This window comes from Thalia democratica, chromosome 5 (genome assembly GCF_965202585.1).
Source record: "Thalia democratica chromosome 5, ktThaDemo2.hap1.1, whole genome shotgun sequence".
Lineage (NCBI taxonomy): Eukaryota > Metazoa > Chordata > Thaliacea > Salpida > Salpidae > Thalia > Thalia democratica.
This window is the reverse complement of record NC_139169.1, coordinates 10,851,375-10,923,463: the sequence shown is the minus strand read 5'-3', so window position 1 is coordinate 10,923,463 and position 72,089 is coordinate 10,851,375.

The window sequence follows — 72,089 nt, the reverse complement described above, 5'->3', positions numbered from 1 at the left end:
AAATTATTTTCTAGTTGTTTTTTATACTTTTTTACATTGAAAAATATAAACTATTTGCAATCGGAATCGTTTACAAAGTTTCCAGCTATGGACAATATTATCATCGTATTTCTGTTAATATTTTCTAGATTTTTTGCCCTAACTAAAATAAAAGGACACATGCCAATGTGTATTATCTCGTTATTCAGTAAGAACAGTCGTAGTAATTAAAAATGCGATAATAAAAGTGGTGCTTTATATGCAATATATAGAAAAAGAAAACACTTAAACGACTTCTATCTAGGATTTAATTATAATTTTAAGTTTTTTTTATTAAACTTTTTAAACAAACACATATTACTGTCAGCTCTGTAGTACTAAAATAAAAAAAAGCAAAATATTATACGACAAAATTTAGTTTTAAAAATTTGTTTTATAGTTAATATAATTCACTTTGAATTAGTAATTGTAAAGCATCATTTACGATTAATAGTAACTATTTTTTTATAACACACAGTTCAGCATTCTAAGTCAGTATTCACTATAACAAGTATGTATAAAACGTTTTCAACAATTTTTAAATTTACCACGACTTGACTATATATTTAAGTACAAATAATTTTGGTACATATATTTACAATAGATTAAAATGATAGAAATAACAAAAGCTTGACTATTTTTTTCCTGGAAAAGAATAAAAGATTTTAACCAATACAAACTTGAAGTCAGTTTATTTGTATGATTTACAAACTCAGCTAACTTGTTTTATTTCTTCCTATTTGGTCGCTTTGTAGCGACTTTAAAGTTGAGTGATATATTTCAAAATTAAAACGTAATAGTTACTAGTAGATAAATATGTTATTAAAATATAAAGTGCAGTTTGAAATGCTTAGTGACGTCAATAATGTAATTAAGTTATGATTGAACTTTTATTTTTCAGCTGTTTTTTTAAATTGTTTTTAATTTTGATTTTAAAATTAATTAAAAATGTTTTGTTATTAAAAGATTTATGACGAAAAGCAAAATTTAATTACTATCAATTTATTTTATCTAGTTAGTCGTAGAATTAATTTGCTAAAGTAACAATAACATAAAATAAGGGGATTTATACCACAAAATACGCCGGTTGCACAATTGAAACAAAAATTAAATTTCAATATTTAATTTAAGTGTTTATTTGTTTGTTTAGTTTATTTAAATACGTTTTGTAAGTAGTTTTCTTTCGACAAAAAAATTAAATAAATTTGAGTTAGATAAAAACATGTCAGCATTAAAACTTTTTTTTTGGTTCAAACTTTAAGTAAAATACTAAATATTTTAAACTTAATTTTATTAACTTTCTATTCAGTCTGAATTTTTCAAATAACTCCTCATATCATTTTTTTTTAAACAAGCTATCTAAACAGTCGAAATAACTTTACTACAACTTGATTATCTTGGTTATAGTTTAACTACCTTAATTATAATACAACATAAAATAATATTTTAGTTGCTACCAGAAAATGTAATTTAGGTAAAAAACATTAATCGGCTTGGTGGGTAACAAAGTTTTTAAATACAAAAATAGTGATTTTGAAATTTTTTATTGCAAAATAACTTAAATACTATGCACCTTTTGCTATGTCAACTAATATTGCTAAAGTTTTTATGTCAACTATGTATATCAGTACTTACTATCATATAAACTAGTTCGCAAGTAAATTAAAACATTATTCTAACGTATAATAAAAAAATTATATTAGCTGTTCGTTAACTATCGCAGATGTTTTGCTATCTGTAATATTTAAGCTAAAATATAACATTTATACCAAAACAGCTTGTGAAGCAGAGTAAATTCAACTAAATGTTTCAAACAAAAGAAAAACTTGTTTTTATAACAGTCAGTTTAGTAGTCAAAGAGTGATAGAGGACCTGAGGACTCATTATATAAACTAAGTATTACTATAAAAATCCAACCTTGCTAGTAGACTCTAAATAGGATATCTTTGTGATATTTACTTAAGTACTGTTAAATAAGTTTTAAAATTTATTACACAATTTAATATATACAAAGTAAACACACTATAAAGAATACATAAACATAATAGTTGATTAAATAATACTCAGCTTAAAAAGAGTTAACAGGTGGTTTCGGCTCACCATTCTACCAAAAGCAACGTTTATTGAAAGTAATCATATTTAAGAATTGAGAAATTAATGTTTTTTTTTTGCAATCTCTTCTCTTATACAATTAAGAAGGCAGTGAAGCATCCATTACTGCTACAGTCAGAATAAGATTTTTTTATGAGAATAAGTATACTGTGTTTGCAAAATTTTGAAAAATCTTAATCAGCAAATAAAATTTGAACTCATCAAAAGGTTTGAGCTTGACGTTTATGTAAATTTTGATTAAGTTTCAAACAATTTTAAGTTTCCTGAAACAGACTCTTATTACTTTGGTAAGTCATATTTGTTTTTTATGCTTAATTTTAAAGTTAAATATTCGGTGGAAATCAAATTTGTCATTATAGAAAAATAAAATTGAAGAGTATTGTTTGTTGTAAAAAAAAATATAAATACTTTGTCGGTATTACCTAGTCCATTGGTGAAACAATTTTAGTTTGGAGCTTTATTTTGAAAAAAACTATTGATTAAAACCTTTTTGATTTAGGCTTACATTAAAAACGGATAAAAAAACGTGGTTTGAACCTAAACATTTTAAAATGATAAGTTAAGTGTTTATTATTAAGTTATAATTTTAAACAAATAATATTTATAAATGATACTAAGTTACTGCAAAATCAATTTAATTAATCTAAGATTATTTTATTTTGATAAAATGACATCGAATGTGTTAGATAAAACAAGTTATAAAGATGATAATAAGATTGTTTTAATAAATGTCAGTTTGATAGTTTTATGATGTTTAAAAGAATTTTAAGTTTAATATAAGTTTAATGGAAAAAGGACATTTTAATGCAAAAGTTAAACAATTTGCATTTTTATACATATATTTTTTTCACTTCTACATATTACAATGAACTAGTGCGTTTAAAATTATTGTTGTGATTACTATTGAATTTGAATAGTTAAATATATGTTTTATTATTTTTTGTCTCATTTTATTGTGTTATTTCAAATAAAGTTTTTAAAGTTTCTTCATTTGTTAGTTAACATAGTTTAAACGAAAGTTCTAAACAACCATATTTTACTTATGATAGATATATATATACTTTATTACATTTATAGTTTAAAGTGTTTTAGTCAGGTCGACACAATTTAAGAAACTTTTTTTTTCTTTTTTTCAGTGAAACATTAACTTTACACTTTTACTCACCACGTAGTGTTATAATTTGTTTAGATTCGAATATGTTTTATCCATAAAACTAGTAATTTCAATAAATAAATTCTAAATTATTCTAAAAGTTAATTGTAGAAAACAGCCAACTGTTTCAAATAAGATGATTAAATAATAACTAATCAAACTCGTTTATTTTATGTTTACTTTAGTATTTATAGTTTACAATAATATTGTATATACTGATTTAGTTATATAGTTATATATTATTAATTATAAGATCTTTGTAATCTATAATACTATTCTTCACAAATATTAAAGAAATATAAATAAATTGCTTTTTTTAAATAATCTTTAAAAAGACTACAAATTAAATTAACTTAAATTAACTTAAAATCTCATGAAGTTGCATTTACATTATTTTAACATTAATCGGACAAGAAACATTTAAACAGTTAAAATATTCTAATCCAAACAGTATTTGTTCAAGATTTATTCAAAACTTTTCATGACGTATCGATTATCTATCATTTATACAGCTTTATATTATAATCTATAGGTTAATTAAACACAGCAGTAATTGGTAAGTAGATTATAAAAATTTTTCTACTTAATAAATTTTTAACAAATGAACTTTATGAATTTTTAACAAATAACTAAAAGATTAAAAACTTAACTGATGCTTAGCAACTGACAAAGTAATAAACAATCTAGATAATAAAATCTTAGTTGAAAACTTTAACTATAATTCAACGTAACTTTTTGCAAATGTTATAATATTTATTAAACTTTAAAGTTACCTTTAAAAAATTAAAGTTATAAGTTCTGTATTGGTAATTAAATATGCAAAAAATTTTAAGCGAAATTATTATACTACCTGAATTTGAAAATACTAAAGTAGCAATATAAGTTTTAAATTAAACTTGAATGTCATTTACTACAATAAAAATGCTAAAACGTCTTCATTATAACGATAGTTACGGCTAATATTAGACAGAACTAAAAAAATCCGAATAGTTTACACATTTACACAGTTTTACAAAAAAAATAATTGGTATAAGACTTTGTTTATTAAATAAGTACAAACAACTCTGATCATTAAGTATAAACTAAGTCTATAATTATTTTTGTTTTTTTAAATTGTATTCTAATTTCTTTAACTTAGACTATAGATTGAGTAAGTTTTGTTATTCTAATTACCTTTTTTCTTTTACTTAAAAGTAAGTAAGTTAAAATTTGATATTTAATGTCACTATATGTATCGTTAGTAAGTCGTATTATACGAAAATAATAATACATAATCTTAAGTACCGCAGAAGTTTAATTTTATTTTGAAATATAACTTAAAGTTAATTTCTAAATCGTTTTGGTGTAAACGTAACAGTTAAATTCTATAGTTATAAAATGTTTATTTTTGTCTTTTTAATTATGATTAACTACGCTGATTTAGCTGTGTCATTACTTTTTTGAGTATAAAATTACCAAACATTTTATAATTAATTTAAACTTTTTAATAGCTGTGAAACTACTACTGAACCTGATATCGGTTATTATAGACTAGTTATTTACAGCAATAAGTTTAGTTACTCTTAAATTTATGAAATATTTATAAAACAAAAGTCTTTAAAAATTAAGTGTACTAAACAACTTATTAAAATTAAAAATTCGAAAACTAACAAAGTAGTTATAACTAAATGTTATGAGTTTAGTTACTATTAAATTTATAATATATTTATAAAACAAAAGTCTTTAAAAATTAAGTATACTATACAATTTATTAAATGTTATAAATTCGACAACTAAAATACTTTAACTAATGAAAATAAAACAGCAACTTTAAAAAACATTTTAGTTTATGCATTTCTATAATTTGTAGATAAACAGTTTGTCGTTGTGGTTAAATTTTAGTGAATATTCTTTTATTTTTCACAATATTACAAACATAGTTTTATTGCTGGTAAGTAAATTCAACCAAAGTATCAATTTAGTATTTCAATGTCAAAAGAAAAAATTACTATAACAGCACCTATTGTTTATTAGATTACATTAGAATATTTTACCGATTTTAGAATAGTTTTAATATTTAAAACAAAAACTTATTTAGTTGCTTTTACCTAATGCCAGATAAACTTAATTATGTCTGTCTTAAAGTTTTTATAGTAGTCAAATATTAGAAGCAAATAGTTTTATAGACGCGTTATACAAAGTTTATTAGGAATAAATTAATTTACTTTTTTATCAAAAATTATATGTTTTATATGAAACATTTTTTTCAATTTTAAAAAACTGCTTATTATATAAAATATTTAGTAAAAAAATTGCTTAAAATAAAACAAAGAAGTTTATATATTTACATTGAAGTTTTTTTTTTAAGTGTTTTATAAAAAGTTTTTGAAAAAACAGATTGATTTTTTTCCAGCTATATTTTTAAATCTACTTATGATTATATAAAAACAAAGATTTTCTGTGTTATGCATAAAATATAAGAATATTTAAATTAAAAATACTTTTGAACTTAACTACATTTAGCGTTTTTTAATAACTAAGTTTAAAGTTTTTTATATATATCAAAAGAAAACTAAAGCATTTAATAATTTGACACTGATAAACAAGTTTTCTATAAATTTTCTACTATTTTAACATTATATTTTTACTAACAGCTAATAATCAAGTCTTATATTGTAAACGACACCCAATAAATTTTAGCTTACTGTTTGAATTCTTTTTATAGAATCAAACGTAAGCGTTGCTGTATCAAATTTACTATATTTTATAAATGCTCGGAATAGAATAAAACCAAATTTAATTTATAGTAATATCTTAAATAACTAAAATTAAAAAAGTTCTTAGATTAGATATAATCATCAATACTGGTTAGAGATACCGGTTTACAAAGCTTTTCATGAGTTTAGCAAAAAAATTAAAACAGGACTTGTGAATAATTTAGTCAACTAAATATAACGGCTTATATGTTAATATTTCATTAGAAAAGCAGTTGAAAATTAAAAACATGGTTTAAGATATAGGATAAATTTGACTAATTCAAGATTAATTATCAGAAATTAAAAATGGACAACTTAAAAAGTATCATATACACTGAAAACTACTGTTATATAATTTTTTCTAAAGCAAATAAAACAACCAGCACAAAATTATAACAACTAGGACCTAGTCCAAAATATTTCTACCGTTGTTTAATAAGCTAGTATAATTTTTTACTTTAATTAACATTAAAAACTATCAATTTTACTACAAACTTTACAACTTTAAATTTTTGTGTTATTTTAAACTTTTCAATAATCGACATTAAAGTAAATTCAAAAAAAAAATCAACTCAACCAGACATAATATTTTTTTTATTTTATGCTGCATCTATTCATAACTTATCATTTTAATAGCTTAATACTTTTCTGGTTTTATATTTAAAAAAAAATTGAATTAAAGGTTAAAAACTGAACTTGTAGTAAACATGTGTTTTATTAAACGCTTATATAAGATTTATAAATTTAATTGTTTGTATCTATATTTTTATACTTTTAGATAAAGACATGTGTTAGTTCGTTTTAAATGTTGTTGCTGTTTACATATAATTTAAGCACAAAACTAAACTGCACTACATGACCTCCTATGAAAATATAGTTTAGTCCTAGCTAAAACTTTTAATGAGTTTTTAACTTTAATCCTTTTGAATTTACTTTCTAAGAAAAACTTTGTTTAAGTAATTTTTGATAAATTTGTATTTTCACTATTTAAATTAAATGAATTTGATAAGCTATAAATTATTCACTTTGATGAAAATTCTATAATATCTATAAACTTATTGTGTTCTGAAAATTTATAGTTTTACCTTTATCATTAAGTAACCTAAATTATTCTTAAATAAGGATAGTATCAACTTTGACAGTTAAAATACATCCTGTTTTAGCAGTTGAACCACAAACATTAAGCTTAGTTACTTTATTTAAATAAGTCAACAAAAATACCGGTGCCTACACTTTAAAATTTACTTTATTTCAAAAAAACAATAAAATTACATGAAAAATTACTCTTAAACACTTTTGCTTGTTTATTTTAACTGTTAAACTATTTGAAACGTAGTTTTTATTACAAATAAGTTGTTACCAACGTACGGCCTGCATTTTATATTATGTTGTAACATGCTCATTATCTTGTTTTCCGAAAAAAAAAGCATTATTTTTCATGCTTACCGAATACAAAACATTTTTCAATTAAATTGTTTAAGTCTGCTTAAAACTCTTTAAATAATACGTTATTTAAAACACATGCAGTTAAACTGTGTTAAACATTAGTGAGCATTATAATTTACAATAAAAAAACATTCAACTCAAACATATTTCATTTTTGTTCTTCAGGGGCACGAGAATAAGTTTGAAAAGAGTATATTGGTAACATTGATAATAAAATGGGAGGTTTTTAAAATTAGTAATTATATATTAAACATATATATATATATATATACATAATTACTTTAGATTACCGTGTAAAAATTGACTTCAGCTAAAAAAATAGCGTAATATACAGTAACTAAAGAAAATAGTTAGCTGAAAATTTATACCTATTCTGTAAATTACTAGTGTTATATAATGTAACTGAAGTTTATTTTAAATACATATATGGAAGTTTAGATATAAATAATTATATAGTAAATCAGGGTTGTCAAAAAACTTTATTAATGTTAAGTAGCGAAACTTGGATTTGTTTCAAAAAGTATACCGTATAGATATGATTTTTATGTCACCATTAAAAATTATTTTTATTAAAATCACATTTAAGAAGCTTTAAGATGTCCTTTTAATGTTGTTATACTATTTGACGTCGTTTTTTGACCTTCAACTTAATAATAATCTATAAAAAAGACCCAATAACGTGTAAATCTAAAAATCCGGAAATATTTTGAAAACCTGAAGAAAATATTCTTAAACTATTTGGAAATCTTTGTAAACGTTTTCAAGAAATATTTTGTTTTACTTTAATTTAATTAGATATCTAGGTACAGTTATACTCTCATCTGCTAAATATTCATCATGCATAATGACCCAATTGTGAGAAACATTCCTATATCTTCTTCCTTGAGCATCTACCTTGTAATCTTCTTCACTTAACTGCTTACTTTTCTCCATTTCATGTTTTTGAAATTTATCTTCAGGTTTAGTGTCAACTTTATTAAAAGCATAAAATTTGTGATTGACTACTTTCATCTTTTCTGATTCAAGAACCTCGTTGACAAATATGTATTTGTATCCTCCTGTGTCTCTTGAAACCAAACATAGATGAAAGGCAACGTCCGAACAATCGGTCATGTACACTCCTTGTCCGAACTTTCCTTCTTTAGAGTTAATGAAACCTATTTTTAGTATTCCTTCCACATTTTCTTTTCTTTCGTACCATGCAGCAACATTAAGTTATTTCGTGATTCATTAGCTACAGTAGAATCTTCATTATTTTCAAATATCCTGTATACTTTGAAATCTGAGATGGCATTAGCTTTACTACAGTTTGTATCAAAAAAATACTTGACAAGTTTGTATTCATCTAAGCTAGTATTAAGCATTATATGGTTATACTTGAATGATTTGTTAGTGCGCTTTGTAAGTACGTCCATTTTCAATATTTTTAGTTCTGAATTAAGTCTTGGAAATAATTAAAACTTCGTTAGAATTTTTAATAATAAAAAACTTAAAGTTAAGTATTCAAATTTCAAACGTAAAGTATTTATAACTTTATAATTATTTGTGGCAAAACTCATGGAAATCTCATAAAATAGTATAAAAATATGTAGTTGTAAGGCAACAAATAATTTCACTTTATATACCTGCATATATTTTGATGGTAACAGTTGTGTACTTATATAATGTCAAAAGTTCGTTTTATGACTGAGTTGGTAAAGCTGTTAGAAATCATGTTCACCGTTTAAAAGTTTAATAAACTTCGATAAACTCTTATAAACTTTACTTTATAAAAAATTATGAGTTAAAACAACCTTGAAAACTTTTTATTCTTGTTATATAAATATAACTATTTTATATAAAAATATCTAATAATATTTATTATTAGAGTTTTAAGCATTTTAAAGTATCAATTAAACCATAAATTAAAGTTACTTAAAAATCTAACTTGTATGGCTATAGTAAAGTTTACAACCACACTATAAACCACAGTTATGTTTTAGACTTAACTTATACTAAATTATACTTCAAGCTTATCTATCAACTTATATAAACTAAGCATGACTTTCAGTGGTTATATTTTATATTTAGAATCATTTTAAACACTACAAAATTAAAAACAACATACTTCAGTAAAAGATTTAAACGTTGTCAAAACAACACCCAACAACTAATTCTAAAAGGAACATAAATAATGTATAATTTAATTGTAAGTCAAATCAAAACATTAAATATGTAAGTTCTGCAATTATACAAAACACAATATAACAAATAAAATTCAAAATAAAATTAAGTCTAAGTTTGCAACTACATCTGAAAGGTCTTGACTAGAACCCACACAAACTGTGCCTGGTTAATATGGATGTATGTAAAAAATTTAATATTTTTCAGTTCAACTTGCTTTCTGGTTGACTGATTTTATAATATTTGATATTCAACTAAATTTAAGAGCAGTGAAACTGATAATTTCAAATAGAATCTAACTCTACCTTTCCTCTCCCTTTTTGATCAAAAAAATCTCATTTATCTCTTTTTCTTAAAAATAATTGTTATTGTCAAACAATGCAACTTCCCATAGCTATTTAAAGTAATATCTGAAAAAAAAAGCATAAAATTATAAAATCTACACAATAAAAATAAGTTTAAAAATAGTTAAATAGGATACCTTAAGTAGACATTAATAAGAAAATAAAATGTAAAAAAAACAATTTAAAGTACTTACATTTAAAAAAAAAATAAAACTCAAAATTCTCTAAAACCCTTTTACATAATATTTGATTAAAAAATGTTCATTAAATAGGCAAAAAAATATCATCAACATGTAATTGAAACATTTTTTTCAAACAAAAACATCATTAAATTGTAATGAATATGCCAACCCTTATGATACATTTTCCTAAAAATTTTCAGCATATTATTGGTCTTTGCTTTATAATTTATCAATAAAGTTGTTTCTTTTCTATGATGCTATTTAGATTCAAGAGTCCTGCATGATTAAACAGGACTTACTGTAACTTAAAATAGGTCCCCAGATTTTGTGACCTATTTGTACTTATACATTGTCATTACTGCTGTGAGTTATTTAGACTTATATTTTGTCAGTTCTTAAATATCATTGTGGAGTTAAAGTTGTCAGCTTATTTTTTGACTCTTTTAATTTATATTTCGTCAGATCTATAGTGATTTAGTTCACTAAAAAAACTTTAGCTGTAGTTTGACTTTGTGGACTAAAAATTTGTTAAGTCTTTATTGACTTAGTGAAATTATACTGGTAAAACGACCTTTGTTGTAAAAATTTTTAAATTTCCCTTTAGTATTTTTATTAATTTGAAACCTTATTGCCTGATGGTTTTTTCAACCCGTCTTCTTGTTAAATCTAAAGAGTTTTTAAGAGAGCAAATAGTAAATGTAATTACTGTTGAAATTTTATATTCAACAATTGGAATCATAAAACTGCGCTAAATCTAATGTTAAATAAACCAATTATGAAATAAAAATATCAGACATTTAATAATAAGAGATGGAGATGTTATAAATACTGCTTTGTAAAAATTAAAATAAAAGTAAATGTTTTGGATTGAAAACTGTCTTTAGTTTATTTAACTGTTTCTATAAATAACTGGTGATTTTTTACCTTAAAGACGGCATGTAGGATTTTTATATGATACATTAAACTAAAAACCTTAAATATATTGCAAACCTAACTAATATTAAATAATACTCAAAGCTATTTGATACTTTTTATACAAATTAGACATGACATACTGTTCTTTTGTTTAATATCTAAGAAGATATGAAACACAAAGAAATTAAAAACATCATACTTAACTATAAACCTAAGTAAAAACTTTAAATGTTCTCAAAACTTTACACAGCAATTAAATCTAACAGGAACATACTTAAAATTTATCTAATCTAAATGGAAGTCAAACAGAAACATCAGTTATATAAGTACTAATTACTGTTTAGAAAACAACTTCCCAAAAAATAATTAAAATTATAGTTAAGACAATATCTGCAACTACATCTGCTGGAACATCTTGACTAGAACTAACTGTAATCACCTTTAGGCTGGTGTAGATGTATCTTAAAAATTTTACTTTTTTCAGATCAACGTGATTTCTGGTTGACTAATTTATTGATATTTTATATTCAACTAAATGGAATAGAAGTAAAATGGATATTCCATTATAGACACTTCTAACATTATTAAATACAATTTAACACTGTCAAATTAAAACAAAATAATATTTTTTAAACAATTATACTTTAGAGTAAAATCAATATTGGAAAAAATATATAAAAAAGTTATTAATATTTTTGTAATAAACACGAAGACTAAAAAAAAAGCATTTTAGATCATTTCATCATATTAGATTTCATTTAAGTAACTATTTCTAAGTAAATTTTTTGTATCTAGTTCAAAACATTTATTAATTGTGTAAGCATTTTTTTATAGATACTTTAAGCTACTTAGCATAAACTTTACTTTTACAAACATGTTTTTAACAAATTAAACTACAAATTCCATCACATTAAATTTATTTCAGCTTACAGCTAGTCAAACAAAAGCAAATAGTTAATCCTTTTAAATCTTATCATCTTATAATTTAAACATAACATTTAAACTAAAATATATCAACAGCTATTAATAAAATAACAGCTAAATCTATAAACATGTAAAAATATCTAAGTTCACATCTTTTTAGAAAATAATCTAGGCTATTTTATTTTTATTCTTTATTCAGGGATCTTAAGAAAACCATTCACTTGTTTAATTTACAAATAATAAAATAAAACAAAACAAAATGTCTTTTTTCTGGCAGTTTTAAAGGTAGCTTTTTAGCCTATTAAAGAAAAAAATTGTTTAAATCAAAGCAAGACTAGTTTTAGTAGTAAAATAATATTTGCTGAAATTAATATTATGTTTAATTGTTTATTCATAAGGTATAACAAAGTTTCACTCAACTCACGTTCGAGCATAAAATTTAAAAGTAATAGAAACAAAGTTTATTTAGTATTCAGAATTCTAATTTTATTTTATTTTTTCTAACATGGTATTCATTACGCAGCGTAATAATAATGATTATACTTTATTAATCCCTTTATCAAAGTATTTTTCACTGAAACACTTTGCAATCTGTTCTTATTATTTAAGACAGAAGATTAATAAAAAATTAAATAAATTAATAAAAATGGTTGAGTAAAAGAATTCCTCAACATTGAAGAAGATGATAGAAAAATGACTGAAGTCAAAAAAAATCAAATAATGCATTTCTTAATAAAAAATTGAAGAATGCTTGGCAAATCAGGCAGAGTTAATAGACCGCATGGAGAAGTCACTTATTGTTTTAAACAATCAGTATGTAGATATAGAAAAAGAAAATGAAAATATCAAGAAGGAGTAAATTTTTTTAAGTTAGAAAATGTGAGATTAAATGTTCGATTGAAAGAAATGAAGAAGGAGGTCAGTAATTCAAGCTTACAGCTTGACTACAATGAAAGAAATTTAAAAAGTATGTCGAAGTGCATTTTAAGAAGAATGAAAATTTAGTTGATGTTGCAGTGAAGGTCATGAAAAAAGTTGACCCTCTGTTGTGTGAACAAGATATTAAGTCAGCAAGACAACTAGTAAATAAAGGTAATAAAAATAAAGTAATCAAAAGTTCTATTTTGGTTTAAACTAAAAAATATTAATAAAATAAATTACATATATATATTAATAAAAAGATTCTTGCTAAAGCTAAAATTAATTTATTAGATGATAGTATTAAAAACGTGTACTTAAATGAAAATCTTACTCCCAAAAACAAACATTTATTCTATATGGCAAACTGTTATAGAAAAACTAACAACAGGGAGTTTCTTTGGACTATGAATGAAACAGTTTATCTAAGAAAAAAGAGGGATCAGATACAGTTATAGGTAAAAAATATTTCAGATTTAGATAACTTAGCTTCTTGAGAACTTTTATTTTACTACGCAACATTATAGTAGTTTAATGTATGTTAATAAAAGTGTATATATTTGTTTAGTGTGTAAAAATAAGTTTGAAAAGTAATTGTATATATTGTGAAATATGTGGGCAATGGTTACTTTTTAAGTGTTGTAAAATTCCTAGTTTCTAATTTGTTTCTTTAAGTTAATCTAATGAACCTTTTTTTTTGTTTTAATTGTTTAGTACAGGAAAAACCTTTTAGTTTAGTAAGTAACAAAGAATTAAAAAACCTTAACTTAAGTGATATTTGTAGTCATAGTTTTAAAATTTGTAATAATAACTATTGTATTTGTAAAAATATTTTTCTATTTAGTCAAGTTAATAACATTGAACTTATTATAATAAATAATATCCTTTAAAATAAAAATTTTAATTTTAATATACAGACTGGGCCTATTGTTACAGGGTCTCAGAATTCCTGTTCAGATGATTTAGAAAGTTTATTAGATAATGATTTTAAGGGCAGTTTTAAGTTTTTTACACATGAATATAAGAAGTTTAAATAGAAATAAATCTAAGCTTGAGGAATTAATGTCCGCTTATAAAATCAAACCGGATATGATAGGCATAAGTAAAACTAAAATTAATATAAACAATTAAAACAAAAATGTTTAATGTTGTAAAGTTTAATAGTTTCATTTTTCTTAGAGCTTTTCGTTGTAGAGTTTAAGTTTTTCTTCTTTTTCATTTTTAGCACATTATAATTTTGATTAAGTTTGGGTATGCAACTCGATGACCGAGAGGTCTTTTTGCTATTCAAGTCATTGAAACAAAAAATTACTAAGCAATTTTTTTTGTTTTTGTTCAATGAACTAACTAGTAAATATTTTCATGAAAACTGACTTCAATTTGAAATTAAGGTAAAAAAAATATTTTTTTAAATATGTTTTTTATCTTTTTTGTTTAGTGTCATGGTGAAACATTTTTTATTACCTTTATTCATTAACGTAGAATTTAGCTCTAAACTTATACAGTTACTTCTAAAGCTTGTTAATTAAAAATACTGATTAAATTTTAAGCTGAATCATTTTGTTTTTAACTATAGACATTACATACTGAAATAGAACTAACATATAACAGCTACATTTTCAACCTAGGTCCTAGATGTAAAATTTTCAACTAATTTTCTGAGCTAATAAATGTTTAGTAAATTAAAAACAAATCAAAAAGTTTATTTAGCTAGTTAAAAGATTTACTTTGATAACTAATTAAAAAAAACTTTTTATTTTTGTGCACACTTAAAAAGTTACAAAAAGACAAGAACTTATATGACAAAACAAGCTAAAAAGTTTTATTTTTAAAGCTAATTAGTTTTGAGCATGTTTCCAAAGTAGGTAACTCTTTAAATGCTGTTTTATAATCAAGATGGTTAGTAACAAGATATGTTTTACATACGTTACGAAATCATATAAAATTTCATTGGAAAACCTTATTTTAATATTTTTTATAACATTTTTGAAATAATTAGAATAAAACTTACCAACTTTGTTTAACAAATTATAAATCAACAAAGAGTAAAATACGAGTTTCATGTTTATTCAGTTTTTTAATTAAAAATCTAAATAAATCGTACGGACAAAGAAGTACCTACTAAAACAACATGACATTATTAAGTAGAATATGTCTATAAATTAAGGTTATATAATCAATAAATTACTAATTGAAAACCATAAACATGTTTAATATTTATTTGTAACAAAATAAAAAACTAGTTCACTACGATACTAATACATTTAAAACCTTTTTTTTCTAGCTGTGGTAGAATTTATAACAATAAAAAGTATAACAACAAAAACAAATCTTACACTTTTAATAAAACGTATGAAGTTAGTTTGTCAAACTATGGTGTTTGTGCTTAATATTTGTATTTCTGAGATAATTCTAAGTTATTTTGAGTTAGTAGTTAGGTATTATAACATAAGATATGTAGTACACTTTACATTTTTCAAAGGAAATTTAAATAAGTACGAGTTAATAAAATAGTTCAGACATTTTTACAATTGATTAAGTTTTGATTACTTTTGTACTTGTTAAATTTATTTGATAATTTTAAAATTATGTTTAACCACAATTTTACTGTAATCTTCAGTGTGTAAGCATTTGAAAACAATACTTTTTGTACAAAATCTTTAATTAATTTTTTGTTTAATAAATGCATACATTTTTAAAATCTGCAAACTTAGTCGCTAGTATACTTATTAGAAAACACTTAAATTGTTTAATTTTGCAAATTTTATAAGCGAGCTATCTAAACTGTAGTACAAAGCTTTTAATATTAAGATGTGAACTTTAAAAAATGTCTCTGAAATTAGAAAAAATTAAAACAATTTTTATACCAGTATTTATACTAGTCTTTAATTTACAATTTCTGAATATTAGTTTTTCATATTTATCTAGCTAGTGAAAGGTTTTAAATAAATTAATCTTTCTAACTTAATAACATTTTTATTTCAATTATAAGCCAAGTATTACAAAAAAATTTGGAGTAAAAGTAAAATGTTTCATATTTTTTGGCTTAGATAGCTTTGTTAACTGATTTTATTGTTCTTTTTAAATAATAATTCTTATTATTTTTAAACTTAAGTTATAATTCCCATATAGTTGTTTAGAAGTTTTAATAAAACTAATAATATAAACAGTTTGGATAGTTTAAACAATGATATTTTTCTGATTGATTTGTTAAAACTTTTGTAAACTAAATAAATACTATTAGTGATTGTTAAATTTTTAAACTGACTTAATAGAAACTAATAGTTCGTAAATCTCAACATAAAAAAAAACATTTATTTGTAAATTAGTAAGTTTCTTTGGTTCTACTAAATTATAAGTTAAAAAATGACATTTTAGTTGTGTAAATACAACTGATCACAAAATAATGTAGTTTAATATTCAGTGAATCTTTATCAATTTTTTTTAATGTATAGTTTAATAAAATTTTTTAAATTAAACTTCTTAAATACTTTTTAAGCTCTTAATGCAGAATAATCGTATTAAGTAATCAATACTTGAATAGTTTACAAATAAGTTGTGTTTAATTAATAAAATGTTTTTATCAGACAGGTGCCTAGACTTTTTCAGCGGTTTGTTTTTGTTCAATATTAAAGTATTTTCTATAGTAAATTTAAATTTTACCTTCGGAAAGTCACACAAATGTGCACTTCATCACTATCTTTTCTCAGGTACAAAAACTTTTTAAATTAAAACAGTTTCAATATGTTTATTTATTTTATTTATTACATTTGAAACTTTATGAGATTTATTGAACAAAAACGAAAAATTGCTCAAAACCTTTTTTTGGTTTAAGGAACTGGATACACAAAAAGACCTCTCGGTCATCGAGTTGCATACCAAACTTTAATCAAAATTATAAATCGCTAAAAAATCAAAAACTAAAAAAAATATACATAATACAAAGTCTTGAAAACTAATCCAGATCTAGAAATTTTAGAAGAATAATTGTAATATAAACTTATACCCTTTTATTATTTGTTTTTAAATTTTGCCTTACGCAACATGTAAGCTTTTACTATAAAAAATGGAAAACTAAATACTAAAATTAGTAACTAACTTCTCTTATTTGTTAAAAAAATTTACAATGATATGTAAGTAAACTGCTTTACCAAAAACTTCTATATAAAACAGTTCATCTAAAAATAAAATTTATACTCAAATTAAGTAAAAGTTGTGAAACAAATTAGTAGTAGCAGCCGTCACAATTATTTTACTACTGATAAAAACTAATAACTTGTAAATATACTAGTTTTATAATGCTGTAAAAATACAAACATTGTGTGAATTCGTCAATGGTTTTTGTAGTTAAAAAGGTGTAAAACCTTTCAAAATATTTTTTCTAAAAATTTTAAATAGGTAAACTTTTCAAAGAAACAATAGTAGTAAATTTCATACCAATTCAATAGTTTTTTAAGAAAGATTATGATTATTTTTTATAAAAGTTTTAAGTTAAAATATTTTAAAACCAACAAAACATATTTTATTTGACACAAAAACTTAAAGAAAATACTATTTCGTAGCTATAGAATCAAAAGTTAAAATAGAAAAAAATTAAACTAAAATTTTTTGACACAGGTTGCAAAGCTGAATTAGTGTCTTTTCATAGAACTTTACTTTTAGGTACTTTTAAAATATTTATAAATTAATAAAAAATATAACTATGTTTCGAGAATAAAGAAAAAATAAATAAATCATTAAATTATTGTCTATGTACACAAACTATATAAGTTAAACAATAAAATATTTTACTAAACAATTAATAATATTATGCAGAGCACCTTAAATCTATAAAACTTATTATGCACTAAGTAATAAACACATATTTTAATTGTATATATTTTTCGAGTTTGTTTGAAAATATAAAAGTGCACTGTGAAATTAATACTAACAAAGTTATTAAAACTAATAAAAAACTTTTTCTCCAGGTTTATTTATAAACAATAACAAAGAAAAACGAGTGTGAAGTTAGCTTGAATAAATTTTTTTTAAATGTCCAAACTTTAGATCAAAATTATTTCCTTATCTTAATAGCTAAATAAAAACTTTTATATTTTTTTTAGAGAACAATCCTTTGTCTTTAATATATGAAAATAAATCCATTAGATTGGGGTTTGACTTTTAGTGTGGGGCCCCTTGGAAAAAAAAAAGTTTTTTTTTATTGATTTTTACTTAGTTCGAATTAAAAATAAAATTAAACACAAAATTGATTTTTTTTTTCTTTTAATATTCATATTTATTAGCAAATAAATATTATTTAACACTTTTTTTTCCAACTGTTAAAATTTTGTACTATTTAGCTTTATTCTAGAATTCCTAATCCCGGAATAAGGCCAAACAGTACGAAATATGAGTTTTGTAATCGATTTTTACTTAGCTCGAATAGCCTGTATTAGGAATTCTAGAATAAGGCTAAATAGTATAAAATATTAACAGTTGAAAAAAAAAAAACGTTTTATATAAAGTCTATTGCTAATAAATATAAATATTAAAAAAATAATTTTGTTTTTATTTTGTTTTAAATTAGAGCTTAGAAATTTGATAAAAAAGTTTTTTATTTTAAGGGGCCCCACACTAAAAGTAAAGCCCTAATAATATGGATTTTTTTATATGTTTAAGACAAAGGATTGTTCCCTAAAATAAAATAAAAAGTTTAAAATCAGCTATTAAGATAAGAAAAATAATTTGATCTAAAGTTTAGACATTAAAAACTTCACACAAGTCAAAGAAAAGTATCAAAATAAAAAGTAGTCTAATACTGTTAATGAAATAGTCTTATGTTAATTTTTAATACTAGAAGGTCTGTTTCAAATATTTTTACTTCTATAATAATTAAAATTTTTTTAGAAAATTAGTTATATATTGTAAAATAGAGTATGTACTACCTTATGTAGTTTTTGAAGAATATTACAGTCAGTAATATAAACAATTGTTTTTATGAATATTTATAAGTATAAAGTTTTTATTACTTCTATATTCTATATTTGTAATTATATGTTGTAACTAAAAAACTTTACTTTAGTTCAGGGTAATCCTATTTTTTTAATAAAAAAGAAATAATAAAATAAGTTAAGTAATTAAATTATTTTACACTTAAATTTTGGTAAAAAGAAAATTTTTGAAGAAGTTCTTTGAATAAAAAGTAATAACATACGCTAAAATATAATTATGTAATTTATTCTAGGTTTAGAAGATTTTTTAGATAAAGCTCATTTATCTTGAAATAAAAAATCTATTTATTTTTATAAAGTAAGAATTAGGAGTTTAAAATAGATCTTTTTAAAAGATTTGTTTAAAGTTTTTATAACTTAATTTGTTCTATAGTTAAGATCTAACAACTAAAATAACTAATTTAATCCTATCTAGTTTACTTTTATTTTCATAAAAAAAATATAATAATGACTAAAACTAAAACTTTAGAGTTGTAACTTGGATAAGTTCGTCTAGTGGTTAATACTTAGTTGCACAAGGAAATTATTAAAAATTTCATTCTGTTATATGTTAAGGTATGTATACTGATTGTAATTACATCGTGTAATTGTTAGAAAATTATCTTGAATTTTTGAAGCTGTTGTAAAAACAGCTAACTATATTTAATAATAATGTTTTAACTGTAAAGTTATTTGAGTGTAACCAAAACCATTAAAATAGTATACTTTTGCATATTTTAGATTAAATAATTTATCTTTTATATCAAACTTTACAGCTCTAAACAATGCTTTACTAATTAAAAAAAAATTTAGTATTTATTTCATCAATCAATAATTGCAAATTTTTAATTTATAAATAAAGAAGATGTTTTTTTAAATATTTATTTAACTCGTTCATGGCAAATTACAATCTAATAAAATTTAATCTTTTTTCTATACTACAATTTAAATTTTTAAACTAAAAATTTGCAGTTATTGATTGATGAAAAAAATACTAAACTTTTTTTAATTAGTAAAGCATTGTTTAGAGCTGTAAAGTTTGATATAAAAGATAAATTATTTAATCTAAAATATGCAAAAAAATACTGTTTTATTGGTTTTGGTTACACTCAAAAAACTTTACAGTTAAAACATTGTTATTAAATATAGTTAGCTGTTTTTACAACAGCTTCAAAAATTCAAGATAATCTTCAAACAATTACACGATGTAATTACAATCAGTATACATACCTTAACATATAACAGAATGAAATTTTAAATAATTTCCTTGTGCAACTAAGTATTAACCACTAGAGGAACTTATCTCAAGTTACAACTCTAAAGTTTTAGTTTTAGTCATTATTATATTTTTTTATGAAAATAAAAGTAAACAAGATAAGATTAAATTAGTTCTTTTAGTTTTAGATCTTAACTATAGAACATATTAAGTTATAAAAAATTTAAACAAATCTTTTAAAAAGATCTATCTAAAACTCCTAATTCTTACTTTATAAAAATAAATAGATTTTTTATTTCAAGATAAATGAGTTTTATATAAAAAATCTTATTAACCTAGAATAAATTACATAATTATATTTTAGCGTATGTTATTACTTTTTTTTAAAGAACTTCTTCAAAAATTTTCTTTTTACCAAAATTTAAGTGTAAAATAATCTAATTACTTAACTTATTTTATTATTTTCGTAAATTAAAACTTGTTTAATGTATTCTCTATGTTTCTTATGTATTTAGTTTAAACATTTGAATTGTAGTATACAAAAAAAAGTTTTAATTTTTTTTTAGATTGTAATTTGCCATGAAGGAGCTGAATAAATATTTAAATATAAAAACATAAGAGAAAATCTTCTTCATTTGAAAATTTTAAATTTTCAGTTATTAATTGATGAAACTAAATACTAAATATATTTTTTTTATTAGTAAAGTAATGTTTAGAGCTGTAAAGATTGATATAAAAGAATATTTTTCAATCTAAAATAAGCAAAAGTTTACGATTTTATTGGATTTGGTTGCATTCAAATAACTTTACACTCAAAACATTATTATTAAATATATTTAGCTGCTTTTACAACAGCTTCAAAAATCAAGAAAATTTTCTAAATAATATACAATGTAATTTCAATCAGTATACAAACATAAACAAAGAGCAGAATGAAATTTTAAATAGTTTATTTGTTCATCTAAGTATTAACCACTAGAGGAAATTATCTGGAGTTATAACTCTACAGTTTTAGTTTTAGTGATTATTATGTTTTTCATGAAAATATAAGTAAACTATATAATATTAAATTAGTTGTTCTGATTTATGTGTCTAAATTATAGAACAAATTAAGTTATAAACAGTTAAAACAAATTGATACAAGTGCTTCTATATGAGCATATCAACACTTTTACCAATTTTCATTTTTTTAAATACATTGCAAGTTTTACTTGCGTTTTAACTATGTTCAACTTGTTTACATTTAATAGTTTACATACTTAATGAGTCAGCGAAAAAGTGGAATTCAATCAACAATTGGACCCCCGCAAACACAATATGAAATAACCGAAAACTATTAGACAATCAATAAAAAAGGGCAAATTAGCTACATGTTGAGATAAATTTTTTTTTTGATATTTTTTTGAGATAAATTTAACTAAAGTTTGAAAAAATTAAGTTGTCCTTGGTGTCTTAACAACGTGGCTCAAAAAATTTAATGTTAAAATATTACTTTAAGACTTAATATTATAATATCTATTGGTTAAAATGTTGATTCACTCCAAACCTAGTAACAAGCAAATCTAGGTTGACCAGCGATATCGCATCTTCCAAAAAATCTTCACCTTTTTTCTGAATCAATACTTTCATATCAGGTGTTTTCTCGGGACTTAGTAATTATAACATTTGATTTTCAAAAAATACAACTTTACACTATAAAAACTGCATAGGTTTTCAAACGTTGACGAAATTTTGTACAATTAAGTGTAATTTCTGATTATTTTAGTGTATAGAAAAAATTTAAACTTGCTTTATAATTCTAATAATCCCTGTAACACTACCATACATTTTAAAATCGTACAATCATTATAAATAATTTTTTATTGTCAGAAGCGACAACATTTTATATAAATACGATGAAATTAAAAAAAATATTTTGTAAATATTTATTCTACTACACATAGCTTTCATTGAGTAGCACTGCTAGTGGTATTAAACTGCTTTGTTTATTTATTTATTTCAAAAATTCTTGCATTTAATTTTTTTTTTTACTTCAAAGCACCAAAACTTTAGAAAAATCTTGGGATATGTAATGATTGTGGTATGGTGATAAGCGTGTCTAAAAAAACCCGACACCACAGAATATAAGTACTTTTAAAGTGTGAACTCAAATATAAACCATAATACAGAACAGCTTTATTGTTGAAAACTTTGATTAACAAAAATAAACTATTCTATCTTTGATTATAACAGAAAAAATATTTGATAACTTCTACAGATTGTTAAAAAAGATTTAAAATTGTACAGTGACGTCATTAAAGTACAAACAAATTACTGTTTTGATTATTTAAATAAATATTTACAGTTTGTTCTGTTTTATTTTCAAACTCATTGCTTAAAAATAATACTAAGATAATTAATTAAGTTTGTCATTTAAAAGGTATTTAAAAGGTTTGTTAAAAAAAATCGATTTAACAAAAATTTATTTATTCAAGGGATTAGGAAGAGCTTGATACTTTTAATAAAATACCTGTAAACGTAATATTTTGTTTTAATTTTATATTGGAATGAGTATGTCACTACCGGAATTTTATAAATAACTTTTAATAGTAACTTAAAGATATACAAATTATCGAGCGAAAATCTTTAACTGGAGATTACTACTAACACCAATTTATGTATAACCTTAAATTTTGCGATAATAACATCAGAATAATAAAAAATATTGTAGAATACTGTGTTTAATTAATAAAAATAACTAAACACGCGCTTTTGTTTGTTAAATACTGAGAAAATAACTTAGTAATTTTTGCAATAAAAATCACTATTATAAAAACAAAATTTAAACATATTAATAAACAAAACTTTACTTATTATTAATTTCTAATTTATTGTAATTTTTATATATTTTAAGAGTAAATCAATCAGATTTAGCTTCTAAATAAAATGATAAAGTATGACCAAAATTATTATGCTATAAAATTAAAATATACATTTTTAACATGCATAGCAGTTGTTCAAAGTTTATAACAATTTTAAAAAAACTAGAACTATACAAGACTTGATTTAATTAAATTTATAAGCAGACAAAACAAAGTATTTCCATCACTTATAAATATAATAAAAAAGTGTCCGTTTTTCGCATTTCAAAAACTTTATTTAATTTTTGCGACTACTTTTGTATCGACATATTATTATAGATTTTTTTTTTCAAATCATTTATAGTATAAAAATTTTTACAAAAACTAAAAAGCTAAGTAAATTTACTAAAATAAACTTAAACAGTTATTACTTCATTTATTTCTAAATAATTATTTTTCCAATATAGAAAGCTTATGTTCTGCGTAAAATTTAATTATAAAGAATAAAACTTATTTTAGTTTTATTGTAGTTAGTGACAGAGTAAAAATAAACAAAACCTTTTCTTTTTGCTTCAGGACAAATTATAACGGAAACGTCTCTAACTGATCTTGCTTTTTGCTTTAGTTGAATTATTGTAAATACTATTCGACATTTATAAAAACTAAAATTTACAAAAAACCATGTTTTGTATGAAAAGCTTTTGAAATTTACACTAGCACTGCTAAAGAAATCTATCTACTCACAGAGTAGCTTTTAGTTTAAGGAAATATCAGTTTGACTTTAAAAATATTTTTAGCTATTAACTTTTAGTTTGGAGACTTTTCATTAACAATACTTTAAAAAAGCAGTTGAAAACTTAATTTAACTTAATTTAAGTATGCAGCATAACAGCCTAATAAGTACTAAGCTTAAATCATTAAGCTTAATTAAAAACCCCTTTCAGCTATTTGGTTTACTTAATAACTAAAAACAGATGTAAAGTAGAAGTCTTTTGATGTTAAATTTTAAATATACTTTAAATAAGTTTTGGTAACACTAATCAACGTAATATGCTTAAAAATAGAATTATTATGCTCAGTAAATTATTCGTAAATATTTAGAATATTTTGAAATTGTCTCTTGTCGGTTTAAACGATTTATTGGTGTTTCTACCTAGCTCGCATATTAAGTAAAATAAATTTATTAAACATAGTGTAATGAAATATACTTTTCATATTCATTTTCATGGTTTGAACATTGATTGATAAAGTTTTGTAAATGAATAATGTTAAACAAATTATTAATCTTAATTTTCATATTTGAATGTTTTTAAGACTTATAAAATATTAAGAAACCTGTTCTACGGGTCCTATTGTAACGTGGGGATGTTTTCCTTAAAATTGGCTAAATTATCAAATTTTTTAAAGTTAATTTAAATTTTTTAAAATAAATTTTACCCTTATCTCAAACTCTCCATACCCAGACATATTATATATTATAAACAAATGAATTTTATTAACTAAAACAATAAAAAACATTAAAAAAAGCTTTCTTATTTTACTAACAATGCAAGCATTAGGGTAAAAAACCTCAATGTTTCAACAGGACTCTTTATTATATTTATACGATATTCATTCTGTTCAAATTTAAACTTAACTATTAGTTATAACGACATTTTGAAGCGTTAATAAAAATTACAATACTTAAAATCAGAGACGTAGCAAGCTCAAAAAAATTACGAAACTGCAAAAATTAAAACAACTAAAATACCTCGTGATAACGTCCTAGCGAGAACACAGCAATTTAAACTACCTCTAATGTTATTGAATTTAGTCTGAAAAATGCAGTTATGTTAATACATCAAAAATGGAATGTTGAAGTACAAGTGATAACTGTATACCAGGCAATTTAATGTGCTACACACCCCCTATGACTCTTTATGTCTTTCCACTTGTGTAAACCAAGAAAACATTCATTAAACGGTAGGAATTTTTATAGGTAGTTTTGAATATTGGGTATTTTCAATTGCAGCAAATTTGCAAAAAAAAAGTACAAAATATTTTGATGACGTCATTAATTTTACTTTGGGTAGTTTTGAAGCTTAAACTTGTAAAAAAACAAAATTGCTGTCTAAGCTTATGACAAATTCATTTTTTAATTTTCTAAAATATGAAAATAATCATATCTGAAATAAAACAATAGAATAATACTAAACATTTCCCTATGTTAAAAAAAATATAGAAATACTTTTTGTTAACATAAAGTTACAATTTTAAATTTAAACACAAATTAAAACCAATAATTTTTAAAATTTTTAATTATAGTTCATTGATAAATTTAATTCATAAAAAATTTTGAACTAATTATACATGAGTTATGTACTTAAATAAAAGCTACCTTTTTATAGTTTGAAATAAAGTTAACAGAGTGGCCATCAAACCTAAATGCTTATGGGAATCTTGGAATGTTATATAAAATCCTAGAATGACTTGAAATTCTGATCACTTATTTTGTCTAGAAAAGTTAAATAACACTTGAATTAAAAAAAACATATTAAATTTTGAAAAATTGAAAGAAGTTTAAAAAAACTTTAGGAGCCACCTTGGGTACAGGGAGGGTGTAGATCACTTTTATTACAAGTTGATGTCACTTTATGAAATTTCATCTAAACTACAAGTATCTTTATACAGATTTTTTTACTAAAACAAATTTTTGATATAAAACATTAAAATAGGAGAGTACAGTAGATTATAATTTTCAACTATTACTATTTTTTAAATATTGAAAGGAATACTTCCTTAAAATTTGAGCATGGTTGCCAAAACACCTGGAATCCAGGAACTTGACAGTTTAAACAAAAACTGGAAAAACCTTGAACTTTTGAAATTAAAAAATTTGAAAAAATATAGTGTTTAAAAAAAATCGTCAAAAAATCTGTAATTTTATACTACTTCTAAATGTAAAATAATGACTTTTTTATAAAATATGATAACTTAAAGTCATCAATAATCTATAAAAGAAAAATTTTTAAAGTCAATAGCTTAAATTGTGGTTGAATTTAAAATTGTAACTCACACAAAAAATATCAAAGTTGAAAATTTTATTTCCTAAATTTTGTTAACATAGTAAAATGTTTAGTATTGTTTTACTTCAGATATAATTATTTTCATATTTTAAAATATAAACAAAGTTAATTTATCATAGGCCTAGAGAGCAATTTTTTTTTACAAAGATTAACCTTAATAACTACCCAAAGTAAAGTTAGTGACATCATCAAAATATTGGATAGTTTTTTTTTCAAAACTGAGGCAATTAAAAGTACCCAATACTTAAAACTACCCATAAAAAGTTAATAAGTCCTACCCTTCTTTAAAAATAAGTATAAAACATCACCATTTAACTCAAAAACACTTATGCTGTTTTGAAAATCAAACATTTAACGTAGTCAATAGTAGCAACAAGTTATGCAAATTTTTGTAACTTAAAATTGTATGACATTTTTGAAGCTACAGCTTCCTTTAGAATCAATTCTGCATTGCAGCTTTTTGACAAAATAAAGCTTTAACGTCCTAAATGTTACAATTTGGATGTATTTAATTCGTTCAATTTTTTTACAACACTAAAAATGCTTAAGAGTACACATATGTCAAAATTATCTCTCAGGAGTGCAAAATTAAGTATAAATGAATACTAAAAGCTAAGATAGAAGAATCGTTTCAAGCTGAAATAAAAGCAAGTTTTTTCGCACATAAGTATACGTTTCTGTAGATTTGCAAAAACCTACCAAGCTACGTCCCTGCTTAAAATCATACTCTATAAAACCTTCGTGTTGTCAGATCTTTATAAAACAAACTAAATTTGAGTAACGAAATTGAATTCAAGTCAAATCAATAAAGGTATGACGGTAAAAACACTAAGCAAACATTAAAAAAAGAGAAAATTCATATTTTAATAAATAAACATATTTCAGTTGTATTAGTGGTTTTAAAAACTTTTAGTGTTAACAACTAATGATGCTATTTCAAACTTAACTTTTACTCACTATTTGCTTTATGTACGAAATTTAAAATGTTGTTTGCGTTTCAATTTAAATAAAGTATTTTTCTTAAGTTAAGAAGATTATTAATTCATAGATAAAATAATGTTAAGATTAAATTAATTAACTAACATAAGTTTCTGTAAATGTTTGGTAAAACTCTAACTAAAATTTACAAATGTATACAGCGTTAAGTATTAAATTATAAGTTATAAATCGTAAAAAACCGTGTGAACAGTAAAGTTTTCATATAAAAAATAAACTTCTTCATTAACTAATATCGATTAAGAGGTTGAAAACGTTAGTTGCTAGTAAAGTAGATAAGTCTAATCTTTTTTACAAAATATTTTTATCGAAACAAAACTTATACTTTAAATATAACAGTAAGTGTACAAAATAAAACAATAATAATTTGGTGATTTACCAATAGTTAGTATTAAACCTTGAAATACGTCCGATATTGTAGCATAACTGTGAACTAATTCCTTTTAAATTTGTAACTAGATACTGATTAAACAAAAAAAAATATTAATAAAATAATTAAGTTTATTATATGTTTTGGTTTTAAGAAAACAAATAGAGAGATCTCAACTGCTGGAGGAGAAGTACATAATTAAGTTAATGTAAAAAACATTAATAGCAAACGCTGACTACAATTAAAAATAAACTGTTTACTCTTGTACAATTAACTCTTGTACAATTAAGTACGGCCTTAGGATTAAAGTTTGTATCGCATACAGCGGCTGAATATTTAACTCTTACTTTTTGGTGATAACTTGAAAATTAAATGTTATTTTAATTTTTAGTTTTTAATGTATTTACAAAATTGTCAAAAAGATTAACTATTTTTTGTTTTGATTGCATTTTATATGAAAGTCAGTAATACATAATAAATAGTAATTATGCTATCTAAGCGCAGCTTTAATAACATCAAAATAAAACTAATATCATCCTTATTGATTAAAAAATAATTTAAAACTTCATGTATTTGATGTTATATTAAATTGTAAATATTTGTAAATATATATATAATATATATAAAATATATTGTAAATATTTGTTTTTGTTCTCTTTGATATATAATTGGTTATACAAATTTATACGTATTGCCGACCTATTATTATAACTATAAAAATTATTACTTAATAGCTACTGATAATTTCTTTTTTATTTTACTTTGTTTTTTTAAATTAGTTTAATTATTAGACTTTTAGTTAAATCCTTCAGTGATTATATATCATAATTGATCTCAGTTTCGTTTAAATTTATTTCATTTATTATAAAAAATAATTTATGATTTTTTAATCTTTAAACTGACTATTTATTGATTAACTTGTATCTATTTAATTTGTTTATAAAGTTTTAATAACTACGTCGAAAAGTTTAAAAAAAAAAGTTAAAAATAACTAAACAGTAATAACACTTACAATGCTAAAAGTTTATTAACTATGGTGCCCAAGAATTGCACAGTTGTAAGAAATTTAGAATTTTAATGTTCTACAATAGAATATCAATAAAACTTGATAACTAGTGTTTAGTATATTTGCCATTTTATTATGTTAGTCAATCATTTAGATGTTAAAATGTTTTATACCATATAAATTGTATAACAAATGAGTGATCTGTAAAAAACACATAACTTAAAACTTATGCATAATTTTGAAACAACATACTACATTTCTAAAAGTAAATTAAACTTTTACACGTTTTTAAACAAACAAAAAAAAACAAGTTCAAACTTACCTGGCTGCTAAGTAACCCTATATGCTTGGAAATAGTAGATTGAAAAATATTAATTGTTTAAGTCAGTGATCTTTTTATTCCATTTTATTATTATTGTAAGTTTATTGTCATACGTAGGACCCAGGCATCAAAACCTAGGCCACTTATACAGAAAGACATAAAACAAAAAGACAAAAATAAACCAAAATTGTACATTAAAAATGAAAAAAAAAACTGAGTTTAACTAATTAAAGTTTAAAAATTAACATAAAAATACAAAAGTTATAACACAAAATTTATAATTCCGGTGCTTCCGAAAAGAGAACAACAATATCCTACTTCAACTTCACCCGAACAAATGGTTTCACTCCAAAACTGGTTTCACTTTCATTCGAACAACTGGTTCAGCCTTCATTTGAGTAACTGGTTTAACTTTTATCCATACAACTTGTTTCACTTTTATTCGTATAACTAGAACCGCTTTTATCTGAACAACGTTTTTCACTTTTGTTAGGAGAGCCTGCTTCATATTTACTTTCAAATCTTTAATACTCAGATAACTCAGCGTTTGTTGGACTTCCGTAGTAGCTGATAAATGTTTAGAACACTGACTATAAACAAAACTTAAGAACCCTAGGCCCAAAGCACTTTAACAGGCCAATAAACTATGTATTAAGGAACAGGTTTTGTTATACACAGAGGAAAGGCGCCGCTAATAAAATAAAGCTATAGGTTAAACCAAGTTAGACAAATACAACCAGTGGTTAATGAAGAAATAACAACAAAAAAAAAATCACTTATGAATTTTGCTAACAAAATATTTATTTAAATCAAACTTTTTTAACCTTAACCGAAAATGCTCAAATTTTTTACAAGAAACTAGTTCGTTTGGAAGCTTGTTCCATAATTCAACTGAACGATAAAAAAAAGAATTATGCCAAATATTATTATTGAAATTATGTCTGCATATAAATTTTCTGTTGTTACCTCTCAGTAAATAAGTACACTTATGACGTTCAAAAATAGACTGTAAATTAATTGTAGTTTCACTATTATTCAGTTTGAAAAAAGTAATTAAGTCAAACTCAATCCTTCTATACTCTAAAGACTTAATACCAAGTTTTGAGAGTCTATCCAAATAAGATGTGTATGAGATGTTGCAACGGTTGAAGACTATTCTTGTATATTTTCTTTGAATGGATTCAAGATGGTTAATATCTTTCTTCAGGTATGGAGACCAAATTGGTGTGTTGTATTCTAACTTAGTACGAATGTAAACGAGATAATTTTTTTTAGAATGTTTATATCTGTAGATTCAAAATTCTTTAAAACTTGAAAAGAAATAGTTGATGCAATTTGATAAACGTAATTGATATGGTGGTTCCATTTTAGGTTTTCAGCAATAAAAATTCCAAGATCTTTCAACACTTTAGTTGAAGGTAACCTTATGTTGTTTATTCTAAATTCAGAAGTGATACTAGATGTATTTTTTTGAATGTTTAGAACCCGACATTTACTAGGATTTAAAACTAGTTTTCTTTCTTTTAGCCAATGATAAATTTTATCCAAAGATTTTTGTAGAATTGTGTTAGAATGGCTAAAACTTTTTGTATCGTCTGCAAAGAGATTCATGTTGCTATCAACATCAAGCACTGTTAAAGTTGTTAGATGTTGAGAACTCTAAAGCTCTATCATTGATATAAATTATAAATAAAAGTGGGTCAATAACCCCTCCTTGAGGCACTCCACTGAAAACAGGTAAAGACTCTGAAAAAGTGTTACCAATAACTACTTTTTGGGTTCTGTTTTTAAGAAACTCTTTGAACCAGCTAAATAAACTTTTATGAATTTTGTATTGAGATAAAGTCTTTATTAGTTTAAAATGGGATACAGAGTCAAAAGCCTTTTGAATGTCTGTGTAAATAACTTTAGTTGACTCATTGCTTAGAAATGAAATCAACCATGAGTGTAAGCAATTCAACAGTTGATAACTAGATGATCGATTAGGTAGAAAACCAAACTGTTTTAGCTTATTTAAAAAAAGGTGATCAAGTATATTTAGAGAAATTATATGTTCGAAAATTCTACAAAAACTGCTTGTCAAAGAAATGGGTCTTAGGTTTAAAGGGTTGTACTTACTACCTTTTTTGTGCACTGGTTGACATATGAAACTTTCCACTGGTTTGGTACAGAGGATGTAGCTAGTGAACAATTGAAAATTAGTGAAATTGGAAGAATTAGGGAAAAAATAGTACGTTTAATAAAATATGAAGGAATTTTTTCAGGCGTTCGGATTATTTTATCTTTTAAATGATTAACAGACTTAATTATTTCATTATTGCTTATGAAGTTATTAAGTTTTTCATTTCCAAACACTTTTTACTAACAAGTTTAAAATTTTTGTCATCACAATCTTTAATAAATACCTTTTGAATAGACCTGTTTAAAAAAGAGGCTTTATCAAGTTCTGATATTATTGGAAAATTATTTTCATTAATTAATACAGGTAAAGAAGGTGTTAACTTGAGCTTTGATTTTACATAGCTGTAGAATTTTTTTGAGTTTGTGTTTTGGCAAAAACGTTTTTCATTTTCTATGTTGAACACTTTCACTGCCTTTTCATATTTTATGATACAGTTTTGTATTTTTGTATCATCTGCTTATCTAACTTACAATGTTTGTAGAGTTTTAGTTTTTCTCTTAACAGCTTTTTTATATCAGAAGAATATGTTTTCATTTTTCTGTCTTGTTTAATCAAAGGCACAAATTGTTTGATTGAAAAGTTTATTGTTTTGATAAATTTATCATAAAACATTTGTAGATTTTTTGAGTTGTTAAAATAAACTTTCCAATTTGTTTCTGATAAAAATTTATTAATATTCTCAAAATTTGCTCTACGAAAATTTGGATAGAGTGATTTAGGAGATGGTTTTTTACTTTTGTGAACACTTATCCCAAACAAAATAACATTGTGATCATTTATATTTGTTAAAGGTGAATCAACCAAGTGAAACTAACTCTATCTAATGCCATATAATTACAAAGCAGTAAATCGAGGATATTACCGTTCTTATGGGTAGGTGAGTCAATAAGTTGTGTAAGGAGATTATCTGAACAAAATTTAAAAAAATATTTGTGACAGTCATTGTAGGTTGTGCTTGGGATATTCCAGTCTATATTTGGCAAATTAAAGTCACCTAAAATGTAAAAAGGAGACTGTTTTGGAATAATGTTTCTAATTAAGTCGATCATGTTTGAAACAACAGCTAGAGATTTAGAGGAACTTGGAGGGATGTAGACACATAAAAATCTTAATTTGAGTCCTTTAAGAATCAAATTAAAACATAAAAATTCAAAACCATTAGATGAAAAAAAATTAGTTTTTACTTCAATTTATTTTAAAATGTTCTTAAATATAACAGCAACGCCTCCTCCCCTGCCTATTCTGTCATTACGGATTATATTATACCCTAAAGGACAAAAATTTGAATCAATAACATTTGAATTTAACCATGTTTCAGTTAAAAAAAATAAATCTAAATTTTGTCTACACATATAACATTAAATTAAGCTTATCTTGTTTAAAATAGATCTTATTTTAGTATATGAAACATTTATAAATAAATCTCTACTAGAGGTTAAACTATTACAAAAAACAGTGCCTGAGGTCTTAGTATTACAAAAATTAAATATTAAACTAGATGATTTAAGGTGCATGTCAGTGTTGAAGCTTGACTTATTATGCCCAGAGATCCTGGGCGTTAAACCGAAAGGGTAGTTGAGTACTTTCAACTATTTTGTTTTGTTTTATAACGTATCTTATGTTCAAATTTTTACTTTCAGCTTCTGCTAGTTTTTGTTTTAGTTCAAATCTCATTTTCTAAAATGTTCCATCTCTGATTTTGTTCGATCAATATTAATGCAAATACTAATTTGTTTTCCCAGATGCTGTATTTTAAGGCTTCTTAGACTCAATAGTCGTTTTCTGCTAGATTGTGTCAGTAGCTTCAAAATTATTGGTCTCGTTTTATTGCAGTTGTATTTACCGATACGGTATAAAGTATTTAATTCAGTTTAGGCTATCTTGTTGGAACCTAGAGAGCTTTGTATTTTATTCAGGTCATTTTTTGCATTTTATACCGTATAAACTGATGTATTGTTAATGTTTTCGGGAATATTAAATACTATGACATTTAAAGATTTTTTTTTCTTTCAATTTCCTTTCAGTTTCAGCATTTATTTGATGTGTTACTAGTGACAATTTACTGTCAATGTTACTAATAAAGTCTGATTGTTTTTGAAAGGAGTTTGTTGATGCTTCTGCATACATTGAAAGTTTCTTTTCAAAATTATCAAACTTTTTGCAGAACTCTGTTTTAAATTTTATAAAACTTTCATTTAGTAAACTGATTTTATGATCAAGAGACTTTTCTATAGTTTGTTTCTTGTAGACCTCCTCATGAGTTTTTTGAGTATTCTGGATACTGATTTCAAGTTCCTTGATTTTAGTTTCATACTGACTTTTCAAGTTATGGATTTCTTTTTCCATTGACTGAAATTTTGCATCATTTTTTCTTCCTAGTTGTAGCAAACTTTCCTTTGTTGCTTCACTAACTTTGCAGTTTTCAATGATACTTTTTATTTCCAATTAAGACATATTAATTTACATAAATATAACCTTATTCAAATATAACCTTATTTAAACTATTTATTTAAATGATTTTATAATTAAAAAATATTGATTATAAGTTAAACAGAAAGATAGAAATTAATTTGCTTTGACTGTTTTATTTGATACATTAAATTTTTAAAAACATTTTTCTATAAAATAAATTTTTTAAGCAATTTATTTATCCTTTTTAATTAAGTTTTATTAGTTGTGTTTTATAAACAAGTATTAAACCATCAGCTTATTATTGCAATTAATTGATCAAATTTTTTATTGTCAAATTATTTGCGACTAAAATGATTAGTGACGTAACGAAGTTTTTAAAACATTTTTTTCTCAGTTTACATTAACTTAAAATTTGTTGAAATTATTAGCCTAATAAAAATGTATCACAAAAAGACAATAATTGGTAACCATCTAATGCGATGGTATTTAATTTTATGTATTATGCCTGCTTGCTTCGTTATAAAGGTGAATATTGCGAAGTTTGCATTACATTAACCTCTCGCATCTTTACGCACTCGTGACGTTACACACTCTCGTTTAGTTACGCATTTTAGAATTCTAATAAATTCAAAAGTAAAATTTTTTTTTATTAATAGTGCAAAAATTAGGTTTGTTGTATATTCTTAATTTCAAATATGTTTTTAATAGTTAACTCACCTCTCTTTATCTTTAGACTTTGTAAACTTATGTTTCTTGACTGATTGGTAACATTTTTTATTAAATATTTCTCTCATATTCTATACATTTTGTTCGTAAGAAGAAATTCATTACAGCACTAAATGCATATTTTTGTAAAAGGCTATAAAAACAAATTTTAATATAGACACTACACCATTTCTTAATCAAAACAAATGCTTAATTATAAATTGAATTTGCTAAGTAAAATATAAAACATATGTTAAGTATTAAATAAGTCACATACAAATAAAGATAAAATCTACTTATCATCCAAACTAGTAAAGTTTTTTTGCAAGTATATTATTTGATATAAATTTAAATCTTTTTTTTTTACTACATGTTTAGTTTCATCTTTTGTTTTCATATTTATAAATAAATTTAAGAAATTGTTAAAAGTGGGAAAGTCCCCAGTCTGCTAACTAGAAGCAATATAAAAAAAGGCCATTCAAGTAAGAATATTTGGTACCTCTCGTATCGTTACGCATTTTTTCTGTGGACACAATGTGCGTAAATAAGCGAGAGGTTACTGTATTAGAATGAGTTTTGTATACGTTGCATAACATAAGAATTCTAACTAAACTACCAACATACATGAGTCTTTTTTTTTTTTAACCGTATCTGAGACGAGATATTATATTTTAAAAAAAAGTTGTCATTGTCTTTTTTTTTAATTTAATAATAATTGAAATACAATTATGACACAAGTTAAATTGTTAAAAAGTTTATTACTTAACAATTGTTTCACGCTAGTGCGATGATCACAAGTAAAAGTAAACAAACTAATAAGTTGCAACGGACAAACATTTTATATAGTTTTAGATAAGTAATTAGTTGATTAGGTGATTAGTTAACTAATTGAATTTTAGTAATATTCAGCAAGGTAAATTATAATTAACGTAAAAACAATCATAACAAAAATCAAACGATAAAAACAAAACTATATAATGAAAACAAAGGTAGATTAAACTTAAATCTAGCAAATAAAGACTTTAAATAAAATTTTGTAAAATGTCTACATTTTCCCACCAGTTCTGATCTCAAGTTTAAAAGTTTGTTTTTATCCGCAAATAAATATTTGCAATTTGCGGATAAAAACAAACTTTTAAACTTGAGATCAGAACTGGTGGGAAAATGTAGACATTTTACAAAATTTTATTTAAAGTCTTAATTTGCTAGATTTAAGTTTAATCTACCTTTGTTTTCATTATATAGTTTTGTTTTTATCGTTTGATTTTTGTTATGATTGTTTTTACGTTAATTATAATTTATCTTGCTGAATATTACTAAAATTCAATTAGTTAACTAATCACCTAATCAACTAATTACTTATCTAAAACTATATAAAATGTTTGTCCGTTGCAACTTATTAGTTTGTTTACTTTTACTTGTGATCATCGCACTAGCGTGAAACAATTGTTAAGTAATAAACTTTTTAACAATTTAACTTGTGTCATAATTGTATCAAGGCTCCTTAATTGTGAAGCTCTTTAAAAATTTTTTGTTAAAACACCTTCAATATAATTGAAATACATACTAAATTAGAAGTAATTTTCTTAATTACATCGAAAAAGCTTTCTGACGTGTGCAGTTTTATTTAACACTAAAAATTGTATAGTTTTTTTATAAAGAATCATTTTATTTAAATTATTTAAGTTAAGAATAATTTGTAACCATCTGCAAAAACGGTATCAATGTAAGTATTTATACAATAACGTGTACACAAACAAATAATATGACTTTAAAAGTTGATGAAACTTTGCATTCTAAAGCTTAAAGTGCAAAAATTACCAGATAATAAGAACTATTGCGTGTAATAAGGTACAATGAATAGTTTGAGGGTAGTTTGCCTTTTTTGTATTAGAATTTGGACAGCCTTAAAAATTTGATTTACTACTAACAATAAATTGTTTTGAAAAAACCATAGAATAAAGCGGTCTTTTTTTTTTAACTAGAACAACATATTCAGAGATATTTTGCTTGAATGTTTTCAATTTTTATACATATAGAATTATATTTTAAAAGTTGAGAGAGTTTTTTTAAACTAATTTATTTTTTTCTTGTAAAATAAGTAATCGATTGTTTTGAAAGTACAGTAAATTTTATTTTTTTTTAATTTAGAGTTATCCTGCAGATTACTGTATTGTAAAAAAAAATATTTTGTGAACGTAGAGGTGTCATTCATGATGTCATATGGGTATGAATCTATTGGCTGTATGAACAACTTAAATATCTAAGAATTACCTTTCGATTATTGTAACTAATTTAGCTAAATATAACAAAGCTAAACTTGAATAGAATATATCAAAAAAGTTTTTTAAGGTACTAATTTTCTATAATTCCTTTATTCTTAACTTCTATATATATATTCATTATTATTACAATTATAAAGCAAGTTTAAATGTTTACTATACACTAAAATAATCAGAAATTACACTTTATTGTACAAAATTTCGTCAACGTTTGAAAACCTATGCAGTTTTTATAGTGTAAAATTGTATTTTTTGAAAACTAAGTTTCATAATTACTAAGTCCGGGGAAAACACCTGATATAAAAGTATTGATTCAGAAGAAAGGTGAAGATTTTTTGGGAGATGCGATGTCGCTGGTCAACCTAGAATCGCTTGTTACTAGGTTTTGATTGAATCAAGATTTTTACCAATACGTATTATACTATTAAATCTTAAGTAATATTTAAACATTAAAATTTTTGAGGCACGTTGTTAAGACACCTAGGACAATTAAATTTTTTCAAGTTTTGGTTTGATAAACTTAACATAAAAAAGTAATTAAAAAAATAAACACTTTATCTCAATATCTAGCAAATGTGCCCTTGTTATTGATTGTATATTAGTTTTCATCCATTTTCGTTATATGTTGGCATTGGTCCTGTTGTTGATGAAATACTTCTTTTTGCTGACTCAGCAAGAGTGTAAACTTTTAAAACAAGTTGATCTTAGTAAAAATGCAAGGAAAACTTGCAATGCATTTAGTATAGGTAAAAGTGTTAAAATGCTTATACATAAGCACTTATATCAATTTTTACTCATTTTGGTAGTTATTACGGTGCTGTTTGTGGTGAATGTGATTTCAACATACTGTAACTAGGTGTTTACCACATTCAAATATATAAGTTACTAAAAACTTTGTTTTTTATTATAATAGCTAAAATCAAAATTGGTAACAATTTTTTTCATAATTATTTTAACAAATAATGACAATTTTTAATAATCTTAGTGTTAATCAACATTAATGTTTGCACCGACATTTAAGTTCACCTCAATAAGTTTAAGTGTTGAACTTAAATTATAATAGATAGACATAGAAAGTTGCTATTTAATATTTTTTTTAAGTTGTTTTATTTTAAAGTGTTCCTTTTTTATTTTGTTTGAATATACTGTTATTTATTTTCTGTTCAAAATTATTAGGAATATCTTTTTGTCAAATTACCACAAGCAGAGTATGTATTTAAATCTATAGTTTTCATATCTACATTTTGCAATCTACCATGTTAATGACATTCGAAAAAAATGGACAAGTCAGATATGACAGTTTTTTCGGAATGAATTATGAATTGCTTATATCTTTATCAAGAAAAATATGTTTTTATAGGTCTTCATCAAATAATTAAAAACATATTTCAGTAAAACTACTCAACTAAAATTTTTAATAAAGTTTCGGGAAAGTTTTAAAACGCATTTGGAATCTAAAATTTCAAACTCGGCAAATTTTAATTTAAAATATAAGTATGAAAAGTTTTATTTGATTTTTCAATAAGGATTATCTTTCATATTTGCCTTCATGGATGAATTATTTAAGCATATGAACGAACTGTAAACCAAACTAATGGTAAAGAGTAGTTTTGCTCATGAAACTTGCTCTGTAGTAAAGACATTAAGATTAAAAATTAACCTATATTCTAGCCATATTAATAAAAATATTTCACGCATTTTGCAACACTTGCAAATCAAGTAATCAAAAATGATAAAGTTATTAAATTAGATTATAATTTAAATGGATTACTTACTGACCAAAAAGTATCAATGCTTTTTTTTTCTTATTCTGATATTTTAATTTTCATCTAAGCATGTTCAACAATTTATTAATGCTAGTTATAAGTCGCTACAAAGCTGTACATTGGTGATAATTATAATTGTATGAACAAAGTGCCTGAATATTATTAAAATTAAATACTAAACAGTAAACAATGTTAATTTAAACACTAAGAAAATATTTATATTCATAAAAAGAGCAAAAAAAAGTTTTTTTTTTAATTCTTTATACGTTTTAATATAAACTTATTCATAACAAATAACATTAAAAAAAGAAAAAAAGATCTGTAAAACGATATCAATCCTAACACAGGTACAAAATTTTAGTAAAGAATATTAACATATCAATATTAAGTTTTTAAAGCTTGCAGTATCAAGCTAATGACATCAAAGTTATTTTAAATAAAAATTTTAAAATATTCATTGCATACAATATTAAATACTTTTAGAGCTTTGCAAGTTTGTACTATGAAATGAACTAAATTAAAATCGTATTAATTTAAAGCACAGTTAGTATAAAAATAAAAAAATAGAGTTTATTTAAAATTAGAATTTGTTACTTTTGGGCTAGCTTTTTTTATTTAGTGTTAATGACAAAAGTTTTAACTAAAAATGTATATGTTTAGAGTAAAGCAACTATTGATTTTGTTTAATCTTATACTTTGTGTTACTTAATTTATTACTAAAAACAAAGTTTATTTAGATAAGCAAAATTTTAAGAGACACTCTGTTTTGCTTTTGTCATATATTTCAATTATTAAGATAAGACATTAAGTCACCAAGCACAAACGAAGAAGAAAACCAAAATTTGCTTTATATAAACTACTGTTGACACCTAATATTATTCCAACAAGCTCTTGTTCGTCAGTAAAGTGTATATTGAATTATAATAATAATATTAATATACTAGTATAACTCCTAATTTTTAAGTCGTTAAAAAACGACATTATGGTCAAAATAAAATAACTTATCCACGTGTAATTTGTTGACCTTGTATAGCAACCCTAAAGTATATTTAAATGCGAAGTTTGATAAAAAGCTTGTATGGTAAAAGTATATTGATCTAAAGCTAACTTAAAAGTCTTAAGATATATCAAAAGATAATCAATAAAAAGTTTAAAAAACACATAAACATAATAAATTAAAATCAAAAGTTATTAAGAAAATTAAATCATTCTTAACTGAACTTTATTTTTTCAATTCAAAATTATCTTAATTTTTTCTTCTATCTGGATATTAACTTATTGAGAAAGTTTTTCGTTTTAAGTCGTAATTTAAAATTATTAGTAAAAAATTCAATAAATGCACTCGATAAAAATTCACGATGTTATCAAATGTTTTTGTTATAAGAAACAGATATTAAACTATTTATAAATATATATTGAGCACAACAATATATAGTCAGTTTATAGTTACATTGGTTACTTTGTATGTAACAATATGTACCGTTAACTACTTATTACATTTGATTTAAGTATCATATTAGTTTAAGTATACTTTACATAACCGTTTACACTCTAATTACAGATTTTTAAGCAAAGCATGGTAAAAACAACTAAGTAATTAAAATTAAGTTGTGTGTTTAATTTTATTAGTATTATTGCTTTGTTTCGACTAAGAATTTTTCTACTTCTAATTCATAAAATACAATTGTTAATAATATGTATTTAATATGTATCAAAACAACAACTTGTGAAAAATCAACATAAAAATAAAACTTATAAAAATTGTTTTAAATTTGTGCATCGGTTTCGTTGTACAAGTTTTAACTTTACAGTATATATCAAATAGTTTGAGTTGTTAACATATAAAAAAGATAAAATACAAATACTGTAGAGGTACTTATATATAATCAGAAACTTAAAATAAAAAATGTTTTAAAGTTAAAAAAAAAAGTTCAGATAAAGTAAGCTAAACGTTCATAGACTTAAATATATATACTCTCTTTCATCTGTAATAATGAATGTATTTTACTAAAAGTAAATCTTTTACAAAGTAAATAAGTTGTTTTTTTTTAATTAAGACCATTTCGATAATCTTAAACTACTGGTAAAAAAGCTGATTAGAAACATATTATTATAAAATATACTAATAATAACCTTTAATTAGATTTATTGTAAAACTGAAAAAAGAAAACTTATTTCTAAATAAAAAAACTGAGGTTAAATTATTGAAAACATCTAAGTATAAAACTGTAAAATAATCAATATATTTAATGTTTTAAAACATATAAACTAGTCGCTAGTTAAGTTAACAGTGATTTTAAAAATAAGTATTATTACACTTACAATGGTTTAAGTTCCGGTTAATTGGTTAAAACTCTGCGAATTTTAAATACTTTACTTTTGTGTTAAATTATTTTTTTATTTTTTTTAAATTTGATTTTATAGGAAAATTGCAATTTATTCAAAATAAGCAGAGTATCTAGTCAGAACACGTAGAGTAAGTTAATATAAACATTTTAATCATTTCAATAAGTTATAGTACAACTTTATGACAGTTTTAAAATAGAAGTATTGTTTATTCTAAGTTTTTGTTTTAAATCGATCAAGTTTATACGTTTTTTGTTAATTTTTAAAGAATGTTATCAAATTTTATAAAAAAATAATTTACAGGGAATATGCACATCCATAAATAGTTATAGATAGTAAAACTTTTTGAAAATTAATTATAAATATTATATTTGTAAGTAACCTTGTGTAGTATTTCAAAATCAAGTTGTATAAATCATCTAAACTGTAAAAAGTTTAGTAGCAATATATATTAACATATGATTTTAAATTTAATCACTAATCGGGATCTTATTTAATTAAATTAAGGCTGCTTTTGAAATATTAATATGTAAAACTATATATAAATAATAACAGGCAAACTGTTTCGTATTTTTTTTAATATGTAAAGAACTAGGCAATAGTTTAGCAAAACTATAAACAAGTATGTAAAAATTAATTAACTTTTATAGTGACTTCACCAACGAGCTTTTGTTTTGATGTAACTTAATATATTTTTATAAACATTGTATAAATAACATTTACTTTGAGACTTAAATTTTTAGTTGCTACTTATTGACAAACTCGTAACTAAGCTAAAACTCTTGTTAGTGTAGTATGAGAAGTAAGATACAAAGGAACACAAAAAATTAAATTAAATTTAAAGAAAAGTGAAAGCTAGAGTTATAACAAATTTATTTAACATAATAATGTTTATTAAACAAAAAAAAAGCGCTCATAAAGTTTATTCTAAGGACCTGGTGTACGAAGGAAGCTATCGGTTATCTAGTTGTAAACAACATGCTTACATAGTTTTACAGTTTTTCACGAGATATTTTTTGTTTTTGTATTTGTAAGTTAACCTGCATCTTTATTAGTAATAAAACTTTATACATATTCTTATTATAATACTTATATTAATAACTGATCTCGAACGGATAAATTCTTAAATGAAATAATTTTTCTTGTTGTTTTATATATTTAAACTTAGGTGAGGCACTTATTTAATATCAGAATTATTTTACATTTTAAATTAGAATTGTTTCGTTAAAAATAATTCCAAATAATTTGTAAATTACTTTTTGAAATAAATGTATTTTAAAACTGATAAATATAGTATTGAATTGTTTTTTATCTTTTAATTAAAATAGACTTTAGCAAAATAGTTATAAAAAATTTTATAATAACTTAAAGTTTTGTTCAACTGTTTCCAACTTGTTTCGTATTTATTTTTAAATAAAATATATAATTTACATTATGTTGTCAACAAACCAGATTTATATTTAAATGATCATACTATTTTCCACACAATTGTTAAACTCACGCAAAGGTTTTAAAATGAAACCAATTACCAATATTTTCTCATAAAGAAACTCTTTTAAATTTGAAACTATAGGTAACGCAGTATAAAGTTATCATTGTTTTTAATTTAGTTATTAAGTGTAGTAAAAGATTATAGTTTTACTAAAAACTTTTTATCAACTTTTAGGAACACATTTTTCTTCTAGTTTGTTTATATAAACTATTATATTGTTATATTGAGATACAGTTGTATGAACTTATTAACCAAGAGTATTTATTATTGTCAAAATTTTTCATAACACATAGTAAATTCAAATATTTTATAGTTATCATGAAAAACTAAAGTTTAGTAATAAAAATAAGTTTATATTTATTAGAATAAGTAAATTGAGTTTACATTAGTTTTGAGTTTTAATGTCAATAAACAAAACAATTTTTGGCTTAGGTATTATGATTTTATGGTTACGTAAAACGTTTGTTTTCAATTTATGACAAAATTAACGACTTTAATAATTGATTGACTTGAAAAATTATAGTTAAAAGTAAACAGTTACTTGATGTGATTAAGTTGTGTAGTTATGTAAGTAAAAAACATAAATATGGTTTGGTTAAATATTTATTTCAATTTAGTATGCAGAATACTTACTTCAATTTGCTGCTTTGTTGCGGCTTAAACTTTACTAACTATTTAATACTTTTGTTTCTAGACATTGTTTTGTAGGTTAAGCTAAAACACTAAATAAAACACAAGTACATATATACGTTTCTTTACGATGTTGTTTTGCTATGATGTAGAAAAGCTTATTTTTCAAAGCACAGCTATCTAATACTTTATTTTCAATTGCTAAACTAAAGGATTGTTTAAATTATTGATTCGTATACGCATTAATAGATTATTATAATATATGAATTATATCATAAGGTGCTAATATCGCTGTTTTGTTAGAACCTGAAAGGTTGCAATGCATCAGGTATTTCAAAAGCTGTTAGCTTCCACGTTCTAGGTATTTGTTATAAAAAGTATATTGGCAAAAATATAATTTTATCACCTAAAATAATTTATCTAGAACAACAACAGACGAGGATAAATTTTGATAGGAAAGTATTAGTAGCATGATATGTAGTAAAAATATTACTTATTATATTAAGATACTGATTTTTTTTTGTTTAATTTGAAACATTACCTGCTCAAGAATTGATAAAAAAAATTTCAAATACGTTTATATCAAAGTTATCTTTATTTTATAATTTTATACTATAATTACTTTTAACACAAAGAAGATCAGATTTAAGTAAAAAAGTTCGTTTTTAGAACTTAATTAATATTTCAAAACTGTAAAAATTAAATTACAATGAGAATATTTGCTTTCTAAAAAAAAAACTAGACCATATTACAACAGCAGAAAATAAATATATTATTTAATATTTCTATCATAATTAATCACTATTTAGTGAGTCTAATGATGCGACTAAACATTTATAACTGTATCATAGATTTTGTGAGTTATTGACTTTATCAATTTTAAGTAGAAACTTTTATATCAAGTTAATAGGGAGTTTTTCAATTAAAGTACTTTTAAACATTCACACTTACAGTACTTAAAACCATATAAAATTACTTACGTACAAGAAGGATATACTTAAAAAAATAATAATATTATTTGGGCAACAGTAAACTGAAAAAAATACCGTTTTTTAGCTTATGGTGATAAATGAGACAAAAATTGTCTTTTAAGTTTTTAAAATATTCATAAAAATATTAAGTTATTTATGCAGGTTATTAAACTGTTGAAGTTTTTAAATAGTTCAAACTCATAAAAAATATTTTCTATACAAGCAAATATGATGTCAAAGGGCTACTAACTATTAATTGCAATGACAAAACAGTTATATAATGTCACTGCTTGGTCCTTTTAAGAAGCCATCTTAACAGTTTTTTAGAGTTCTTCAGTACGAAATCTCAGATATTTATCAGGTAAATTATCAATGTTTCTAAATGAATTCCAAGTAATATTGTTTTTTTTAGAGTACAAAAAGGTAAAAAATTTAGTACACTTACCTAGATATGTAACATTTATTTATACTTAATACCAAAGGTAATCTTAAACCTTTCAGGTTAAAGATAAGATACTAAAAAAAAAGATACGATAAATTTGTATCAAATTTTGCATTCTTTTACTTTTTAAAATGTTCAGATGAATATATTATAACGATTTTTAACTTTAAAAGAAAAACGTTTTTAGTAGTTTATATTTAAATAAGCTAAAACATAATGCTGGTCTTATATTTTACAAAAACACGACTTAAACAAAGTTTTAAACAAAAAATTAACTTACACTTGTTACTAAAATAACAAAATATTATATTAAACAACATTTTACTATTCTAAAAGTAATTTTTAATATTCAATGTATTCACTAAAAAACATTACTAAAAATAAAAAATATAAATTAACTTTGAAATTGTTTTATAAGTTTTTTTAACGATTTTTCTAAAAAACTGTATGATATTTTTTTAATTGTTTTTCAAATGTACTTATAGTTATACAAAAACAAAGCTATTTATGTTAAGCTTAAAATAGAAGAATACTTGAAATTAGAATATTTTGAATAAAAGATAATTATATTTAACGTTTTTACAACTTAGTTCAAAACTTTTAAATAAATATAAGGACAAATCAATAGCATTAAACTCTTTAGGTACGGAACACTTATAAACAAGAATGCAATAAGATCTCTACTATTTTAACATTATATTCATACAAGAAGCTAATAATTAATGTCTGATATTGTAAATTACACATGATAAACCTTTGCATATAAATGTTATTCTACTAATGAAATACTACTAAAGATTCACTGTACCATATTAACTATATTTTAATAATACTCATAACACAATAACAGCAGTTTTAGTATTTACTAATAACTTAAATAACTTAAGTTTAAAAGTTTTTTTGATTAAATATAATGAATATTAAGTCCCCTACTATAAATACTGGTTGAAAAACTCCTAGTTGGTTTAAAAAAATACTTTTGAATAATTTAGTCAATTAACTTTAATTGTTTTTAGTGATAATGTGTGTTTTGGCTTATTGTAAATAAAATAAAGTTACCAGCATTAATGCTACTTAAAAATAGTGTCAAACGAACGAGCAAAAAAAAAATTTGATATCGTTCATTAAATAATAATTTAACAAATATAGCTTTCAGATAAATACTGCTGTACGTAATAAAATAATTAATAGTCAAACTTAGTTATTGATACTTAAGTAAGTCATTTAAAATTTACGCATCTAAAGTTAACAAAATCAATTCAAATGTGGTTCAATTTTTTTTTATCGTACATAATACTAACATCGAACTCTAAACGTGATGTTGCTTTAATTTTATATAAAACTTAGACAAATAAATAATTTTATAAATTTGAAATATTCTACATTATTATTTCTCTTATTACTCTTTCTTTTTAAATTCTTGTTATTAAAACTAAATAATTTGTTTATTGATTGTTTAGAAAAAGTATTTATCGATTCGGTAGAGATCCAATGACACCAGATAAAAAAAGTTTTGTTGTCTAAAAATTGAAATACTATTGCGAAAAGTAGCTACATTAAGAAAACTTCAAAACATTTAAAACCGAGAACAAAAGCCATGTGCCTAGGTGTATTATCCCGTACATTGGTTATTAAAAAGCAAGAAAGACTGAATTTCTCTGAAAAGGTCATTACAGATAAACACTAGTAAATACTTCTATTTGTAGAATTTTTTTCTTAATTTTTAGGGTTAATAGTATGAGAGTTCAACTTTTTTTGAGTTTTTTAGACTTAAAGCTATCTTAACAGAATAAAATAAATAAAAAGAAAAAAATGTATTTAGTTAATGTACAGCCTTTTCTAGTTAGAATCATTTTGTTTAAATTCAAAACGTGCATGTTAATTATAGTTTGTGACTAAGTAGTTGATTAATTTGTAAGTATTTGTAATAAAAATGTTATGTTTTGTGTCGTGTTTTTTTTTTTGAATGTTGATGAAATATTTTGTAAATACATTTGAGGTGATAATTTATTTAGTAAAAATAAGAAAACCTTTGTTAAATATATCAAGAATTGTATTCATGACAGGTTAAAATTAATTTTTAAACGTATAAACATATTGAATTTTTTGAATTAAAGTATGATCGACTGATTATATTGATCGACTTTAATGCTACTTACAAACTAATAAGCCAAAACGATGAAATAAACGATTGACAATTAATCAGTTTAAAAGTATATAACTACCTAAATATAATTTTGTGATAAAAACCAACTGTTACACTTTATTACTTTTATATATGATAAACTTTTTTCTTTTTAAATAAGTTAATAAGCCTAGTATTAAATATTTTAAACAAAAGTTACTTTTTTAATTATTGAAGTTAAGAAACTTTTAAATCTAACTTTAGTAACAATCTAATTTCCACACAAACATCAAATTCAATCCCGACTAATTTAGCAATTTAAAACTTTAATTTTAATCAGGCTTAATATGCAATTTGAAATATGGTAATTTGAAATCCTTTAAAATGCGGTATCTACACATTTACAAAACAATGTAGTTTCAATTAACTATAGAATTAAACACAGAATCTATAAGTTTACATTTTTTTATTTTTAACAATAAATACAAACGTTTTTATAGTAAAAAGAAACAACTGAAAAATTTTTAACAGACACAAATAATTACCACCTTAATTATTACATGTATATAGTGGTTGCTATATTTTACCTACAAAAAATATGTTCAATTTATTGTCTAACTTTTCTTAGTAAAAACAGACAAAAAACAGATAACAAAGACATATGTTTTTATAAAGTTTAAACTTTGCCGATATAATCTTATTGTTTGCTTTATTTTTGAGGTTAAAAAATTTTAATTTAAAACATAAATCTTAATAGCTCGTTACTTTTTTTATAATATTTTATAACAAACTTTAAAACTTAGGAGTTTCAATAAACTGTAAAAAAATAGATTAGATTTTTATTTATTAGTTTAAATAAGTAGTTTCTCTAAATTAATACCAAGTAATTTTGAGATAAAACAGATTAATGATTTAATTTAATTATTGTAAATGCAAAACTAAAATTAACAAACAAATAAGTAATTGTAAATATATTGCAAAAAAACTACTAAAATTTTTGTAATCAAATTTATGATAACAGTTTTCAAGTTTAACTTTTAAACTTTATATTGTTTTTAAAAATTAATTTAAATTACAGTATATACACTATTTATCAATTAGGTACACATTTATTTACGCAACCGTACAATGTAGTAAATCTAAGGTAAGCTAAAAAAAAAAGGGTCTAAGTGAAAATTTTATTTAAAAAAACAAAATGTAAATTTAGTGATTAACAGAACTTTACAATACTATTTTGTTATGTAGTAATTTTAATGATCATTTTAGAGTTTTTTATTACTTATCTTATCAAAAAGTAAGTATATAAATGTTATAAAAAGACGAGCAACAATACTAACGTTAATAAAAATTGTATAATACCTTTAGACTTATTTTAAGACATCAGAACTGATTTTATAAACAACTAGATTTAATCTGAATCGTCATTTGTTAAAAATCAAAGTTTGTAGTGAAAAAACGCTATTCTTACAGAATTAACTTATTGGAAGCAAAGAGTATTAAAATTGTCTTATTTACGTTTTAGTTTTTTTTTTCAGAAAAGTTTTTAAAAACACAGATGTCAAATGAACTAAGCTGTCAAAAGTAAACATAATAAATGCGGACTTACTTGTACAAAAGTATTTATAATACAAAATGTAGCATTAACAACTTTTTTTAGTTTAATTTTATAAATAAAAAAACTTATATTATCTAAAAAACTTTAAACGTACTACTTTAAGCTTGCGTACAAAATACAAGTTTTTTGTAACATAAGTAAAAACTAATAATTAAAAGAGTAAAAAGTTGTAACTTTTTAATTAAATACCTCTTAGTTGAAAAAATGAGTATAAAAACTTTAATTCATTGACATCTATAAACATTTATAATAAAAATTTAGTTTGTAAGTTTACATGTTTACAGTAAACAAGTATATGTAATTTTTCTAAAAAAAAAATGGTTAAGTTCATGAAAATGTTACAAATAAAATAAAAGTGTTCAACAGTGAAACAAAAATTTACATTAGGCAGAAAAAAATCAGTTGTTAATCGACCGGTCAACAGTTTAATTAAAATTTAAATGTTATGATACGACTGTTTGAGTGATTCTAAAACAACTTAAAACAGAAGTAAAAAATTTTATTAAGTCATAAAACCTTTAAAAGCAATTTCTGTTTTAATTTTTTATTAAAGTTATGAAAAAAAATATTTTATTTAAGTAACAGAAAAACTTTTAAGTAAAGATTAGTTGGTGGTATAGTTTATTCATTTAGCATAATATAAATTTTTCGATGCATTGACGTAATACCAAACAAACCACCGAATTTCAGTTTAACTGAAATAGATAAATCTACCGATATTTTTTGTCAATGAAACAACGATTTTCTTTTAATTTGTACAAACCAATGAAGTTTATCGCACATATGTTACTTTTTTATTAAATTTTTTTACTACTATAATACATTTAAAATTTACATTTTTAATTACTTATACTGCTCAACAAAACAAAATCACATCAATCTTATTTTTTTATATTAAACATGATTAACTAATTAAATTTTTCCTCAAATATGTTTTTTAAATGAAGTGTACAGTTTGTTGGATATTGTTTTTACTGTCGTAACCAAATAGATTTATAAATCAAATAAATGACAATATCAAATATGTATACTTTGCTATTTTAAACGCATTTTGAAGTTCAACTCTCAATATTATAACACTTAAAATTTTCATTGAAATAAAAGATAATTAGTAATCTATTTAAATACTAATAAAAATTTAGACGTTATTAGCAAGTTAAAATTAAACTTAATTTATCATATTTATGAGTTTTCCATTCAATGCTTTTGAAGTATTAATATAGCTGTATCTTATTTATTTAGTCAATATGTTTTTCTAACCTATAGTTTTAAATATTACTTTAAACTACAGTTTAAACTAATGCTTAGTATTTAAAAAAAAATAAAATAATGCATTTCTAGAAAAATTAATAATAAATAACAACAAAAAAATTCTTTTAAAATTTAATTATTTTAAGTATAACAAACACTACAGCATACGAGGTGAAAAGTAAATATCTGATGTCTAAAGTTTTAGTGTCCTATTGAAAAATTCAGTAATTTTTTGTTTTTTTTTTACTAAAAAAGACAAATCTTAGTAGGATATATTATTTTGAAAATTAGTAAAATTAAATTTTTAAAACAGAATTTTCTATATAAGTTTATATAATTATCTAAATATCTAAAACTAATAATTCAACAAACTGCATTAGGAAGATTAATAATTTTTAGTACTAAAGACTTAGTAGCTCAATAATCAAAATTAAAAAAGAGTTATATTAGATCTTTTGTTATTTTTATGTGCAAGTGTTTTCAGAAAAACTTTCGACAAAAAACAAAACAAACATTAATTACTTTTATTTTTTGTAAAACCTTAACTATTTCATCTAATTATTTAAAAATATATGGTTTTGTAAACTATACTTCTGCATTAAAAACAATATAAAGTTAGCGAAATCATTTATTTCAATCTCTTGTCTTTAAAGATATATAACGAATAAAGGTCTCCACTTATTGTTAAAGATAGGGTTTCAAATTGTTTTTAGCAATTTTTTTCCAGGTTTTCGAAAGTACAAGTTTTTAGGTCTATTTTTAAATTAAATTTTATTTTGTGGTTAAAAACAGTGTTCAATTAATGTAAACATTCAAAAGATACTGTATTGCTCATTTAAAACTGTTTAAAACAAAACTTTCTTGTGATAAATTTGGGATTATGCTAAAAAACTATCTATATAATAGATTTAGTTGTGTCAAATCAAAGTTTTACTAATTAACATCTAAAAACTGTTAAAAGTTTATTTATTTAGTGATTTTAACTTTAAAATTCCAGTTTTTTTTTCAATTTCATAAACTTTAGACTTTTCAAGGTTTTTTAGTCTAAACTGTCGAATTCCAAGGTTTCAAGTTTTTTATTAACCGTGTGAAGAAAATGACGTAACTTTAATTGTTATAAGATTTTGTCTTAATAATGATCTTTTGTTCCAAAAAATTAAACACCAAATAAAAATATAAATAAAAATTTTTTAGTCATGGGTGTTTGTGGACCAACATCGAAAGTCTAAGCTGGATCTGGTTGACTATCTATGGAAAGATTGTCAACCTGACCTTTTTCCCATATTTTTGCTGCAGACGGAGTGTCTTCCTAGCACGTTTATGCTTAGGACCCTCTGCGGGCAGTTTGGTATTTGTATTATTTAAATTAGACAAAACAAGAATAAAATGCTTTTATAGTAACTTTAAAATGTATCAATGAATTTTATCTATCAATACTAAAGACTATTCTAGACTACCTTATACAAGTTCGGCAATATAGTATGGGTGAAGTATTTATTATACAAAAGAACCACGCAACAGTTTTATAAAAATTTTTACTATAAAATATAACCTGTATTCAAAACTTTTGTAAATCACTAATAAATGTTTTTTTAAAAATAGTTTTATCTTTAATTTTATCCTTATTTCTCATAATTACCGCATGCATCTAAATATTCTTTTAATATTCAGAGTTCAACAATGAATAATAAAATAAGTTATAACAGTTCATTGCAAATTAATAAAGATTTTATTTTTAACATATCTTTTTATTCTTTTGAACATTTTTTATAAAATAAAATATTTAAGTATTTTAAGTTATTAAATATATGTAATAAATAAAAATTTCTTATCAAATAAAAAGTAAAATATTAACAAAAAGTATATAAATAGCAGTATTCAAGCATCCGTTTTAATGTAACATATTTAAGTTGCTTTTTTTTCTCTGTTTAAATAATGCAGCAGTTCATAACAACGAACAAACATAAAATAACTAAACATATGATGCATATATAAGAACGATTATTCAAAAATGCTGAGATTGAACGTTTTAACTGTTTACTTGATTTTATTTGAGAATCTAAAAAAAAAATTTTTCATTGGTTTTACAATGTGTGCAAAACTCTAAACAAAATTTATAATTCTTATATATGTGAAAAAGCCCATTTTTCATCCACTCAAGCGTGAAATCGCTAACTAGTTTTACATTTCATTTAGCTTTTGCCAAACAATTAAGTAAAATACAAAAACTTTTGAGTGGTCTACTTACTTCAAAATTTCGGATTCGGCCGAGTCCGAATCCGAATCTTATTCTGAAACTAGGATTCGGCCGAAACCAAATCTGAGCTTTATTTTTAATTAGGATTCGGCCGAATCCGAGTCCTAAAAAGGCCGGATTTGTACGAATCCGAGTCCGAATCTTGGATTCGGTAGATCACTACTAGAAGCATAAACATTTCTTAAAAAGTTTAACATGATATGTATTTAATACTAAAGTTCAAATCAAATTATAAACGCATTTCTATGAAAAAAGGTTTTACACAAAGTTTAGTTCATTGAATTTAATAAAGTATAGTTCATTTTAGCTTACATGAAGTTTTGAAATTCAATAAAAGTCTTACAATACTTATTAAATTACTTTTTTAGTCTATCTAATGTAAAAGTCTTGTTTTTATACTAGAAGAAAAATTGACAAAACATTTTTCATTTTTTAATTTTAAATGATGTTTAATAAGATTAAATTTATGATACAAAAAATAATTAATAATTATTATCATAATAAAATTCATGTTCATAATAAAAATTGATTAGCATCTAAATGTAGTGTAAATGTTAAATTATCAAGTTATTGAAGTTTTATATTTTCTTATACAATTATTTTTTAGCAACAAAATTGCAAGTTACAATTGAATAAAATAATAAGAAGAAAACAAGTTATGACGTGGTTTTACAATCGCTTGAACGTCAATACAAATAAGTAGTAAATTGTTAAGTTTCATTTAGCCGCTTGCTGCGATTTTAAAAATAGTAAAATATTAAGTGAATAAAGGTTTAAGTTTTAGTTTATTTATATTTCTATATAAACTAAAACTTCAACTTTTTATTCACATGAATGAACCATTTGCTAGCATTGATCAGTGACGTCAGTCAGTCACTGATCAATGCTAGCAAATGGTTGATTCATGTGAAAGCATGATAAACCGTTTGTAGATTGACGACTAGAAGTTTTTCGGTTGTGACTGACTGATGAGTTCTAATAAGGACGAAACCGGTCTCAGTCAACCGAAACTTGTGGTCTGATGATCGAATTGACGTGATCAACCCTATTGTTAAACTTTGAGCTTGTCTCACGGCAAACGAAAGTCCAGGCTTCTGCTCTGATGACTTTCGCCGATGTTTTTTGTTGAACTTTGTATATATTGTTTTTTTTTTATTGTATAGACTATAGCTGTTGCTTTTAAATATTCTTACTAAAACTTTGAGGTATTGACTACTTAATTCTTTTAAAACTATATACCGTAAACCAAAGAAATAGCTCGAAATCTATAAAACTTTTATAAATCACGATAAATAACCTAAAGATTATTTTACCCGAGTAGTTTAATGTTTGATTCATAGCTATGTATAAAAACTATTTTATGTGCTTTATTTGTTCTTGTTTACTAACAAAATCATAAATCACGTTGCTAACGACAGCTTGTGTTTTTATTTTTTTGACTTTTAGAAAACTAATAAAGAGATCTCCAGTAGTTAAGGAATTAAATATTTGTTAGTTTTGCCACAATTAAAATAAGCAACATTAGAATAATTTTAACTTAAAGCTCTTTTACTACTTATAACTAAAAATTTTTTAAGCATTTTTTTTGCTTTGAAAACTCACTAGAAGAAAAAAAGAAGGCTACATATAGGTTTTTATTATTATCATTATTTTTATTATTATTTCGACTATACAGCTTAACTAAAGTTCTAAATTTATCATTAGTTTAAGCATAATATTAAAATTTTCACAAATTATACAGTAATCTTCCTTTACTCTACTAACATATGTTTCTGTGCGTCAAGAATCAACACACTTCAACTGGGTTGTTAATGGGAAAGATAACAAGATTAACAACCCAGTTGAAAAGTGTTGATTCGTTGACACACAGAAACATATGTTGGTAGAATAAAGGAAGATTACTGTATAATTTGTTTTTATTTATATTCCAGTGAAGTTACTTCACTAGGACCTTTTGTTAGCAAATAATTAAAGCTATATTTTGAGCAGTTATTAAAATTTGATTTATTTTTTGGTTTTGAAGTAAAAATTAGTTTTAGTTTAAATTTTGAATACTATGTTATATGACTGTTTCATATTTTTTAAATTTTTTATTTGAGCAATGATGAGGTCTTTGAACGAAACTTAGTTTGCACAATAAGACTTGAAGAATAATATAACTAGTTTTATTTTTATTATAAAGTTATTTTTGTTTGTTTTCAAAATTTGATAATTTAGAGATTAATAACAAAACTAGCGTGCATTCTGAAGTCTTACTTATTTCAAATAAAAATAATTTTTAGTTGTATATAAAAACTGTTTTACCTTTAATACAAGCTAAACACTAATAAAAACTTACTCTGAACTATTTTGTCAAAAGTCTGAATAAAAAAATATATGAACAGTGCTAAAGAAACAGAAAAAAGTATTCAAACATTTAAAAAAACGTAAACTTTTGAACATTTTAATTTGTTATTAAAAAAGTATATGAAAGAAACGCATTAACGTGATAAAGAAATACTAATTTTTTATGGAATTTAATTTTTATTACTTATGCAAATATTTTTTTGTTTTTTAAATTAATGGCTTTCAGATATTTCGATAATTTGATTTTTTTTTAAGATAGAGTTTCGTTTTTCTTTACTAATATTTTATACCATAAACATTTATGAAAACAAGTATTTTGTTAAACAATTTTAGTCTAAATTTTTTTTTTATGAGTTTTATGTTTACTTAAAAGTTTTAAACCTCTATAAACTACCGCGCACAGAAGTTGTTTCACTGTCCTTCACTATGATAACTACTTAGTTTTTAGTTTTGTGATATTAAAAGTTTTATAAACATGTTTTTATGGTAACTTATTGTACAGTTTTTAGAGGTAATTACAAATATTTTATTTAGAAATTAAGTGTTCTTTGCGCTGCAAATTTTTAATTTGATCTGGTTTGGGAACAACCTGAATATTTTATATGTGTTTTGAACTACTCTTAATTGAGTTTCAAAGTATACTAAAATATTATTTTACGTCAGGAGTAATTCGAAATATAATACTAATAAAATGATCATTTTAAATTTATTAAGACAAGATAAATATTTTTATTGTAAAATTTTGTAAGTACGTTGATATAGAATATTGTAAGTATTTATTCGAAAAGTCTGTTAACTTACTGCCGCTGAAAGTAATGAACAAGACCATGATCATAAACATTTACTCACGAACAGTTTAGTTATTTTTTGATTAACGATGACAAAAAAGAAGGGTCTTTTCTAGGATAGTGATTTTTTGTGTTGTATTAACATCTTTTGGTATTAAGAATTTATAGTTTTTTAAATAAAACATAAAACCTGTTTATATAAACTAAGTTGAAACATAATTTACTCAAAATAACTTATAATCAAAAAAAGACAATAATGGTGTTTTAGTTGTAAAATAAATCCTTCTAGGAACAAAAACTTTTCTTTATTGTCCAGTAATAATACCTTAAAAGTTATGAACAAAAATATATCAACAATTTGTTTTAAACACTAACGAAATTAGTTTTGTAAATGTTAATGACGTCACTAAGTATTTAAACTAAACTAAGCTTTTTTATAGAATTATAAAACCATTCCGAAACTAAATCTTGTTCATATGTTGAAAAGCAGATAATTTTAAGTCGCAACAGAGCGGCCACAATAACACGCGTTTCACGAATTAAAAGTAACAAGACACATTGATTAATGTTTTGTTACAAGTACTCCCTATTCTGTTTAAAGAAAACTTACACAAAAAAAAAACATGTTTAGGGTAGTATCGAAAAACTTTTTTTTTTCAAATTGAACGTTAAATCTGTATCAATACTCAAAACTTAGTTTACAAAAATAAGCAGAACAATGAAGTTTAGATCAAAACAGAACACAATTAAAAAATATTTCATCATAAATTAATTATATACTGTCAAAAGTTATATAACTCTAACTATATGATTATACTGTTTTGTTAAATTTATTTTCTCCAAAACGTGAACTTTCTTTTGTAAAATTTATAATCTATTTGTATAGAGCCGTTTATCATTTAGTGTTCAGCTATTTTATGTCGAACTAAAACGGCAAAATTATTAAAGCTGTTTTTTAATGAACGATAACGTTACTCTTTTAGTAAACCTTTTTAATTGTATTGTCAAACGCTATTAAACTTATTTATAATAAAGACTGCTATTTTTAGATATATTTTGTAATTTCAAATTTAAATTCTGCTTAACTGTAGTTTTGACAACATACCGTTATATTAAGTATAATTTAATTTTTGTTTGCTTTTTTTATGGTTAATAATAGTTAAAGCTCTAATAATAATTTCAAATAATCAAATTTTGTTTAATGAAAACATTCTAAACACACTTTTTTTTTGTATTTTACAAGTATCTATCTTTCACCATAATATGCCTAAAAAACTTGTCTCTGGACTTTAAAGAAACAGTTTTTTTGGTTAAAACTCTTTAAAAGAATTTCAAAAACAAATGATAATCTTAATTAATAAATTTTTCAATTATTGCATTGACAATATTTTTAGCTTAAACATTGATTTTTTTTTTGAATTAATTTCGCTGAAAAAAATAACTCAAGTAATAATACGTATTAGTTTTAGTTAAAATTGGTTTAAAAACTGATGTTCAATGTCTAAAAGATTTTTTATAAATAAAGTAAAAAGACAAAGGTAACTTTGCTTCATAATTGCGCAGTACATTACTTTTCAACTACATTGTTTTACTATGACACAAATTTTCCAAAAGTGTTCTAAACGTTCTTATAGTTCTTAACAAGCTATTTCAAGTTTTTAATGAGCTTTTTAAAGTTTTTAGCAAAACTCCTACACTTTAACTTTAAAATATATAATTTATTTACATAGTAAATTAATGACTTCTTAACAATTCAACGTATCCGGATAAAATTATTAGTTTTTGTCTTGTAGGCATTATAAACTATCAAAGTTTAGAAAAAAAGATGATCGACTGGTCTTTCATAATATAAACTAAGAAAATTTAGTTTAGAATAAGTTTGAATTAACTAACTGTTTTAAAACTATCAAATGACTAAACATTGTAGTCTGATTTTTTTTGAATTCTATAAATAAATAAAATATTATAAATTTTAATAAAACTGTTTATCAATATCGTAGAAATTCGTATGCTAAAATACTTATGAATAAAATTTGTAATCCGGCCGCTTTTTGCGACTTAAAGTTAGGAGATTATGTTCTGTCGTCAAAAGTAGATTATAAAGGAATATTTATATTTTGAAATAAATGTAAACTAAAAAACAGGTGGGGATACTGGAGTTTTTAAATACCAATTCAGTAAGAAACACATTCTACGTTTAAAATTTATTCGCATGACGACGTTTCGACTTTCAATAAGTCATTATCAACAAATTACTGTGCAAAAATAAATAAAATTAGTGATAAACAACTAAGTATACAAAAAAAAAATTTCTAAGTGATACATTATATAAAAATTTTATAAATTAAGATTATAAACTCAAATACAAAAAAACATTTTACATAAGTACTAACAAATTGTTACACTAATATATATCAAACTAATCAAAAATTCTTAATGTATGGGTAATACCCGGTTTAATTAATTGTTTATTTAAAATTGGATTATAGCGTTTAATTAGTAGAGCTTCACTTATTAGGGTCTCAAATTTATTTCTACATTCTTTCAAAATTCCAAAATTATTAGCAGTTATTTTTTCATTTTTACAAACATTACAATTGCTAATATGGTCCGATACCGATGTTTTGCCCTTTAAATGTTCTTTAATTCTTTCTACTAATGGTCGTGAAGTGAATCCAATATATTGGATACTCTTATCATAAGAGCATTTGTACTCATAGACCACGTTTGATTTTAATTCATGGGGTGTCTTATCTTTATTACTGAAGTAATTGCTTACTTTTGTTGTGGTAAAAATTACTTTGAATTCTTCGATGTAGTTGTTTGGAAGCTTTTCTAGTTTCTTTTTATACTCGATACTAGGTTTTCCAATATAAGGTACCTTTACAACATTTTTGAAGTCTGAGTTACTTAGTTTTTGTTTAGTGCAGTCTTTATTAATATCAAGAGATCTTTCAATTATGTCATCAACAAATTTCTTTTGATATCCATTCTTAAAGAACTTTTCTTTTAAGCTTGTGATTTCTTGTTTGTAAATGTTATGCGTAGAGGCTATAACTCTCGCTCTGTTTACAAACCACAGTATTAGAGCTCTTTTCCATTTAATTGGTGCCACTGCACTAAAATTTAAAATGACATCTGTATCAATTTCTTTTTTATGTACCTTTGTTGTTATTTCTTCTCTCTTTAGTTTGATATTAATGTCCAAAAATGGGAGTTCGTTTCCACCTAATTTATATGTGAAACTGATAGACTTGTGTAGTTTATTTAACTTTTTGTGGAATTTTTCGAATGAGACATCTTTTCGGAAGATACAGAATATGTCGTCGACATATCGAAGGTATAAAACTGGATTATTTTCATCTTCGGTGTTAAAGAGACTTTTTTCCAATGTTCCCATAAAATAATTTGCTATAGTAGGCGCTAATGGGTTTCCCATGCTTACGCCATCTATTTGTGTATATAATTGCTTATTATATTGGAACAAACCTCCAGTAACAGACTTTAAAAGATTTAACATATTTGATTGTGGTATGGTACTATCACGTAGTCCATTTGCAATCATCTGTAGAGTTTCGTTTAGTGGTACATTAGTAAATAGTGAGACTACGTCAAAGCTTATGCAGTAATCACCGTCTTTTCGTTCATATTTAGAAAGTTTTTCTAGAAACTCTTTGTTCTTTTCCACACAATATTGTTTTGGGATATGATGTTTGATTGTTACATCCAGATATTTAGCTAATTTATATGACGGTGTGTTTAGCATTGATACGATAGGTCTCAATGGGTAATCTGTTTTATGGACTTTACACGTGCCATATAACTTGCCCGTCGAGTTGCCACCTGTAATTAGGTATGAACCATAAGTATGAACTTGTTGTTCGTGTGAAATTCAATGATGTCACTAATACATTTAAAAACAAATACAATTAAAAAATTTCAGTTGAAACTTTAAATGACTGTTTTACTCAAACAGTTATTCTAATTTTATAGTATTCCTAAAATCAAAAAAATGTAAAATCCTTAGAATAAATTTTGCTTTGTTTCATATTTTATTGTAATAATTTAGCAATATCTACTACTATTTAAATGAAATAAATTCGAGTTTAAATTCGTAAGATTAAAGTTGTTTAAATAGGTACTGAATAAACATAGTTTCAGTGTTAAAAGCTTATAGTCGGTATTAAAAACATTAATAACAAACAGTTACATTAAGATTCAAATTCAGCAACTCAAATTCTAAAAATGATAGTTAAATAGCCACAACTCAAAAGCAATAAATAATATTTTTAAAATGCGTTTCTAGGTATAACTAACACATATATTTTTTAAAAAAATAATTTTGAAATTACTAAACACAACTATATTTTAAAACTTATATTGGCTATATTAAAAATACAATACAAATTAAAAATAAGTTTTTTTATATATAAACTTTTCTGTTTACTTGTGTATTATTTTAATTAGTTTTACTTTTATAGACTCTATAAAGGTGTCATTGTCATATTATTAGGAAAACATATTATTAAGAACTTATTGTTTTTTATGATTGATAAAAAATAAAAGCTACTTTGATCAATTGAAGTAAAAACTAGTTATAAACTTAAAGGACAGTTATAAAAAAGCTGTTTAAAAAAAACTAAATCTGAAATATATCATAATATAATCTTTAGTTTTTTTTGATAAGTTACGTGTTGTTACGGATAATAGTACTTTTAGAAGAGTTATAGTAATTTTTAATTTGGATTTACTTAAATAAAATATGATAACTTAAAAATTCTCATAACTTAGACTATTTTAATCATTAACAAAAACGTTTTAAGCTTACTTCTACAAACTTTTAATTAGTTTCAATTGTTTTTTTTAATCATTATTTTTTCATTAATAACATTTTCAGCTTACACAAAAGCATTTAATCAAAATTTAAGCAAGAGAAACAAAATACAAGTTATTTAACCAACAGCAAAAAACGATTAAATAAAAAACTATTTAAAGTGTTTGAACTTTGATTAAACTATTTGGTTATTTAAACTGTAAGTAGAAGCTAAATGAATATTCTTTAGAAACAGTAATTACACAAACGACTTAAACAAACAAAATATTACAAAATCCTAAAATAACTATCTACATTTTAAAACTGCATTATGTACATAATAAAAATAATGAATTTCGTACCAAACTTTTAGTCTATTTTTTTCTTATTTTTTCTGTAAATACTTTCATTAACAGTTTGTATAAAAGTAATTTTAAAATCTAGGATTTGCCTATAAAAAAGCAACAATAAAATTAATTTAAAAAACTAATAAAATAATAGTATTTAGTTTACTTTTATTACTCAGCAATATTCAAATAATCTAAAAAAAAATGTTTAATACTATCAAAAAAGCTATAACTTTTAAAGAGTTCTTAATACAGCAACTGATTAAGTCTAATTAAAATATTACTTGCAAGTATGTTTTTTACTCTGTGTTGTGATTACTATTAAAATAAAATAAACTGTTAATATGGTAAAAACAAACTTTATATTTTAAAAAACTTACTTTTTTTTAGTTTTCACTATTTATTTTATTTTTTTGTACTGAATTAATTAAAAATGTTTTACGGTACACCTGATTTTGTACAGCTTGATATAAAAAGATAGTTAAAAAGTTCTATCAGAAACTTTAATTACTTAGGCAGGAGCATCGATTCATTTTATGAGCAGTAAATTGGCTGCTTATTGCAACTTAAAACATATCTTTACTAAAACTTTTAAACGCTTTGTTAAAATTACTCCATATTTAATGACGTTACTAACTTCAAGTAAAAACATTTAGATCAAAGTTAAGATTTTAATATATAAATCAATTTATATCCATAAATTTGAATCAATACATTGAAATTAAAACTGCTGGAAATGTAGTATAATAATTTTCAAAAACTGTGTTACAAAGAACTCTGAAAACTAATGGGTAAGCTTTTAGTGGTTGTTTTAATAATTAAAAACTTTCTTTGACAAAATATTTAAGTAGTTAGAAATATTCCTATTTAAATATAACAATAAGCAGAGAAAAAAAAAATTTACTATTTCATTAAAGCTTAACATTGTTTATACTCAATAATTTAAAGTTTTAATTAATTAAAATTGTAAACTAGTTTTTTATGTACAGATTAATCAAAAGTCTTAATAGTTAATCCATATAACTGACATAAAAAAGTTTAGTAGCAAATAGTAATTGCAATTAAAGTTATATCACTTTGTAAAAATTGCAAAGTTTGTACTCTCCTTATATTGCATTTTGTACCGCACTGTGCGGTTTAATGACAGAGATGTATGTTTATATTTTTTATATATACTAATAAATTTGATAAAAATTAAAATAGATATTTATGAGCAAGAAGTTTTATCAAGGAAGTTTAAATTTTTATAGTGAAGTAATTTTTAGTGTAAAATTGAATTTTAAAATAACATTTAATTTTTTTACTATATTGCGAGTTTAAATTGTGATTCAGAATTTGTTTTCATTCTACAATAAGAACTTGTTATGATTGAGAACAACTAATAAATTAAAGATTAACTAGCCTACAGAAAAATACACTTTCATTGTGAGGTTTTTTAAAGTGTAATATATCTGTAATTTCGTTTTGTTTATCAAAAAGAAACAAGTCTTTAACTTTGATAACATTTTACTAAGAATGTTACAATATTTTTTTGTAATTTTTTTGTAAAAATGTTCTAGTTAATTCTGGTTAAAAATGTTTAGAACTAGTTAAGAATGGCTATAGTTTTAAAAAACTTTTTTAATACTTATGTTAAAATTTTTTGTTTGAAATCTAAAATTTTATTCATGTTTAGTATGTTTGTTGTTTAAAATCAGGTGAAAGCAATAATTATAAATTTTTAATTGTAAGCTTTATATATATATATATATATATAATTTTACTCATATTATTAAATAAACGAAAATTTTTGATATTTTAGATTTAAGCAACAATATTTTTTACACTTACTTTTTTGATCTTTATTTTTCATTGTTTTAAAATAAATCTTGTGTTTCACTAAAATGTTTAACAAATTTCAAACTTTTATTTTTAATTTTTAACGGTCGTTTTAATTATACACGAACTGTTGTTTTTTTTTGCTTATTTTATTTTATTGCAAATTATTAACTGCAATTTTCTTTTAAACTTTTTTTAAGTAAAAGAATCACAAAAGTAAGCTAGCTTCTTTAAAACAATTACAACATTAAAAGTTTAAGTAGATTTGTATAGAAAATCTAAAGCAACATCCAGAAGAGTTTTTTATTTATTGTTTTGATACGAAATCAATAAAAATATATAAGTAATGATGACAAGATAAAAATGATTTTGTACATGATTTTTAGTCATTGAATATAGTAAAACTGTTTAAACTTGTAATACTTAGAATCAGTAAAATATTAGCATTCAAAAGGCTACTTTTCAGCAACTTTATATTTCAACTTAACAAATTGAAGAAAACATTCAAAGATCCAATTATTAAATAAATTTGAAAGATAATAAGTTTCATTGTAAACTCTAAGTAACGCCAATGACATATTTATGAAACTAAATTTAAGGTTTAACATTCATAACTATTTAGTTAATAATACCAGACAAAGTAAGAAGTTAAACATTGATCTACTATTAGCTTTGATCTCAATAATAATTAAAACATAAGTCTGTTGAATGAAAATAAAAACAATTGACAAGTTTCTAAGTACTTACTAAAACTTCTACTTTATTAACTTTAAATAGAATAATTTATATATTTTGATTAATTTTTAATGTTACTCGTTCAAACTATCGTTTGTTTTCTAAAAATGAAATCAAAATGAAGTCAAAACTACTTTGATTAGTTGGTTTTAAAAAAAAGATACTTGACAGGAAGAACAATTATCAAAATAAAAATATGTCGTAAGTAGTTGCGTTGAATTAATTTCTAAATACCTGAACAGCTTGAAGATGACAATCTCAGTACTAGTAACAAAATATACAGTTTTAAATAATATCAGATTTTAGTTAATTTGGTATAGTATTATTAATTTTGAGCACTAAATTTAAACACAGTCTTATATTGCTATCTAACAAGAAAACTATACAAAAAATCCTACTTCAACTTGAATTTCTTGACTTATAAGTGCGTAACACAAGAAAACTTTTGTGCCGGAACTTAGTACTTATACAGCCTTAATTAGTTTTACGTTTAAGTTTTTTGTTCTAATTTTATTAAATTTAGTACTTATCTTGCATAAATTTGTAAATAAAATTGGTAGCTGTCACGTGAAAAAGTTTCAATGTGGATATTATAAATTTAAAGTTTTTACAGATCTGATGTAACAAAAAGTTTAAATTAAGAATTACAAAGTAAATTTATAATTCAAAAGAAATTTTAATGAACTTTCAATGTATTTATTCAGTTATCAACAAATTAAAAACTGGACTACGTTATTTTGTCAATATAAAGAAAATAATTTTGTGATAATATTATTAATAAGAAATATTTCCATTTTAAAACTATCTGCTACTCTAGTATTTTTGTATTTTTATCTATTTAGTTATATCGTGAATGTGTTATAAAGCTTTTTCTATTATCTATAAACTTGTTGGTTTAAATAAATTACAAATGAAAATCCTACAAATATACAATATAATTATAACATACAATCAGTAATTCAAAAAAAAATACAGCAGATAGCTATTGTTTTTTTTTTCTTGAGAGTGATTTTTTTTTGGTTTTTTTACAATACTCATGTATTGTAAAATTTTTCAGTTAGAAAAATTAAAAGCTACGTAAAAAAATTGTTGTAGCTAATTATTTTAATGATCCACAAATACCAAACAATAATTTGAATAAAACTTGGATTTAGACATTTTCCTATACCATAATATTAGTTATTTTATTTCAGATTTTCTTAAATCAAGGTTAATTTAGAAACTACCTTGCACAGAAGACAATTTGTTAGGTATGTCGTTTTAAAATTTTTGTTTCAATAAAAGTAAGAAGTACCACTGTACAAAAATGATTAAAAAAACTAATTTAGTCGGTCTAGTTTTACTACGTTCGAGATATTTATTTTATAGATATTTAATATTTATCGTTTGGTTTAAAGAGATTTTTACAAATAAAAATTTTATACCGTTATAAATAACACTTAATAAATCAAATTGACTGCGACAAATAACTAAATCCTAATACTAAACAATCGTTTTTAAAATGATTTTCTCTAACAAAAGTACTATAGTTAAGCAGCAAAATAATAGTTTTTTCAAACTTTTGTAAAATAAAGTGTTTGAATTTTCAGTAAACTAGTTAACGAAATGAATAAAAAGTAAAATTAGATTGTCAATTAAGAATAATATACTTAAGATCTATATTAGAAATTATAAATTTTAATCAACTAATTTTAAGTTAACTCATCAACCAAAATGTTAATATATAACTAAATAAGAATATATTTGTATAAAAACATCCATGCTTTTTTTTCAAGTTTTTAGAATGTGAGAAATATAAAAACTGAAAGCTTTTAAAAATAAGTATATAACTAAAGTGTTTAAACACTTTTTTTAACAAACTTATTTGTTACGTCGTCATACAATCTAATAAACTGATGGTTTTATTTGTAATTTATTAAAGTTCATAATTTAAATGCAGTACATATGCAAGTATAACTATTGGTTTAAGCCGCAGAAAAGCAATAAGTACTAATGAGTAAAGTTGCGATGAGAACTTGGAACTTATAAACAAACTTATGTATAAACGATAAAATCCAACAAAACTATAGTTTCAACCTAGATGTATAAAATATGTGTTATATGATTTTTTTTATTTAAAAATTAGTTTAAACAATATATCATTGTAAAGCTATTATTAAAACATTAAAACATTGTTTTACATAAAATCCTCAAACTGAGCTGTAAAGATAACTTAAATTTAAGTCAGACTACTAAACTACTATCTTATTAACTTATTATAAACAAAAATAAAAGTTACAATTTTTTTTTACATTGTTTCATTGTAAAAAAATATACCTTTAACTTTGAATTTATAACTCAAGTTTATTTATGATTGTGTCTGGTACTGATATAGCAAAACCTTTAAGCAATGAAACATATTAGTACACGTAATAAACATTAGTCGCAAACTATGACTAAAATTTTAGTTATACTATTAAAGTAAAATTGTATAATATAACATCTTTGTTAGTAGTTAGTTTATACCGCACAGAGCGGCTTTTATAATACTTATTGTAAAGGGATTTAAGAAATCAAAATTTAAAATATGTAAAGTAAATTAGTAATACTATTAAACATATATAATAAATTTAAATATATCAAAAATTTATAAAATATAAATAGTGTAACTTGAAAAGTTTTTAACGCACTTAGCGGCTTTTATAATACTTATTGTTAAGTGATTTAATTAAATGAAAATTAAAACATTTATAGTAATTTAGTAACACTGTTAAACATGTTTAGTAGATTTAATTAAATTAAAAAAAAAATTAAAATATAAATAGTGTGACTTGAAAATCTTTTAATGCACTTAGCGGTTTTTCTAATACTTATTGTTAAGGGATTTAAGAAATCAAAAACTATAACATGTAAAGAAATTAATAACACTGTTAAACATATTTGCTAACTTTAAATAGATTAAAATAATTCGACTTGAAATGTTTGTGCTGTACATTACAAAAATATTTAATCTTAAGTTTAATATAACTACGAACAACAGCTCATAAAAGCTCCACCAAACATCTTTCACACTTTTTATCAACTATTTTTTTCAAAACAGTTATTCAAGTCAACATTATTCTTTGACTTACAACTTTGAAACAAAACATACTTGAAATTTGTTGATATTGTTTATGAAGGTTTTTTTTAATCGCCTTTTTATCAATTAAACTTATTTTTCAATTCTTCTTGATGTTTCTACCTATATTTCTCGCGCATAAGTTAGATAAATAAGATAATTAATAAAAAACTAAAATATAAAATAAAAAAGTAAAATATAAAATTATCTTAGTACTTATTCTACTTTGTGATAAAATGTTTAAATCAAAATCCGTCTGTAAATATAACTCAATTGAAAATAACCATTAGTTTGAAGCATGTTTATGTTATAACGTGAGTTTTGTGTATCGATTTGTTTTGACGTATATGTAATTAAAACAATAGAATAATGATCAATTTTTTTTTTATTTCGCAAATAAAAAACTTAATTCGTCTTGTTTTGGTCGATTTAAACGACTTAATGGTGTCTCTATTTAAACTAACATGGTAGTTTATAAAAAACTTTAAGTTGCAATGTATTTAAAAGTGCTTTTACTGAAGTTTATTTATTACAAATCGCTTAAGCTATTTACTTTTTTTTTGCTTTTTTGCACTTATGTAACATTTTAAATTAGTTGACCATTTTATGCGTATAATTTTTATGTGAAGAAATAATTTTTTATAAGACAAAAAAAATACATTCTGCTAGTTTGTATCTAAAAATATTAATTATTTTTCGACCGTATTGTTACGACTTAAAAATTAACCTTAAAATCATTTAAAAAAATGTTTTTAATGATACAATATTTAATAATTACTAGATATGATACTTGTGGTCAATATTTAGTAACGTAATTTAATTATCAACAATTATATTTCAAATAATGTTGATTAGCTTTTGTTTTAAAAACTCAACGAAAACAAATTGAAATAACCTAAATTTTAGATTTATAGAACAGGAACTATAATTTCTATAAAACGAATAAACTAGATAGTTATTTTATATTTAAACTAAAGATGTTTAGATTTGATTGTAAAATTGTTATTAATTTCAAAAAAAAAGTTTAGATTTTAACTTTAACTATTTTACATTCTATTAGATCAATCAAAAAGTCGAAAAGTTATATATACCATAAGATTTTATTTTACTTGGAAAAGTTCATTTTGTAATAACTTGTTAAACCGTTTTTGCTTAACTTAAGCAAATAAAAGCTTTATCCTAATTCATCCTTTCTCAAGTTAAGTTATAAAGTTTTTTTTTATTTAGTTAATCATATTTTACACTCTGTTTAAAATTTGCTTGAGTGCTTATGCTCTTAAGTTCGCTTGGTTTAGACCTCAGAAGCGGTTTCTTGCGACTATGCCTGCATGATGAGTTCTAACAAGGACGAAACCGGTCGTATGTTAACTCAGATATTGTTATTGATTGTCGTGTAATAAAGTTCATTATTTACTATTGTTGGCACAGATTATCACAAAATATTTAAGATAGCCGTGATAAATAAACAAGTTGAGTGAGAAAGATATCAATTATGAATATATAGTCATTGTAATTATAAAGTCATTATAAAGTATAGATTTTTTCTATTAATATTAACTTGTTTAACTAGTGGTAAATAAAAAATATAAACTTAAAATAATACACTAATTTTTTAAAAAATGACCCAATAAACATTTTAAAAAAACCTACCAATAATACTTAATAAGTATAAACAAATTTGTTGAGAGTAATTCAGCTTTAGATTGTTGCTGAAGTTTGTACCGTACAAAGCGGTTTATAGTTAGTTAAGTCTACAGTGAAAACTAAACTCAAATTCAAATATAAAGTAAAACTTAAATATATTACCTTTATTAACTAGCAAATAAACATTGTTGAACTTTGTTATCGATGAGATACGGTGTTCAACACAACTTTTGCTTAGGTAAGAACCAAAGTCGTCGCAACTGGTTTTTAACTTAAAATGGAAAACAATAAATATGGAGAAAACATTTTTACATCAAAATCTTTGTTACTAAATGATAACTGATTTTTAAGTTATCCGCTTATCTGTCTAGTTACCTAAATATATCATACATAAGTATAATAATAAGTATTTTAGTTTTAGTATAACTTTTTAGACTGTAGTCTTTACACTAAACACAGTCAGTAACTAAACTGCACTTTACGATTTCTTATAAATGTTTTCGAAGAAACCTTCTGTAAAATAACTTATAAAACAATTCTGCTTAAAGATAAAAACAGTTTTTTATATTATTTTATTATTTTTTTAATTTTTGAATTAAGTTATTGTGTTATACAACTAAAGAAAATCTTATTTTTTTATTAATTTGTTTATAAAAATTAATTATTTTTTTTTCATGTAATTTGAACTCAAAGTTACTGCAGCAAAAACAAGTTAATATATATTTTTTAGTAAGAAATAAACTTTTTAGAACAACTGTTTATTAAACCTAAAAGAAAACGCTTTTAACTTTATTTATAATTCTTATAATTAAAGCTGATTTTAATATTTAAAAAAAAATCTTGATTGATTACAGTTTTTTATACAATAGAGTTTTTAATGGTTTTAAACCATTAAAATACTTAGCTGAAAAAAAAAACACCATCTCATGGCTTATATAATAATGATAATTACTAAGTTTTTAATAAAAACGTAACTGATCATTCATAAGTATAGTTTACAGAAAACTAAAATGAGGAGCAAAAAAAAAAAAGATATTTATATTCGATTAAAATAACATTAAGTAATTAAAATTTTTGATAACAAAACTTTATTATTATTGCAACATAATGTTTGTTTTTACAAATTTTTTTTTCATATTTCATTGATAAAGAGTTTGAATTTTTAATTTAAGGTATACTTTATAAAAATTCTTATGTATATATTATCTATTATTTTATGAAATCAAAGTTAAGAAAAAATGTTGTTATACTTTTAATAAAACTTGAAATTAAGAAGATTTATTTAAGTTTTGGAAAGAATCAATAGCTTATATAATGTGTGCTGAAATAGTATTTTTTGTTGCGACTAATAGCATAAATTACTTAAATTTTAAATTCTTTTCGTAGTAAAAAAAAAAAAACTTTTATTGAAATAAAAGTATGTTCTTAACGCTTACAATGGTCATACCTGAGTTAAAGTTTTATTTAGAGCAGCTCATTTTCGTTTTAAAAACTTTTAAATTGGTTACATTAATCAAAAAAATTATTGTCTCATTAAAAATTCATTCAAACTTTTATATAAAGTAAAATTTACACAGAAACACACGAAACTAAATTATATTTAAAATATATATATTAGCCTCTTTACACACGCTATAGAGGTTTTATAATTGTAATTGTCTTATATTTAGGAAAAGACTGACAATTAAATAAAGCATTTAAATAAAAATGGGTTATATTTATATTTCTAAAATTCTTCAAGATTGATTTTGGACTAACTACTTAAAATAAATAGTTTATTTTTTTTGCAAAAATACTTCTTATTAAAATTGTTATAAAAAATTATTTCAAACATGTACTTTCAATCTAAACTTTTATTTATATTATTATCAAAATTGATTTTCTCTAAAACCTTTAATTGATTAATTTTATGACAATTTGAAAATAAATTGAATTTGTGGTAGATTATGAATATATGTTATAGTTAGGCAATTTTCGATCTTAATTCTGTAGTTGGTAAATCAATAGTATTTTTTGATAAATCTACAATATCTGAGAAGATTTATTATATTTTTTTCGGGTCAGATGTTTTTTTAGTTAGATGTTCAAATTTTTTTTAAACTAAAAACCTTACCTGTCTGTTTGTATTAAGTTTCATAGTTAACTAATATTTATGTTTATACAGCTTAATTTACTTATACCACAGAACTATGTAATACTAACAAAGTATTTTGTTTAACATAATATGCTATTTAATTACTTTTACTTTTCTTAAATGAAAAAATTAACTCACACAAGTATTAACTTTGAAAGTAAGCATAAAAGATTAATATCTATACCAAAATAAAAAAGGCCTGTTTTGTGAATTTGAAACTGTTTGAAAGATAAAAAATTATTAAATATGTGATAGCATCAAGTTTAAAATATTTAGTATTTCTTAAATTTTAAACCAAAACTATGAGTTTTAATGCTGATATGTAATACTTATGAACTCAAACTTATATTAATTTTTCGTCGAAACAAAAAGAATTACAAAATTTATACACTTAAATTCAACAAAACAAATGACAATAGAAATTGAACGTTAAAAATTTAAACTTTTAATTAACGAAAGCGGTGTGCTTTGTGGTAAAACTCCCTTCATTTTATTAATATTGTTAATTTAGAAAATCTTTTTCAAGTGCTAGTCAACAACACTTAATAGTATTTATACTATGCCCTCCGGTCAGAAATATTAAAAAAAACTGTTTCAATAAGAAAAAAACGATTTTAAAGTTTTTTACAAAAATAGCTCAAAAATATAAGTGAAATAGTAAATTAATTACTTTAATGACGTCACTAAGCATTTTAAACCGTACTTGACAATTTTTAAACATATTTTACTACTGCTAACTATATTAATTTATCCTTAGTCATGACACTACAATTTTAAGTCGCCACAAAGCGGCTATTAAGAAAGAAATAAAAGAAGTTAACTGAGTTTGTATATAAGATAAAAACAAACTGATTTAAAGTTTGTGTGGAAAAGTGTTACTGTTGTCTTCAGAAAAAAAGTTAAACTTATGCTAATTTACGTCATCGACTTACGCAGAATAATTTTACTAAATTTAATCTACAGATACAAAAACTGTTAGTAGTAAACTGAAAAGGTAGATCGTAAAAATAAAATCGTTAAAAAGACGGTTTATATACTTATGTAGTGAATTCTGTTTTAAAATGCTTGAACATCTGTCATTAACACTAAGTGTTTTTGGTCAATACAACATATTTTAATTATATATCGAGTTTTTGTAACCATTAGACGTATATTAAATACAAAATAATTTTTTTTGGTAGATTTTGAACTGAATCAAATTTTGGTAGATTTAAATTTTTTAATTGATATTTTAAACTATTTTTGAACCGTTATAAACTTTTTGTATATTTTTAAGTTATTAATTATATAACTTGTAATTTTAAAATAGTGTTGTTATAATAGTGTTTTAAATTCTTTTTAATTATTCATACATTGTTCAAACTGTCATGTCTAATTATACAAAGTAGTCTCAAACAGAATAAAATATTTATAAGATACAAATTGAATAAAGTAGGGTTTATTTATGACGACTAATATCAACAAATTAAGTGTACCAACATACATACCTTACATTATCACTAAAAAAATCGTAATAAATATTAGCAGCAAACGTTTAGAAAATTTTAATATTTATTAATTAGTAAAAACAATACAATTTAATATCACAGATTTTTACAAAGTTTTACCGCACAGAGCGGCTTGATTTTTCATAAATAAACTCTTATCGTTTAGTGATTAAATTGGAAGTTAATTTAATTTATGATTTTTATTAAAAATTTTTTTTTTAGAAATTAGACGGGATCAAAAATTTTATAAACCATTTATATTATTTAAATAAAATGAATATTAGAAAACGTTTGAAACATTTCGGTAGTCTAAAAAGTTATTAATATAAAATAAATTAACCTTTCAGCTTATGTTAAAATTTATACAAAATATGTTAATTTTACTGTATATGTCTTAGAAGCCTTTTTATACTTGCTAACATATACTTTTGAAAAAAAAATGTTTTGTCACAACAAAACGACTTACAAAGCTTAGTTAAACGAATTGAACAAAACAAAATAAAAATTCGAAATTTAAAAGTTTAAGCTGATTTTAAATTCTACAACCGGCTTGTTATGTGTTATAATTCCATCTACTGTATTCAATAATTATTAATCTTAGCAAGAAAAAAAAAACTAGTCAGAAAATATTTTCAAATATGTCATTTTTATCACATAATAAAAAAAAATGGTATGTTAGAATAAATCAAAATTAAAAGTATTTTGAAAAACCGGTGTAAAAACAAAAGTTTAATCAAATTTTAATCACTTTACTGACGTCACTAAGAATATCCAAACTATACTTGATATTTTTAAATTATATATATATTTGCTGCAAAAATTAACATGTTATCACTATTATCTTAATTTCAAGTCGTTTCAAGACGTTTACGAAGCAAATTCAAAAAAGAACACAATTAACTTTCTATTCGTAATTAAGCTTTAACTACAAAACTATTTCTATAAATCAAAATAAATTTTGATATTAATATGGATAATGACGTTTGTTTTTCAAAACTTTCGTTATTAATTAACAGTTATTTTGCCTTTCCGTTTCAATTAAAATAAAATCTCAAAAACTTACATATTGCACGGTTTCACACAAATTTATTTTCATTTTTATACTTCATGATTTGGTTTGTTTCTTGTTTTCGTATTTCTAAATAGTTTTTCTTAGTTTAATAAAATTGTGTTTTCAAGACAAACATGTTTTGTCGTTAATTTTTTCATCAAATTTAAACGTAAAACTTAATAAACCAAACTAGTTGTGTAACATACAAATAGCATCTTTTCTGAACGCAGTATACGTATTCCAATAAAATAAAAACATCTAACAAGTAAGCAATCTTTTTTGGAAATCTTTGTTAACTACAACATGTGCAAATATTAGTTTAAATTTATTTGTTTTAGAACCTGTATTGACAATAACAAATAATCTTTGTTTAAGTATACCACCGTTTATAAAATATAAAATAAAATCAGTGTTATAACTCAAAAATAGTTATAAAAATATTGAGTTACGTTGTTATAAAAGATTTTTTTAGTTGTGATGAAGTTAGGTACTGTTAAATTTCAACCCTTAGTAATAATGGAATATACTTGACGTAAGAAATATATTTAGTTGGTACCGCTTGTAGTGGCTTATCAATTTATAAATAAACTTTTAATTTTGGGTAATAACTAAGGAACTAATAACCTTTAAAATTGTTTATTGTAACGAAAAAAAACAAA